This window comes from Cebus imitator, unplaced genomic scaffold (genome assembly GCF_001604975.1).
Source record: "Cebus imitator isolate Cc_AM_T3 unplaced genomic scaffold, Cebus_imitator-1.0 Scaffold1009, whole genome shotgun sequence".
NCBI lineage: Eukaryota > Metazoa > Chordata > Mammalia > Primates > Cebidae > Cebus > Cebus imitator.
Window position 1 is genome coordinate 21,196 of NW_016108324.1, and position 64,659 is coordinate 85,854.

The following is a 64,659-nucleotide window of genomic DNA, read 5'->3' on the forward strand; positions in this document are numbered from 1 at the left end:
AAAAAAAAAAAAAAAAACCCAGGACCAGACAGACTGACAGACCAATTCTACCAGAGGTACAAAGAGGAGCCTGTACCATTCCTTCTGAAACTACTCCGAACAACTGAAAAGGAGAGTCTTCTTTTTAACTCATTCTATGAGGCCAACATCATCCTCATACCAAAACGTGGCAGACACAGAACAAAAAATACAAAACTTCAGGACAATACCCCTGATGAACATCAATGTGAAAAACCTCAATAAAATATTGGCAAACTGAATCCAGCAGCACATCAAAAAGCTTATTCACCATGATCAAGTTGGCTTCATCCTTGGGATGCAAGGCTGGTTCAACATATGCAAATCAATAAACATACCATATAAACAGAACCAAGGAGAAAAACCACATGAGTATCTCAACGTATGCAGAAAAAGCCTTGGATAATATTTAACACCCCTTCAGGTTTAAAATGCTCAATGAACTAGATATTCATGGAACGTATCTCAAATTCTTCTTAAACTTTTCTAAAGCTTAGAACTAGAGGGAATACTGTCAAACCCATTTTTGGGGCCAGCATCATTCCTATGTCAAAGCCAGACACAATTAGAAAACTACAGGCCACTAAGATGAACACAGATGGAAAAACAATCAAGAGAACACCAACAAAATGAACTCAAGAGCACATCAAAGAAATTACACATAATGACCAAGTTGGATTTATCCCTGTCTCAACACTGTTTTTATCATGAAACAATGGTAAAGAGGCTAAAGAAACAACTTAAATACTGGGAGAATAGACTTACCAACCATAGTCTCTCTTAAAAGGTTAATACCTAAAATATGTAAGGAATTCAAACAACCCAATAGCAAAACAAAATAATAACCTGATTAAAAAATAGGTAAAGGACTTGAACAGACTTATCTCCAGAGAAGACATAAAAATGGCTAAGAAGTATATAAAAAGGTGCTCAACATCACTAGTCATCAGGGAAATACAAATCAAAAACAAAATGATTTATCCCCTAACATCTGTTGGGATGCTTATTATGAAAAAGACAAGAGATAAGTGGTGCTGAGGGTGTAGAGAAAAGGAAACACTTGTAAACTGTTGGTAGGAATGCAGATTTAGGTGGCCACTTTGGAAAACTTCACAGAGCTTTCTAAAAGAAATTCAACATACAACTACCATATAGTAATTCATGTAGAATTACCATAATAATCCCTCTTCTGGATATATCCCCAAAGGAAATGAAATCACCACCTTATAATGATATCTGTGTGTCCATGCTTATTGCAGAATTATTCTCAATAGCCAAGGTGGGGAAACGACCTGAGCATCTACTGACAGAGGAATGGATAAAGAAATCATGGTATACATATACAACAGAATGCTATCTGGCCTTACAAAAGGAGATCCTGCCATTTTCAGCAACATGGGTAAATTATGTTCAGTAAAATAAGCTAGATATGGGAAGACAAATACTACATGAACTCACTTATATGTGGAATCTTAAAAACATAATAATAAACACAAAGCAGCAGAGTAGAATGGTAGTTGGGAAAGGTACAGGAGAAATGGGAGATGTAGGCCAAAGGGTAGGAATTTTTTATTTACACAGGATGAATACGTGTAGAGAACTAGCATACAGCATAAGCACCATAGTCGATGATATTGCATTTTATACACTGGAAATTTGTTAAAACAATAAATTTTAGATACTCTTACCACACACGCACACACACATACATATCAGAAGGAAAGGTGACTATGGAAGATAATGTAGTAATTTATTAAAGTATTTGACTGTTATAAGCACTTCACCATGCAGATGTATACGGAAACATGTTGTACACCTTACATTTACACAATAAAAATATTACTCATCATTGTTACTGAAAAATAAAATTATTTTTCATAGAAACAAAATATAAAATATATTAAGATAACTGTATACATATTTTAAGCATTTCTCAGTATTAATTTTTAACATGGTGAATATTAATAGAACCCACAAAAATAATTACTAAAAAAAAATGTCTGCCCCATTCTACTGAGAAGTCTTCAGGGAAAATATTCTAGTTGTCCGCGTTGATTTTTTTTTAACTCTATAATTTTTGTGGACATAATTACCAAGTCAGAAAAGAATTTGCCTATGAATCATCGGTTATTTCAGTGTCCTAGGCATCTCTAAAAATCAGCTGCCAGACAACCTGAACCTGGAAAAGAATTGAAAATTTCCCCATTCGGATGTATTCTTTTTGTTCACTGGTAACTGTAGTAAGTTTTAGAAATCAAGTTGCATTCTCGATGTTCACTGCATTCAATAGCATGGATGTCATGAAAATATTCCCTTATTTATCTGTATGCCTAATCATTAAACTGCAGTTTGAAGTAAAACTCAATAATTCACTTGAAATGCTTCTCTGTAGTTACTGCAGATTTGAGTGTGATTATTTAAATGTCACCCAATGAGGCAGAGTAGGATGATTACCAACCACCTGCCCATCAAATATATTCCTCTTGAAAGACATCAAAACTCGTGCGCTTGCAGGTAAGAAGCATGATATAATTATTTCATTTTACTTTAATAAATCATGCCTCAGTTTACTACTGTGAGCCAGGGAGCATTGAAGAGAAAGTGGAATGGACTAAAAACTCTGAGAAATAAAGCACAGCTAAGGAGACAGCCAGAGAAGTTGTAGTTCTGAAATTGGCTGCTTTCTCTCAAACACTGAGAGACTTTTTTCTCACAGAGATTAGCTTATTTTTCTCACACAGGTGGAAGGGGACATTTGGAACTTTTTTTAAAAAAATCACACACTGCTGTATAGGAAGAAAAAATTAACAATACAGTGAGACCCCCAGCTCTTTCACACTGATATAAATTAAAACATAAGACATGTCTATTCTGACAAAGACCAAATACACAATTATATAAGCCAAGGTTCATCATCTTTCTCAACATCATCATCCACTGAATGTTTACTCTGTGCCAACAAGTTAAGTGCTTTCGAGGCAACCTCACAAAACCTTTATGAGCCAGGTACTTTTATGAGCCCCTTTTTTCAAATGAAGAAATTTAAGCCTACAGAAGTTGTAAATAACTGGTCCAAAGTGGCTAAGCTACTAAAGATCCTGTCACTCCAAAGTTCCAGTCTTCCCAAAGAGCAAAGAAGAGATTAATGTGGTTCTAGAATAAAAATACTCTGTAGTATTTGGATAAGAAAATCAGCACTACAGGAAGGAGAAAGCACACAGGATGAAAAGAGAAGAAAACAAATTATATTTGTGGTATAACTAGGAGACTGACCGAGTCAGTGGAGGATTTGTATTGAGAAATGGTAGGAAGCAAGCTAGGAGAAAAGACTGAGGGCAAATCAGTCAAATAGATTTAAATGCCAGTCTAAAACCCAGGGCAATTGGAAGCCATTGCACATTTTTTATCAGAGTCCAATACTTGAATAATCCTGTGCTTGTTTTAGGAAATCACACAAGATCATCAGAATTTACAGCTAAAACTAATTTTATTGACAATCTGGTTAAATACTTTTAATTTAGGGATTAGACACTGAGATTGATGTTAAGGATCCCTGCTCTTTGCTACTTAAAAGTCAATATAAGTGAACATTATATTTAGCTGAGAAAAGAAATAGCCAGTAACTGCCTTTTGAATATGAACCTTTTAATCACTGTTACATTGTTTTGTTCCTTGAGAATCTGTGATCTTCTAAAGAAAACAGATTCCTATTTTTATGGTAGGAACTTTATGAATGTAGACACTTAGTGAAGAAGTAATATAAGTGGTACCAAACACAGAAAATGGATTTAGGAGAAGTGACATGAATTGGGGGAAGGTCATAGGCCCATTTAGCCATGTTCCCCAAGACCCCCAGAACGCCCTTCACCGATAACTACTCACTGACATGGTAGCTTTCAGGTGAATGCCATGGAGATTGCTGGGCAAGGAGCATGGAGAAGACCAATCAGAAAATGCCTCGAGTCACTTGCCTATGTAATATATCTCCCCTTTCAGGCTCTTTGCATTCTGCACTTTCTCAATATTCAGCTACATCCGATCCTCTTCTCGTTTCATTTCATTTTTTTTTAAGAGATAGGGTCTCTCTGTATTGTCCAGGATTGCCTCAAATTATCAGGCTTGCCTCAAACTTCCATGGCTAAAGCCATACTCCCGCCTCAAGCTTCCTGTGTAGCTGGGACTACAGGCTCATGACACTGCATCTGGCTCTTTCTCTTAATTCTGACCACTGACTTCTAGAATTTCCTGCTACATCACACTGTAATGTGAGCTTATATGTATTTATAGAGGCTGCCAAGAAACAGTCCCAGAAGTGCTGTGTTCCAAATCTGAGAACGGAACTTTGGTTTACTTCATGTATTGTTTGATTTTTAGGCTAGGGAAGCAAATGCATCCTTAAAACCAACTTATGTCCATCCTGCCTCTGGGAAGTCTTCTCCAACACAGACTTCTTCAAACACAGAAATTATATTTCTTAAAAAAAAAGGTGTGGAAAAGCCATGTCTAATAAATTTCAGTTTTTATAACATAGGAGTTAAGAAAAAGTAAACAATAAAAATGTCATTGAATATATGAATTCACATGTGAGACAAACATAGATGATGCAAATAAAAGTTGTGAAGGCTACCCGCTTTCAAAACAAAACATTGACGAACTTTAATGTTTTTGTTATATTTCTTCTGCTGAACCAGCTTCTTCAGATCTTTAAGAAATATGGCAATAGTTTTGAGATCTAAGGAGAACATAGATCTATAATAACATAGGTCTAAGATCTAGATCGTATTTTAGGTTTTGCTTCTTCAAAAAGACTTGAAGCAATGCTTACTGGTTTTTAAATTACTGTCTTTTGTATGAGCATTTTCTCTTGTGTCACACACATCTTCGCCAAAAATAAATAAATACATAAAGGCTTTGTTACTTTTTGTTTGACTTCCTTTCCAACTAACTTGGTGCATTAGGGTAAGGTTTAGCTGTATTTTCTCCATAAACTGAAAGGGTAGACATATTTTCTCTGTGGACAACCCAACAGAGCCACCATCATTTGCTAAAGAACAGTTGCTATATGTTTTTGTGTTCACATGTACTCAAGTAAATGTGGCTTATATTAAAAATAGCAGGGATGTTTTGTTAGAAAACCAAGATTAGAAAAAGATTACTACAGCCAACTCCACTTCATCTCTCTTGCCATTTAGTTTCTATCCTTCTTTGAGTCAAACTATCAGCATTGAACATCTGTCTGCTTCCCATTATTCAGCATTTCTCTTTGGTGCTTCACGTCGTTTCTTTTCCTTTTTTTTTTTTTTTTTATTTCTATCACAGTACCACTCTCTCCCCACAACTAGAATTGCTCAAATAATTAAATGAGAACTACGCTGGTTTAGATAGTGCCCTTTCATATGTTTTCTCATACAAGTTTTATAAAAACTCATTTTACTCGACCTTAAAATTATGTGATTCCAATAAGGAGTATGTAGCAATATATTGATCTTTGATCCACCAATCCCACCCTTGAGAATTTATTCCAAGGACCAAAATGTATTCACCAACTCTATATATTAAAATAAGTATTAATAATACCAGGTTTTGAAATGACCACAATGTCCAGTAATAGGAAATTGGTGAAATAAGTTATGATACATTCGTATGATGTAATAATGAATCCAATTGTCCACAATCACGTTAAGCATCAAAGGAAGCATCTAAAACTATCTACATTATGACAGAAACTTGGATGTATTATTGATATGTACACCAAAGAGCCAAAAGTGTGTTTCACAAAATGGTAGGCTTATCAGTGCTTTTTATCTCTATCCTTTCCTCTCTTTTCTCTTTAACTATAAATAGCATATATCTTATGTGAGATACATGTGTGTATATATCCATATGTATAAAATTTGCACCAAAGTACATATCATAATTTTACTTTTAAGAAAAATGAAACTTATGTTACCACTTACATATGACCCAGAAATTTCACTCATACTTATGTACCCAAAAGAATAAAAATCTGTGATCACACAAATATTTGGACATACATTGATATAGCAATATTACTAACAGTAGTCAAAAGGTGGAAACAATCCATATGTCAACTTGATGAATTTTAAAATGTGGTAGCCATACAATGGTTATCAGCCATAAAAAAGTAGTGATACACACCACAAAATTATTTAACCTTGAAAACAAAATGTCAAGTGAATGGAGTCACTCAAGTAGACCTTACATTGTGATACGGTTTGGCTATTTCCCCACCCAAATCTCATTTTAAATTGTAGTTCTTATAATCCCTATGTGTGGTGGGAGGGATCTGGCGGAGACAATTTAATCATGGGGATGGTTACCCTCATGCTGTTCTAGTGATAGTGAGTGAATTCTCATGAAATCTGAAGATTTTTAAAGGAGTTTTTTCACCTTTTGCTTGACAAGTCTTTTTCCTGCTATCATGTGAAGAAGCACGTGTTTGCTTCCCCTTCAACCATGATTCTAAGTTTCCTGAGGCCTCCCCAGCCATGTAGAACTGTGAATCAATTAAAACTTTCCTTTATAAATTACCCAGCCTTGGGAAGTTCTTTATAGAGATGTGAGAATAAACTAATATACATCACTATACAATATTTTTACTGAAATGTTTAGCATAGGCAATTCTACAGAGACAGAGAATATATCAGGGATTGCTTAGGGATGGGGGCATTGGGCAATGGGAGTGTACAAATAAAGGGAATGGAAATTTTTTTGACATGATGAAAACTACAGTTGACTGTAGTGATAGTTGTACACATCTATTAATATTCTAGAAGCTATTACTGTATGCTTTAAATGAATTAATTGCGTAATAAATGAATTATAACTCAATAAAGATTTTTTTTTTAAAAAAAAAAGGAAAAAATAACACATTTCTAGCCACTTTCTTTCCCTTGGAAACAACTTTAATTTACATCTGTAACAGACTGTTTTAGAAAAAAAACCTCACAGAACTAGATTCTTTAGTTACACAAATATAAAACAAGTATACAACTCTTGAGTTTGAAAAACTATGGAATCTCAACAATTTCAGTGCAGAAGCTGCAGGGTGAAATATTATATATCCTGTATGTGAATGTAAATTGAGTTTATTTACTTTTAGAATCACTTACCTTTGGAAAGTTAAATCCTCTTCCCCCATCCCCACATAAATATGTTTAGTCCAAACTAAACATAGCATGAACTATATTTAGTCATATGTTGATATTACATATGAAGTTAAGACTAAATAGTCTTATCTTTTAGAAATGTACAGCAACTGTCGTGAATGTGCTTCTTGGGTCAGGGAAGCCTAACCACATCATTGTAGGTGGGTTATGGGGTTTTTATGAAGGAATGGCTACTATCACTGTCAAACATACAAGATCATTAAATAAGCAAGACTTCCTTGAGCAACAGGGGAGGGGGCCTGCTATTCTTTCTGGCATCAAGGAAGGTTGTCTCCTGGTATATGTGGTACTAGATGGCAGAAGTTACTTGCTGATGGAGCTGAGTTGTCCCTGACTAAGCAGCAACCTATCATGAGGAAGGCATGAACTCTCTGGTTTGTTTAGTATCTACACACTAAGAGAAACTATTTCTAATAGCAGTGCAATATACTTCCTCTACTGTGCTCTATGTATCTGCATTTACTCAAGTTCTGTGACACAGCATAGCCTCACCTAAAATATAATTTGAGAAAATTAAATGAGGGGTTTATAATCATCCTGTAAGTAAACTGATGGAGGAAGAGTATAACCCAGAGAAACCAATGGATTTAGTGAAGTACTCTAAGAATTCCACAGATTAAAAACAAAAGCAGAATACAATCCAACAAAACAATTCTCAAATACAGCCAATAGGTCAATTTGCATATTGTATACATACATACATTTTAGTGGTTTCCAGAATTTTCTTGGATAAAAGAATGGACTGCCTCCTGTGATCTAAAGGATGGGATCTGAAATCATTATAATGTAGATATTTTAAATAAGGTCTCAAATGTCACATACATAAGACAGGAAAACCTCAAAGGACAAATTTATTTATTTTACTAAGAAAAAAATTACGTGGAAATAATATATCATCATCATTTCTCAGTTGTAAAATGACAGAGTTTTCTGTTTTCTTCTTCCTACATTTCTTTCTTTCTTTCTTTCTTTCTTTCTTTCTTTCTTTCTTTCTTTCTTTCTTTCTTTCTTTCTTTTCTTTCTTTCTTTCTTTCTTTCTTTCTTCCTTTTTTTTTTGTTGTTGTTGTTTGAGAGATAGTCTCACTCTCACCCAGGCTGGAGTGCAGTGGCATGATCTCGGCTCACTGCAACCTCCACCTCCCAGGCTCAAGCAATTCTTGTGCCTCAGTCTCCTGAGTAGCTCAGATTATAGGCGCAGGCTGCCACACCCAGCTAATTGTTATTATTATTATTTTGTATTTTAGTAGAGACGGGGATTCACCATGTTGCCCACTCGAAATCATGGGCTAAAGTAATCTACCCACCTCGGCTTCCCAAAGTGCTGGGATCACAGGCATAAGCCACCATGCCCAGCCTCTTATTCAGACTTTCCTATGCTAATATATGTTATATTTTAAAATCATATATTATGTTGTATATAACATATTAGAGATAGATATAATTGTAGCTACATTATTATTCCCAAGGTTAGGAAAAAAATAATATTTCTCATTTGAACTTTGATAAGATTTAACCTTTAGAAGGTTCATGTTCATATTGAAATTAATTCTGCCTTAGATCTAAATCTATGGGTTTTTTTGAACATGTCACTAAGCCCTACTGTATTTTAAAATAATTAAAATATCCTTCCTAACGCTGCTCTCTTAACCTTATAGTTCATTTCATTCAATTCCTCCTCAGATGATATGGGTTAGAGTTCTTTTATTCAAGAATGATATCAAAATTATTTAGCATAGTATATTATGGACAGGATCAATCAGAACCAGAGGCTGACTACTGAAGAAATGTAGAGATCAATCAGAACACATGCCACTCAATCAAAATAAACAGAGGTAAGTGCTAATGTCTTGTGTAACAGGGACCTAGAAGCCCCCCTGTTACACAAGACATTACCTCATTGGTTGCTAAATCATGGGAGACATTCAGAGATTTTAGAAGGGGCAGGAGACTTGGAGTAGCCAAGTCTAATAACCAACATGTATGAAAGCGTTTTGCTGTTTTACTTTCCATCACTGTAACAATACAGTTTTTTATGTCTGCTCCCTCTCCAAACATTGCTGAAGTGTCAGCTAAGCAATAAGAGAAATATAATACCACATTAAGTGACAGAGCAAGAGAAGTTAATCAACTTTTGGAAGAGGAAAAATTGCTAAGTGATAGCTGACTTTACAGAAAAGAGAAAGGTGCTGCCTAAGTGGAAGCTAGGCAAGGATTCCAATGAGAAATAAGCTAACTCATCTTTTAGAATCCTGGAACACTTCAGACATGGGAGATGCCAGGTATTTCTGAAGTTATAGGGTTATAGGGAGTTAGGAATCATGACACTGAAAATGAAGCAATGCCTACAATCTGTAAAAGGACAAATGGACTCTGTGTCTCTTTCTCTGACTTCATGAAACCAAGTAATTTCCTGTTTTTTATAAGGTTAAAGGAGGGCCATTTCAGAAAGAGTATTTTCTTTCAGAACTTTGGTGTAGAATGGCTTAATCAAATGGTAAGTGTATATTTGACTATTTAAGAAAATGCCAAAATATTTCATGAAGTAGCTGTATTTCCCTGTAGCCTTATGTCCCACAGAAATCCCTGTGCAGAAATCGAGAAACAGAGACAGAAAGTCACTCGCCTAAGGCTTGTCATTTGAAACTGAGTGGCTAACTGACAGGCAGAGGGCTGGAAATAAAATCCAAATTTTTGGACCTCTAATTTCAGAGGGTAAAGTGCTTCCCCCAGGCCCAATTTTACTGTTAAATGGCTTAACAAGAGCTTTACAGGAATGAAGTCAACACTAAAAGACATTAGATTCCATTGGAAGAGTCTTTTGCCCTTTGTCTCTAATGACAATTTGTCTGGTTGAAATCTTAACGTTGGGTCTAACCTGAAGTACCTTGCCTTTCTACCTGAAACTCTTGAAAAGGCTCGATTAACTTAGGAGTTCCTGCTGCAAAGAAAGAGTCAATAACCCTCTGCAGCAAAGGTGAGCTGGCCTCAGGGGTAAATGGGAAATGAGCTGGTTTCAATCATCACCCTCTAATCAATCATCAAGATAAATTTCTTTAAACATACATGTATTGTGTTTTTGGGAGAGCTGGGGGTTATCCAAAGTTCTGAGTAACATGCTACACAGGAAGGAAGATTTGCTGCTCAGGTTTGGAGACAGAAACACATACATACAAACACACACACACATCACACAAACACACACACACACACAAACACACACGCACTGGTTTCACAAACAACTCGTAGTGTCCAGCCAAATACTTAATACTATGAGGTGGAGTTTGAACCCGTTTATGCTAAAAAGGAAGAGACAACTTTCCCTAATTCACAGGTCCATTCTCCCTCCTTCTCATCCAACGCTGCCTCCCAATCAGGCCAACACGTTATTAGGTAGATGCAAATTAGTCATGGCTATCAGGTTAAAGCATTGTCAATGATGCTGTCATTAAAAACAACAGCACAGTGAAACAGAGAACATGCTTGCGCATGAAATGTGGTTAATGCTTTCAGACATGGCTCATAGTAACTGGGACGACACAAACAGGAGAAGCTCTGTCTTGCAACAAGCCTAGCTTGGTGCCTGGCCACCGCCGAAAGTGCTTCACACACTCATTTCACCCTCAGATGCAGACAAGTGGACTGCAAAGGACTCACGTGTCTCCACGCTGTCTGAAAAGTACTCCCATTTCCCTGGGGACCAAAAGTAACAAGAAAAGTAGCTTTTTATTTGTAGAGAACAAATTTTTCAAAATACACAGCTAAAACGGTCCCTGAATTAAGTGTTCTAGCACTTAAAGCAGGGACGATTTTTGCTGTGTATTCAGAAAAACTTGCCTAGCACTTAAAGCACGGACCGTTTTAGATGTGTATTTTCAAAATTTTGTCTCTAAGTGCCATAGCTAATGAAGTCAAAATGAGTGATATGTGTCCACTTGAGTTGGGCATTCCTTTAGTAATAAAGGATTCAGTTACTCTTTAGAACTGATTCTCATTCTTGTCAATTAACTGTCAATTTTCTGTGTTGATTTCTAGCAGAGGTAACAGAGTTAATCCAAAACCATGGGTGCATTACAGTCCAGATTGACAAGTTTACTCAACATACCCGGCACTGAGCTGGAAAAGTGCACCCTCTGAAATGAGAGGTCCCAAGATTTGGATTTGATTTCCAGCCCTCTGCCAGTCAGTCAGCCACTCACTTTCAAGTGACAAGCCTTACACAGGTGATGTTCTGTCTCTGTTTCTCGATTTCTGCACAGGGATTTCTGTTGGCCTTAAGGCCCACTCAGACACGTTCCCTTTTCCAGCTTAGTGCTTGATTTGTAGAGTATACTTGTCAACCTGGAGTTTAATGCACCTATGGTTTTGTGTTAACTCTGTTACCTCTGCTAGGAATTAACAGAAAAAATTGACAGTTGATTGATAAGAATGAGAATCCATTCTAAAGAATTCAAATATAAGTGAATCCTTTATTACTAAAAAAATGCTCAACTCAAGTGGACACAGATCACTCATTTTGACTTCATTAGCTATTGCACTGAGAGACAACTTTTGAAAATACAGAGTTAAAACTGTCTGTACTTTAAGTGCTAGACAAGTTTTTCAGAATACGCAGCTGAAACAGTCCCAAAACCACTTAAAGCAGGGACCATTTTAGCTGTGTATTTTGAAAAAGTCGTGTGCTCTACAAATAAAAAGCTACTTTTGTTGTCACTTTTGTTCACCAGAGGAAATAGGAGTCCTTTTCAGACAGCATGGGAGACGCGTGAGTCCTTCACTGTCCTCTTGTCTGCCTCTGAGGGTGAAATGAGGGCATGAAGCGCTGTTAGGCTGTGCTGGTTTTTTTAATCAGAGCATCATTGACAATGCTTTAACTTGATAGCCATGCCTAATTTCGTTCTATATAATAACATGTGGGCTTGAGGACGAGGCAGCGTTGGATGAGAAGGAGGGAGAATGGCAGTGTGAATTAGGGAAAGGTGTCTCTTCCTTTGGAGCATGGATGGGTTCAAATCCCACCTCATACTATTCATAGTGTAGTGACAGCACGCCCCCTGCTGGTAACTACAGCAATGCAGGATCCTCTCCGTGCTGCCAGGCCCTCTTGCTCACATTTATTTCTCTTTGAATCTAGCCATCCAATAGGGATACTAGGCTCTGGGCTAGTACTGCGGGTTGTCTGCACAGAGTCCTTTGATGTAAACTGTCTTCAGATCTCTCAGCCATGGATACCAGCACCTGTCTTAATAGAGTTGGCAGAGGAGTGAAATGAACTCTGTGAGGGTCCTTAGTTGTACTTGTTTAATGCACTAGTTTTCGGCTGGTTGGTCTCCTGCCAGAAGGTAGCGCTTTCAAGAGAGCATCAGCTGTGGTAGCATAGGGGAGGATCAGGAGGTAAGTGGGGCCTAGAACTTACAAGAGAATATGACCTTTGTCTTCAGCTACCAGAATGGTTATGGGAGGACCATCAGGTGGAGGCAGGGTTAGGCATGTCTGAGCTCAGACTCTCCTTCGGTGGGGCTTGTTGCAGCTGCTGTGGGGAAAGAGGATGTGATTCCAAGGTCCATGGAGTTACCTTCCCAGGAGGATTATGGCTGCCTCTGCTGTGTCATGAAGGGTGTCCAGGAACTGGGGTAAAGCTGGCAGTTACAGACCTTACCCAACTCCTACACAACCCAGCAAGCAAGTCTCACTTCTACCATGTTCCCACCAACAGCAATGAGTTTGTTTCCATGCAGTGGGTGAATAGGGTTGAGAACTTGCTCCAGGCTACCAGCCTCTCAACTGAGAACGCAAGACAGGCTTTTGTGCCTCCCCACCTCTTGGCTCTGCACACCAGATTCACACCCTTTCCTGAGTGCTGGCCTGGAAGTTTCTGTGCAGTTGAAATTGTTACAAAGTTCACCTGGTGGTTTCCTTCTCCCTGTGATCTTTTCCCAGTTCCTCTGACAGCCCTTTCCAGGTTCCCTGTTAGACAAGTCAGAAATGGTTTCTCTGGGGACCCAGAGAGCCAGGGCTTTTCCCCCTGCTTCCTCTACTCCTATATTTCACTCAGTTCTCTAAATTGTCTCTGCTCCAGGTAAGGTCAAATTCTTCTCTTGTAATCTAGACCTTCAGGTTCCCCAAGGGTGTGTGTTCAGGGGTGGACAATCCCCCTTTCACTGTTTGGGCATTCAAAGTATGTAGGCTGTCTCCTGCGTCATGCAGGAGCAATCCATGTCTTTCAAAGGATCTGTGGATTCTCTTGGCTTTCCTGGTATAACCCTGCAGTAGTTCTTGGATCCAAAATTCATGATGCTAGTCTCCACATCCTGGTCTGTCCATCCAAGTGGGAGCTGCAAGTTAATCCTGCCTCCTATCCGCTGTTTTTTCCTATTTTGTATTTTAAATTAAAACTCATTAGCATGTGAACTCCATGAGGGCAGGAATTTTATTCCATTTTTTTTTTTTTTACTACTAACTACCTCAAAGCTGTTACATATCCTGCCATATTGTGGACATTCTAAATATTTCTCAAAAATGAATGTTGATATATTACAGTGCTTATCTCACCATCTGCTACAAAGTACGAACTCTCTAAATGGCAAATATTATTTTAGGAATTTTAAATAATATGATTCTATTTTAAATAATACTGTTCTATCATTGCTTGAGACAACTATGATCATATATCTCTTTAAGAAGTGCAATCTAGACAACCACACATTTCAACATCAGGTATCCATTTGCTCATGTTACTAAGTTCATCTTTTTACTTGATCAATATTGGTAAAGATCCATGGCCACAAGTGAACTTTAATCTATGAATTTACGACTGGGAACTTAGGTTGAAAATTTACCTAGTTTTTTATGCAGCCTGTGTTAATTATTTATTCTGCTGCTGTTGATGACCAAATCAATTATAATGTTCTTATTGGACTCTGGCAAGATAAGTAATGTCAATTAATATAGTTGTGTTATTTTAAAATTATTTGAAAATACTTAAAGTGAAATATAAGACTCATTACAAAAGGACTTAGACAGATGTAAATTATTAACTTTTTCCTCATGAGAAGTATTGTGTACTTAATGACAAGTTCCTAGTGGCTAGAATTGTTAAAATATTTGTGAAGCACACCACTGAAGATGAGGCTGAAAAACTTGGCTTTTATCATCATACTAATAATCTCAGGAGAACTCTATGCAGAAGGTAAAATTAATTCTTAATATTCTTTATTCTCTAAAACATATAAATGGAGATTCTAATGTTTATACAACCAAAGTTTTACTATACTCTTTCATTTTAATATATCAATTTTATAACATACCTTTTATAAATATCTTTTAATAATATTTAAACCTTTTCCTGTGAGCAAAATTACTAATTATTACAGTAGCATAAGCCAGAAAAACAAAATAAAACAAAAACGCTTGTGTCTCTAGGTTTGGGGTCAGGAGACCAGGATCTAACTACTTCTAAAATGTTTTCAGGCTACCGTATGTCCATTTCAAAGTCACATGTTAACTTTAATTCTAAATCTATGCTAGGATTCATTCCTAATACTGACAAAACTTGTACAATTTTAATTCTGTTCATAATATGGGAGTTTAATGTGGGAAATTTGAAAAAGAAATAGCCATAAATAATGAGCAAGATTTTCTACTTTTGAGACTTTGATTTTTATCCCGATGAATTATTCATTGGTTGAAGACATTAAGTGTTGATTAGTAGGACAACCATATAATTGCTTGTACAAACAGGGACACTTTTGAGAGTAAAGGAGGGGTTCTATTGATAATTGTTTGAACGCATATAAATCAAGACTTTCCAAACAAACCAATACCTCTGGACTCCATATTAGAATGCTTTATAGTCATATTGTCCAGTGTGTATGCTTAGTGTGATAGTGTAAGGGAGGCAGTGTACCTTGTATGTTGTTTAGGAACAATTATCAATATTATCAGATTGTAGGATGAAGAATCCAGAGACGCACTTTGCATTAGCAAGAGTGAACATACAAAGAAGGAAACTACAGCAATAAGGCTTTTTTAAAATAAACATCTTAGGGAATTTATTGAAATTAAATATATAAGTTTTAATTGTATTTTAATTGAATAATTGACTGTAAATTTTCTACCAAAACATCTAAGATTAAAATTATAAAAGTGAAAGACACAGAATTAATCTTATTTGATACTTTTAATTCTATAATAGGATGATTTTTGAATGACTTTCTTTTGATTTTATTTTTCTGTCTATATGGGGAAATATTAGCAGATATAATTGTCTGTTATCTATACCATAAAGACATTGAAATATTCTACTGAATTTTCTGATTACTATAATGTTATAGTGCTATTTTACATGAAAAAAGAAGTAAACTGCTTAAAGACCCAGACAATAATCTTATTTTTGCATACTTCTCTCAACTCCCATTGGAAACTTCAGGGGCAAGAATTCAGTTAATTGTATTTCTCATTTCCTGGTATGCTATTATTATTAACTTATGAAAGATCTCACTCTTGCTTTACTTAGACATTTTATTCCCTTATTCCTAGTCTTGAAGTCCATTTCCCCTGTACCTATTATAATGTTTTGACATGTTACTCTAGTTCTCTCAACCACAAATAGCTCTGAAATGAATATCATAATATAACCAACTTATCTTTCTGTGAGAATATGGTCAGTCTGTATTCACTCACAGGTGAAATTATTGAGTCTATTCTTGTACTTGATTTCTGTGAGTAGTGACAGATTACTTCTGCAGAATGGCAGTTTCAAAGTATATCATCTCCGAGAGAGGATATCAATTGTTGCTTCTCATCATCCTCACCATCACCTCATATTGTCCATCTTTGTACTGGTTGCTATGCTATTTGTAATGTGAAATCCAATTTTTATTTATTTACCATACTCTGATTGCTAATATGTACATCTCTTCATATACTTTTTTAGATGATCAGACATCAGTGATTTCCTGGTTTATATATAATTATTATATTCCTCACATTTCTCAATAATTTTTTCTCAGGAATTCATATTCACCAAGGCATTCAAGCCTCCTTAACAAGTAATGTGCCTATACTGGTGGTGGAGAGAGATGTCCCAGGACAGAGTCTTTAAAGCCACAACCTAAGATTGTTGTGCAAAGAATACTTTGCTGCCCCTCCCTGACAAGCAACTGTGCCCTTCAGGGAACCTCCTTGTGTATTCACCATTGCACTGCTATTTTGGAAGAGCCTTTTTATTGTAAATTTCTTGGGTTCTTGGGTGTGAAAAATGGTGAGAAGAATTCTCAGAAAATGGGAACTATCCTGCCCGTGTTTTCCTGTCTGCTCCATCAGATGCTAGAAGTTTGGTTACTCGTCATTCCACATCCATTTCTTTCAAAACTAGGCTAGCATTACTTTTATTCTATGTCTCACGGTAGCATTAGTATGCATTGATCAACTTAGGCATTGAAGCCACAGTAATCACACTAGAGCCAGCCCTTCTTTTATCCATGACTGCCCATGTTTCTTCTCAACACAGTTCCTAGGGTTGTTCAAGCATTTCTTTCTTTTAAGTGTTTTTATGATTTTAAGATCTTCAACACAAAGATATATTTTTAAAATATGTGTTTGATTTGGGGTATAATATATCCAGAAAAATGCAAAAATCATAGGATACACTTCTATAACTTTTTATATAATTTTACACTATCCAGATCAAGATATAGAACAGTGACAGCACCCCAGAAACATAACTGATGCCTGTAGGGCACTAAACCCCAAAGGTAACCAATAGGACTTCTATTATCATGGATTAGTCTTCTTTTAAAAAGTTATGCAAATTTATACAATAACTCATAGGTGATTGGCATCTTTCACTCAATACTATGTTTATGAGATTCACCATTCATTCATTTCTGTTGTTGTATGATATTCCATTGTATACATGTGTAAAATGTGTTTATCTTTTCCTATTTGTGGACATTTAGATTGTTTCCAGTTTGGGACTATATGAATAGTGCTGTTATAAACATTCTTTTATGTGTCTTTTGGTATACAAATATATGCTTTTTTAATTAGGAATATGGTTTGTACTTGATTTACACCAATAAATATTACAAAGGTGTTCTCTCATAGAGTTTGATCTAATTTATACTTACAATTGTATAAATATGAGAGTTCTAGTTTCTTCAGTTCTTCACCAGTCATTGAGATAGCCTGTCTTTTTCATTTCAGCAATTCTATTGGATATGCAGTACTATCTCACGTTGATTTAAATTTGCATTTCCCTGATGACTAATAATGCTAAGTACTAGATCTCTGACCATTTAAATATCCTGTTTTGCAAAGCTCTTGCTAAAGTATTCTATTCATTTTAATTTGTTGTCTGTTTTTTCTTTGAAAATGCTATTTATTTGAAAATTTTTAATGAGTTTGCATATGTTAAGGAGAAACTATTCCTGTACTGTGCTGTCCAATTGCAGTGGGCATTAGACACATATAGCTACTGAAGACACTACTTAAAATGTCACTAGCCCAAGATCATATGTGCTGTAACTATAAATACATAGGGAATGTTAAAGAGTTAGTAACCAAAAAAGAGAATGTGAAATATTTTCGATATATTGGGTCAATTAAAATATATTATAAAAATTAACTTCAGCTCATGCTTTATATTTTTTATGAATGTAACTATTAGAAATTTTTAAATTACATATGTGACTTTCAGTACATATCTAGTAGGAAGTGCAGGTGCAGTGCAGTGGTTTATCTCTTGTAATCCTAGTGCTTGGGGAGGCCATGACAAAAGGACCCTTTGAGTCCAGGAGTTGAAGACCAGCCTGAGCAACATAGTGAGACCCCCTTCCCCAACTCTACAAAAAATAAAGCATACTTTAGCCACGTGTGGTGGCATGTGACTGCAGCCCTAGCTACAGGACAGGACGATTGGTTAAGCCTAGAAGCTCCCAGTGGCCATGAGCTATGATTTCAGCACTGCACTGAAGCTTGAATAACAAGGAAAACTCTGTCTCTAATAAGAGAAAGAAAGTACTGTTCTACAAAGTTAGCGGAGCTTGCCTGAAGAAGTGGTCTGCTAAGTTTTATCATGACTGGTGGATGTTTAAAGTAACTTGCAATTATGATAAAAGGACTGCTTGAATTGTCACAAAAGTACCTTTAAATTTAAGAAAAATAAGTACTAGTTGAAGTTGCTCTAAATACTTTTAATTAGTTTGTCTTGTCACCTGATTACGAATTTTATGTTTTTAGATTTTTTTTTCCATTTTCAGCTTGACATTTGCTCATTTCAGAGAAACCCTGTGGTTTTCCTCATGTGGAAAATGGAAGAATTGCCCAATATTACTACACTTTTAAAAGCTTTTACTTTCCAATGAACATAACAACAAAATTGTCATTTTTCTGCTTGGCTGGTTATACCACTGAAAGTGGGAGACAAGAAGGGCGAACCACGTGTACAGCAGAAGGCTGGTCCCCAGAACCAAGGTGCTTTAGTAAGTCAGCTGAATGTGTCAACTCAGTGTTACAATACTCAAATAAATTTGTTTATAAAACTACGGGTCCAATGAAAATGGAAAGTGGTTAAACATTTTAGGAGAGAAAAACAAAATCACTAGCAAACTGTCTTTCTACAAATTGAAACCATAATTTGAATTCTAGTAAATAATGCTTTTATGTTAAAATGTAATTTTCTTTATCTGTTTTTAATAATACTCTGTTGAAGGCAATAGGGTAATAACTGAAATTGTTATTTATCACATTGCAAGGGGAAAAGATGTAATTTACTTTAAGTAATGAGAAACTTATTTTGATAATTAAGCATAGGATGCCAGACAAATGCTTGAAACACTGGCCTCCACAAGGGCAATATTGCTACTGCAATGCTTTGTCATTTGTAAGACTGATCTCTTCTTTGTATACCAACTTCTCTCATGATACCCATTGAAAACTGTTTTCCAATTTTCAATGAAAGCTTGAGTTCAAATTTGTGAGAAGGTAATCTAATTGGCTTATTTCATTAGTTTATGTCAGGCTACACTATCGTCAAACTATCAATTATCTTCCACTAGGGCAGGTGACCCAGAGTAAGGGGCTTTGATTGAGTTTGTTTCATTTAAAAGAAGGCATCGAATATGGTTATTGCAGTTGATATATTTAGCAAACCTACCTAGAAGTAGATGTGGTGGGGATATAAATTACTATAAGAACTAAAAATATTAAATACAAAGAAAGTCAGTATTAGATTGAATCCATTTAAAAAAAATGCAGATATTTCCTAGATGAAATTGCTAATAGTAACATGCTTTTGGCTTAATTTTAGAAGTTAGTAAAACACAAGCTTAGTTTCATTCTTAAGTTAAACAAATAAATATTTTTTCCCATAGAAAAATGCATTAAGCCTGAGCTGAGTAATGGTTACATCTCTGATGTAAAGTTATTATACAAAATTCAAGAGAACATGCATTATGGTTGCGCTTCAGGATACAAAACCAGTGGAGGAAAGGATGAAGAAGTGGTTCAATGTCTTTCTGATGGATGGTCTTCTCAACCAACCTGTAGGAAAGAACATGGTATAATATTCATTTCCTAAAACTAAAGAGGCATTTTTTATTTAATAGAATTTATTTTTCATTATGTCTGCAATGCAGGAAGTTGATATTACGTTACTTTTCTCAAGTGCTAAGTGATTCCTTAATCCAAATGTTCTCAATCCCTACAAAACACCTACACTAATAATTCCTACTTTGCACCAATAAAAGGAATTGGAATGGAATAAAATGAAAGAAGCTTTTTCTTTTCTTTCCTTTTTTTGAGATGGAGTCTTGCTCTGTTGCCCAGGCTGGACTGCAGTGGTGCAATCTCAGCTCACTGAGACCTCCACCTCCTGGGTTCAAGCGATTCTCCTGCCTCAGCCTCCTGAGTAGTTGGGACTACAGGCGCGCACCACTGCACCTGGCTAATTATTTGTATTTTTTAGTAGAGATGGGTTTTCACCATATTGTCCAGGCTGATCTTGAACTCCTGATCTTGTTGCCCGCCTCGGCCTCCCAAAGTGCTGGGATTACAGGCATGAGGCACCACGTCTGAGTGAAAGAAATTTTTTCTTTGTATGTCACTATGTCCTTCATTACAGAAGAATTTAAAATCATGTACATTATTTTATATTGTGAACCAATGTCAGATATACTTAAAAATAATCCAATAATTTAAATATATGTCTACTTTGTTAGTATGTTCCTTAAATTGTACAAATGCATAGACAGCACATACTTTAACAATTGCTACTACACAAGCTGTCAGTTGAATTTTGGCCTTTGGTTAAGCACTTGTAGACAAGAATTTTAAGAACAGAAAACTGGTACAGTTAGGTTAATAGGTGTATGAAAAAAGAGAATAGAGAGGCAAAAAAAAAAACTGGGGCCCTTTTTCAATTTTGCTAAGAGTTGATTTTACAATATATTCTTAAGATTCATAAAAATACATTTTGAGATTTTTAAATATTCTAGGTTATTAAAAAGGTTTATATAATAAATAATTTTTGTAATTTTAGAAAAATGTTTGGCTCCTGAATTATATAATGGAAATTATTCCACAACACAGAAAACATTTAAACTGAAGGACAAAGTACAATACGAATGTGCCACTGGTTACTACACAGCTGGAGGAAACAAGACCGAGGAGGCAGAATGTCACACATACGGATGGTCGGTCACACCGAAATGTACCAGTAGGTTCTCATTTGGAATAAAATCTATTTTCACCTTGAAAACTTTGTCTCCTAGAGAAGTGTATATAAGTTGTCATACTAATTATGTTTCATTTTCCATACCTTTTGCCTTTATTTTTAATTATGTTGATAGCAGTCTTTCATGGTTTAAAGCTCTCAAGTAGAAAAAATTCATTTTAGCTCACAAGATTACATTAAAATAAGACTAATGCTATTTAACAAATACATAAAATGAATTCATAAGGTTTTTTGGCAAATTTAATTTCTATTCTAGATATATCATATAAATAGTAAGTGAATTTGGTTCTAGCAGGAAAAATAAACAATTGTCTGTATTTTTATTTATTCTTTCATTTGTAGAATTAAAGTGTTCTTCTTTAAGATTAATTGAAAATGGTTATTTTCATCCTGTAAAGCAAACCTATGAAGAAGGAGATGTCATTCAGTTTTTCTGTGATGAAAATTATTATCTCAGTGGATCAGATTTAATTCAATGCTATAGCTTTGGTTGGTACCCAGAATCTCCTGTATGTGAAGGTAAAATGTCTTTATCAGCTTTAATCTCCATTGGCTCTGACAAAATTCCTGTGGTGATACCTAATTTTTTTTTCTGGATCCTATTTTTTAAAATAAACATTGTCTTTTAAATTACTGCTATTTTCAGCAATCTTTAATATATTCCATCTGAATAAATCTTTGTTTTGTATTACTTTGTAAAGAACTATATCTTTTAAACTTATTATTTTAAAATCTCTATTATACATTTTAAATCCCTTATTATAACAAGTAACTTTTCTTACTGGGAATTGTTAGACTAATTAGCCCAATCTGGCAGCTTTGCAAGGACACTTTCTCTTAATTTGCCACATACTTCCAGATGTAAAAATTAGTCTCCAAAACAGTGAGGTAGAAAGCAGAGAAAGCAAAAGAATAATCCCCAGAAGTGAAAATGGAAAAGAGGCATCTAGTAAAAGCTACCCAAAGATGTCATATCTATGGTCATATTTCTATTACTAAATGTGTCTAACAGGTAATGCAGAAGACATCCATAGTTATTTAAACACACCTAGATAGGAGGGTCCTATCTAGCAGAATATACGGATATGAAAAAATAGTTGCTATAATGTGACAAATGGTACAATCAACTCAGGTACAAAGTGACAGGATAAACATTAGAGATTCTGATTGGTATGCTACGGAATAACATTCACAGAGGTGATGGATAATATTTAGATTCGGTCTTAAGAGACAAATAGGAGTTTGAGGATTGGAAAGACAGGGTGAGGCAAGGGTTTGATAGTCATTTTTTGTTTTCTGTAATATGGGATATAATGTCTATTGACAGGCAGGTGAAAGACATGAAGGTAGAACTTGGAAGAAAATGATGAAAATTTTGAAACAGGTGCTAAGAAAATGAATGAAGGCTCTGACCAGGGGTTTGCAATGGGATTGCCGGGAACTATCATAATTCCCTAAATGGACTGAACACTAGTAACTTTAAACATTTTACAGTTTTTCATTTGTGCTCAACATCCTTAATATAGTAGTAGAGAAGATTTTTTAAGCAAATTTTTAAAAGCCTATTATTTATTTCTTTTTTAGTTGAAGTCACCCTGTGTTGCCCAAGCTAGAGTGCAGTAGCACGATCTAAGCTCACTGCAATCTCCACCCACCACCATACCTGGCTGATTTTTTGGTGTATTTTCAGTAGAAACAGGGTTTTGCCATGTTCAGGTTGCTCTCGAACTCCTGACCTCAGGTGATCAGCAGGCCTCGGTCTCCCAGGTTGCTCTTTCAATAGTAAATCGCAGACAGCCTTAAGGCCTTTTATACCCCTTTCCTCTTCCAATTTAGCCAACATGACAACTTGCCTATTTTCTCTGGTAAACAGTCACTAGACATGCAACAGGCAGTGTTGTGGGCTGAGTTATATCTCTCCTACTCCTCCCAAAATATAACCACATTATAACACTAGGAACCACTAAATGTTACCTTACATGGTAAAAGACACTTTGAAGTTAACAATCTTAAGGCAGGAATATTATCTGGAATTATTTTTTCAGACTTTAAATAGAATCACAAACACTCTTATAAAAGAGAGGCAGGGGGAGATTACAGAAGAGGAAGCAGATGTGACAATGGAAGCCACAGATTGCAATGTTTTGAGGAAGGGGTTCTGAGCCCAGTAATACAGGTAATTTCAACAAGCTAGAAAAGGAAAAGTAGCCGATTCTCTTCCAAAACCTCCAGAAGGAAGGCAGCTCTCCTGACACCTAGATTTTAGTGCAGTGAAACTGAATCTGGACTTTTGGCCTCCAGGATTGTAAGAGAATATATCTGTGCTATTTTAAGCCACTAAACTGTAATTCATCACAGCAGCAATAAGAAAGTAGTGTAGTCAATATTTTAGAGCAGGAGATTTTAATTTAGATAGACATGGGTTCAAGAACAGATCTGCTGCATGCTATTAATTTATTTACTTCATGAGTTTTAGTTTGTCTATAACATGGGAAAAATAATAGTTCCTACTTAATAAAGTTATTTTAGGACTAAAGGAGGCAATGAATTTAAAAGGCCTGCAATTTTAGTATTCTGTTGGTGCATAACAACGTCACCACAAACTCAGCACCTTAAAAAAACAAAAAGATATTATTTCCAATTCTGTGTAGGTTGGGAGTCTGCGTGTGGCTTCACTAGCTCTGTATCCATAGCTAACAAAGCTGCAATCAAGATGTTAGCTGGACTGCAGTCTCATCTGAGTCTTGACTGGGCAAATCTTCCAAACTCAATATGGTTATTTGCAGCATTCAGTGCTTTGCAGACTGCAAACTGAGAGCCTCAGTTTCTTGTTGCTGTTAACTGAAGGCAGGCCACTTCCCCTTGCCTTGCACCCCTTCTGCCTTGGAAGCTCATGATGTAACCTCTTGTTTCTTTAAAACCAGCAAGGAGTGAGAGTCTCTTGGCAAGAAGGGTGTTAAAATCTCATTTTACATAATTGTGTATACATAATCAGGTACTGATCCATCACTTTTGCTGCATTTTGTGGGCCAGTAGCAAGTAAAAGGTTCTACTTGAAAAGGGGTATCACACAAGGAAGTTAACATCAAGAGATGGTGATCAAAGGAATGCTCCTAGAATCAGTCTGCCATGCTTTCTATGGTGCTTGAAATAATGAACACATTCATTAAATCTTTATTATTTTTTATAATTCTATGACGAAATTTGCTGATAAGGAAGAAGAAACAGATGTCCTCCTCCACCTCTGCCCGTGAACTCCAAAATTCAAATACGTTCAAGTTCAACAAGTTATCGTCATGGAGAAATAGTTCATATAGAATGTGAACTTAATTTTGAGATCCATGGGTCAGAAGAAATACGTTGTGAAAATGGAAAATGGACAGAACCTCCAAAATGCATTGGTTAGTAACACCTTGAAGAAGCTTTGCTAAAATGATATCTGCATGTGTGACTAAATGGTCTTTTCTCTTTTAACTGTACGTTTTCAGAAGGACAGAAGGTAGCCTGTGAGGAACCACCCTTCATTGAAAATGGTGCAGCAAATTTACACTCTAAGATTTATTACAATGGGGATAAAGTGGCATATGCATGTGAAAGTGGCTACCTTCTCCATGGATCAAATGAGATAACTTGTAGGCATGGAAAATGGACAGTTCCTCCTGAGTGTGTTGGTATGTATGCTGCATTTAACATCAATAGCTAAGCTTATGGTGTAAAATTTTCCATTCTTTTAATTTAATATGCATATTTTAGGAATACACTGTTTAGGCAAATTAGAAACACATTTCTATAGCACCTACTCTTCTGTTTTGTGTGTGTGTATGTGTGTATGTGTGTGTATGTGTAGCCATCTATAGAATTTAAGTCAATATAAAGAATGCTTTTACACTGTTCGTGGGAGTGTAAATTAGCTCAACCATTGAGAAAGACAATGTGGTGATTCCCCAAGGATCTAGAACTAAAAATACCATTTGACCCAGCAATCCCATTGCTGGGCATATACCCAAAGGATTATAAATCATTCTATTATAAAGACGTGTAGACATGTATGTTTACTGAGGCACTGTTCACAATAGCAAAGACTTGGAACCCATCCAAATGCCATCGATGATAGATTGGATAAAGAAAATGTGGCACATATACACTATGGAATACTATGCAGCCATAAAAAGGGTGAGTTCATGTCCTTTGCAGAGACATGGATGAAGCCGGAAACCATCATTCTCAGCAAACTAACCCAAGAACAGAAAAACAAACACTGCATGTTCTCACTCATAAGTGGGAGTTGAACAATGAGAACACATGGACACAGGGAAGGGAATATCACACACTGAGGCCTGTTGGCGGGTAAGGAGCTAGGGGTGTGATAGCATTAGAATAAATACCTAATGTAGGTGATGGGGTGATGGATGCAGCAAACAACCATGGCACGTGTATAACTATGTAACAAACCTGCATGTTCTACACATGTACCCCAGAACTTAAGTATTATAATAAAAAAAATTTCTAAAAACTAAAACCTTTTTGAACACAATAGTGCTAAGCACAATTATCCGAGCTGTGTCATGCCATGACCTGTGCACTTTAAGTGACAGCACACAAATGATGATGTGCTTTGTTAGAGAAGTAAATAAGGGCATGGTGGACTGAGTGGCCATAAGCATTATCTCTTCTTCTCCTACAAAGTCAGGGTGGAGCATTGCATCTGGCCATTCTTAACCTTATCCCTTTCTGAGGCATGTCCTTGATCTTTCATTTTACTGAAGGGCACCACCAGGCTATACTGTCACTCCTGGGGGCTACTATTCCTGTCCTCTTTCTCATTTCTTGATCAGATCAGAGAGAGATCTCCACGAACATATTTATCTAGGACATTTATTGAATAAGACAAAAGCTATGAAGGATGCCAAAGAAATTGACAGAGTAAGAGAAAGATACCAAAAAGGGGGAAAAAAGTGGATATTTCCTTCATGGTTTGATTGAGACCACAGATGAAGAGGAGTGAGAAAGAAGAAAATAAAAGTGGGTAATTCCAAAGAGCAATTTTAGAATTGACCATAATCTTTAGATTAAAGAACAGTTTCTCATTCTAAAGATTTAAAAAAATGTCTATATCATAATTCCTTCACAATTGAGAAAAGAGAAAAATATGCATAGTTGTTTTTACGTAACATAATTGCTCTCTTCTCTTGCTTAGCAAATTTTAAAAATTTTGAGCTGAATAACGTTTTTTGCATTTGTACTGAATTTATAAAACAATTGTCCAAAGTTATATAATACAAATATTGAGACACTGTAGTATGACTTACTATATTATATTGTTATGAGCTTATGTTAATTTTAAAACAACTTCTTTTCTTAGAAAATAATGACAATTGTAAGCATCCTCCTGTTGTAATGAATGGGGCTGTTGCAGATGGGTTATTGGCAAGCTATACAATGGGATCCTCAGTGGAATATAGATGCAATGAATATTACTTACTGAGGGGATCAAAAATCTCTCGTTGTGAACAAGGAAAATGGTCATCCCCACCTGTTTGCTTGGGTAAGAAAGAGAACATATTGAATGTCTATGTTTGTACTTTCACGTGATTTTCTTACAGTCTTTTATATCATGAAAATGATGATTTTGTATACACCTTTTTTTCCAAGTGTTTTCACCTCTCATTTCTTTAAGTAGAAAGTCCCTAAAATCTCAGCATCTAGGCCTACATTAATTCTTATCCCCTTACCTCTTTTTTATTGTTGCAAATTATACCTAATGTAAAATTTACCACTTTAATGTACAATTTTTTTAAGTGTACATTTTTAAGTGTACAAATTCTGAGCGTACAATTCAGTGGTATTAAATATATTCACATTTTTGTATATTCACGTTTTGCAACAAATTACTTTTTGGATTGCCTTTCTCCTAGCTAAAATTCCCTCTCTACTATATACCCCTAAACATCTCTGCTTATATTACCCTCAGAATATCATTGGGAGAAGAATAATTAGTCCTATTCTTTCCTTGGTAGAATATATTGTTAACAGCTTTTTACCACCACATCCTCACCCAAATGGACGCATTTGTTATATCTTGTGGATTATATAAAAGTGTTTGTTAATAACTTTGATAATAGTCTTCTGAATGTTTCGCACAGACACACATACACACACACTCCACAAAAATGCTATCATAAGATACAGAGGTATATATCTTAGATATTTTTTCACTCAAAATATATTATAAACATGGTTTGTCATAGTTTTACAATATATACTTCAATGACTGCCTAGTATTCCATAATGGAGATTAAAATATGTAATTTAACCAGTTTATCGATGGATGTTTAGTGTTCAACATTTTTATATTCCAAACAGTACACTTCCAGGTAAATCTCTGTACATGTTTAACTTATTTATTTTTATTAAAAATAATTATGCATTAAAGCACTTTTTATAGGTTTTTTTTAGATAGATTTAATATACAGCAGGGATTTATCTCACCCAGTGGAATATTGCCTTCTAAGAAATCTCATGTCGTTGTTATGGAGATTAAATGAGGTAATGTATGTAAAGCATAGCGCATATAGTAAACACTCAATAAGTGACAGCCAATTGGCATTGGAAGCAAATTCCAGTACTAGTCATATCCATACGACAGCATTGTGGAAAATAAATACATGTCAATGTGTTATAAACTGTGAAGTATTATTTGAGTATCATATCATCATTATAGCTTATTTTCCTTTAAATTATGTTAATATATCCACTGCGTCGTCTATTTAGATTCCTCACAGCGATTTACCTTTAAAATAATACCTGTTTTAATATCATCATGTTTTTCCTTTGAAACAATTTGTGGCACTAAAATAACATAAATAATGAACAATTTTTCTAAGCAGAAGGAAAAGCAAATTATTTTTTTCAGGGAGAGTGTCTGTCTTCCCAAAAAAAATTTTTTTAATAAATAAATAATTATGAGATCTGGTAATTTTAATTCATTTTCTATTAATTACCAAATTGCCTATCAGAAAGTCTGTTCTGATATGTTAACCCTACCATAAGTGAATTAAAGTAGTAACTGTCTTAATCTTTGTTAACTTTGAATATTTTAATCTTGACGTCTTTTGTTAAGCAAGCAAGCACAGTTGTTTTAATTTGATTTTTTTAAGAATTAGTTAATTTGGAATTTTTCAATTTTCTATTGGCCACAGGTTTTTTTTTCATGGATAAATTATTGATAGGTTAGCTATTTTTCATCCTTATAACATCAATATCTATATAAATTAAATTATCCACTTGATAATGTTTATTGCAATTATTTTTAATTTCTCTTTATTTATAGTGTTTTTAAGTATATGTAAGTTTTAAGTATTGAGCTCTTTCAGCATTTTGTTGTTAGTTTCTACCTTCCAAGTAATACTTCGAGGCTGTTCCCACTCAAATTCAGATACATATTCCCATAGAATTTTTCTGTTGCTCTCATATTTTTATAAATGTTTTTGATATTAAGTTGTTGATGTGATTGATATTTATTTCAATGGAGGTATAGTAATCTCTAAGGACAAAGACTAGATTAAAATTTTTATGGCCAAGCTAGTAATGAATCAAGCTCATAAGGAAATAACAATGATGTATTTAAGGAAATACGTCATTCCATATCTGGAACAACTGCCTCAAGAGAGTTAGACTTTGTCCTAAATAATCAAAGGAATTACCAAATGAAGTTTAAGCTTTGTTATCAGGGCAAGAGAAAGGTGGTTTGTATATCTTGCTTATCTATTGAAACTGGGAAGGCTATCAGTACAAATTCACACAACAATATAATAAAGAGTAGAATTTTCTCTGTAGGAATTATTATTCTAGACATTCAGAGTCTCTAACCGCTCCATACGCTTTTCCCTGCTCTTACCACTCCAGTCTTTCCAGTCTTCTTATTCTTCCACAAACAAGCCAAGAATGCTCTCACTTCAGGGACTTTGCATTGGTTGTTACTTCTGCTTGGAACACTCTTTTATAAAGAAAATGACATGGTTCACTTAGTCATCTTTAAGCTTTTGTGCAAATATTCTTACTTTGGCTTGTCCTAATCACCTTACTGAAAATGCAACTTCTCTTCCCTAGCTCTTTTGTTACCCCTCCCCTTCAATATTCTTTTTTCATCAAATTTATCTTGTGCTGTAATTTAAAGGTGGCCACCATATTAGTCTGTTCTCATACTGCTAATAAAGACATACCTGAGATGAGGTAATTTATAAAGGAAAGACATTTAATGAACTCACAGTTCCACATGTCTTGGGAGGCTTCATAATCATGGCAGAAGACAAAGGAGAAGCATGGTGGCAGGCAAGAGAGCATGTGCATGGGAACTCCCCTTTATTAAACCATCAGATCTCATGAGACTTATTCACTATCACAAGAACTGCATGGGAAAACCCAACCCATGATCCAGTTACCTCCAACCAGCTTCCTCCCATGACATGTGGGAATTATGGGAGCTACAATCCAAGATGAGATTTGGGTAGGGTCAAAGCCAAACCATATCAGCCACAAATTATGCAATTCATATCTTTATTATATTTATTATGTATTGTGGGTGTTTCTCTCAGGTAGAAGGTAAGTTCCATAAGGGCAAGAGTCTTGCTTTTATTCATTAGGAGATTTTTCTGTTATTTTCTATATGGTAGTTCAAGGTTTCTATTCTATAGAAAGAAAATTATTATTAATCTAACTGATTGATGCCCTTAAACAGTATTTTTGATGTTTTAAATTAGTGGTTTTAGTGTATTACAATAAGTGGTATATAGATCCATTTGATAATAATAAAGTATGTATTTTCTTATATGTATATATGTGTGTGAGAAGCCTTAATGATGGTTTCAATTATAAAATTGCTTTTGATATTTTTCATATTTTTGTTTTAAAATATCATTTTTATATTTCTCACACAATTATTTAAAAGAGTATGTTGTTTTTCAGAGCCTTGTACTGTTAATGTGGATTACATGAACAGAAATAACATAGAGATGAAGTGGAAATATGAAGGAAAAGTATTACATGGAGATTTAATAGATTTTGTATGTAAACAGGGATATGACTTATCTCCATTAACTCCATTGTCTGAGTTAAATGTGCGGTGCAACAGAGGAGAAGTGAAATATCCTTTATGTATTAAAAAAGGTAAAATAATAATAATGCTCTCTATGGGTATCTTACTTGATCAATATCTGCTACCTGGGTAGAAAATTTATTTGTTTTTTGTTGTTATTTTTCTTTTATTTATTATTATTCATTTTAACTTAATTTAATTTAATTTTTACTTTACTTTGTTTTCTGGGATACAAGTGCAGAATGTGTAGGGTTTTATTTATTTATTATTTTTTTATTATACTTTCAGTTCTGGGGTACATGTGCCAAATGTGTAGTTTTGTTACATAGGTATACACGTGCAATGGTGGTTTGCTGCATCCATCTCCCTGTCATCTACATTAGGTATTTCTCCTAATATTAGCCCTCCCCAATTCCCTCATCCCCTGCTATCCATTCCCTAGCCTGGCCACCCCCGACAGGCCCCGGTGTGTGATGTTCCCCTCCCTGTGTCCATGTGTTCTCATTGTTCAACACCCACTTATGAGTGAGAACATGCAGTGTTTGGTTTTCTGTTCTTGTGTCATTTTGCTGAGAATGATGGTTTCCAGCTTCATTCATTTATGTGCAAAGGATATGAACTCATCCTTTTATATGGCTGCATAGTATTCCATAGTGTATATGTGCCACATTTTCTTCATCCAGTCTATTATGGATGGGCATTTGATATTGTAGTCTTTGCTATTGTAAACAGTGCTGCAATAAACATACCTGCGCATGTGTCTTTATAATAGAATGATTTGTATTCCTTTGAGTATATATCCAGCAATGGGATTACTGAGTCAAATGGTATTTCTGGTTCTAGATCCTTGAGGAATCACCACACTGTCTTCCACAATAGTTGAACTAATTTATATTCCCACCAACAGTGTAAAAGCATTCCTGTTTCTCCACAGCCTCACCAGCATCTATTGTTTCTTGACATTTTAATGATTGCCATTCTGATTGGGTGTGAGATGGTATCTCATTGTGGTTACAACTTATGCAAAAATTAACTCAAGATGGATTAAAGATTTAAATGTAAAACCCTAATCAATAAAAAACCCTACAAGACAACCTAGGCAATACCATTCAGGACACAGGCATGGGTAAATACTTCATGATGAAAATGCCAAAAGCAATTGCAACGAAAGCCAAAATCAACAAATGAGATCTAATTAAACTAAAGAGTTTCTGCACAGCAAAAGAAACTATCGTCAGAGTGAACAGGCAACCTACAGAATGGGAGAAAATTTTTGCAATCTACCCACCTGACAAGGGTCTAATATCCAGAATCTACAGGGAACTTACACAAATTTACAAGAAAAAAAAAACCCATCAAAAAGTAGGCAAAAGATATGAAAAGGCACTTCTCAAAAGAAGACATTTCTGTGGCCAACAAATATATGAAAGAAAGCTCAACATCGCTATCTTTAGAGAAAATTTATACTTATTACCCTAACCAATTCACTACCATCTTCTTCTGATCCATAAAGTTAGAAGTGATCCAATTATCAAATTTCAATCAGCATATATACCTATGTAGGTTGGCCATGATGACATCTTTTAATTCCAGTAAATCAATTTTATGAAGAGAAAATATCAATAGGTTTTATAAATGTCGCCAGACTTTCAGAGAATTGATCATCCTCTTGTGAACACTCAACAACAAACACTGTAAAGCATCTACTTAGGGCTTTCTGGGGACCCATTGTCTCAGCAATCCCCAGATATAGGGACTATTACTTTTAATAAAGAAGAAAAGGAAGACAATGTTTATAGAAGGCATGGCTTCTATAGAAATCTCATACACTTAGGGAAAAGCAAAATCGTGATTGTTAATACTCTGCTGGTTTTAAATAAGTATGTAAATATTATAACATAAGATTCTAATTATAAATTGCATGGTATAACATTATTATAAAATATTTTCAATATTTTAAAAATTTGAGAACTGCCTTAAAAATGCTTTTATGGTTAAGTACAGTGGCTCACACCTGTAATCCCAGCACTTTGGGAGGCTAAGGTGGGCAGATTTCTTGAGTCCAGGAATTCAAGACCAGCCTGGGAACCGAGGAAGACCTTGTCTCTTAAAAAAAAAAAACAAAAACAAAAAACAATGCACCAGTAGACCCAACTAGTTGGGAGGCTAACACAGGAGGATTGCAGAGGTTGCAGTGAGCCATGATCGTGCCACCCACCGTACTCCACCCTAGGTGACAGAGTGAGACTCTGTCTGAAAAAAAAAAAAGACTTTATAAAATGTCTTAATTTATTTCTGTAGCACTTATAAAATACTGGAAGCTCATTATAGCAATTCATTGTATACTTTAAAACTTATTTTTCAGAATCTAAAGGAATGTGCACATCTCCTCCACTTATTAAACATGGAGTTATTATTGGTTTAACAGTAGACACCTATGAAAATGGCTCTTCAGTAGAATACAGATGTTTTGATCACTATTTCCTACAAGGATCTAGGGAGGCCTATTGTTTAGAGGGAGTGTGGACTACACCACCATTGTGTTTAGGTATGTACTACTAAATGTGCCTCTAATAAAGTGAAACTATATATTTTTAATTTGCTGTCAATTTTGAGTTAACCTAACACTGATAAAATGCTTAATTTGCTGCATTTGTGTTATCTTACTCATGTACTTATTTCATCACTGGCTTCTATTCTTTACTCTAGATCATAAATAACTATAGTTCAGTTTGTACTAATAAATATCGGTTAAATGCAAACCACACATCAGGTAGCAGTTTGGTATAAGTTGAATAAGCCGTAGTGGTGTGAGTAAATGTTAACAATTATCATTCATTGTGATTGGCACTATAATAGAAAACATTTGTACAATAGGGAAACAAAGAAATGGACAACACAGTATGGAAAGATGAAGCAAATTAATGTTTTATTAGCAAGGCATCCTAGTAAGAATAATATTTACCAAGGTCCTCAGAGGCATAAAATAGCATATCTGTAAATAATAAGAAAATATTTTTTATTTCCAATTATGACTTTTATTTTTCTTATTGTCTTTCACTGGCTAGGACTTCAGTACAATGTGGAATGGAAGAGGTAGTGGATATCTTTTTGTTTCCCATTCTCAACACTTTCAATAATTCACCTTTAAGTGTTGCTGTAAATACTCTTGAAAAAATCAAGTTAAAGATATAGAAACCTTTCCAGCATCTGTTGTCTCCAGATTTTTTTAATGATCGTCATTCTAACTGGTGTGAGATGGTGTTTCAATGTGGTTTTGATTTGCATTTCTCTAATGACCAGTGATGATGAGAATATTTTCATATGTTTGTTGGCTACATTAATGTCTTCTTTTGAAAAGTGTACCCCAGAACATAAAGTACAATAAAAAAAAATCTAGAAAACATTTTTTTCTCTCTTGCCAAAAATATTTTTAAAGAATCTTCAACAGGTGTTTAATTTTAGCAATATCTGTTGAAATAATTACATGATTATTACTTTCATTTTTTCCCTGCAAATTTAATAAATTATATTGCTTCTTCTTAATGTTAGAGCATAATTGTATTTCCATGAAAAATTCCGTAAGGTTATGATGCATTATGCAATTATATGTTGTTGTATTTTTGTTTATCAATATTTTACTCATCTCTTTTCATGAGAAAGATTGGTTGATTATTTTCCTTTCTGGTTTGATACCAAGTTTATGCTGACCTCAACCCATGATTGGGAAGTGTCCCCTCTTTTCTGATTCTCTGGATTGGTGCTGTTTCTTCCTTCATAATTTTAAGAGTTCACCAGAGAAGCCATCTGGGACTTTAGGTTTTTCTATGAAAAGACAAATTAACAGCTTCAATTTGTTTAACAAATAATGGTAATTATTTCCTCTTTTGTCAGTTTTGGTAGGGAGAGGTTTCTTGATTTGTTCATAACAACTGCATTGTGAAATCTACTAACATAAAGTAGTTACAACATCTTCCTATCCTCCTTTGGAGGTTTTCATTGATGTATCTTTTGTTTTTACATCTATTAACACCTGTCTGACTTGACATGCCTTGCTAAGGGTCTATATATTTTATTAGTGTTTGCAAACAACCAACATTTGCATTCGTTGATTCATCAAATTTTGCTTTCTATTTTATTAATTATGCTATTATCTTTATTATTTCCTTTCTTCTACTTTCTTGTATTTCTTTTATTACTCTTTTTTCTGTCTTGTTTAGGTAAATACATAGATTACTGATTTTCACCTTTTATGTTTTTTTCTAATGTATGACTTAAAAATAGAAATTTCTGTCTGAGCACAACTTTAACTTCATCCAACCCATTTTTATATCTTGGATTTTTACTACCATTCAACTCGAAAATTTTATAATATCCATTTTGATATATTCGATGTGTACGGAACCATCTAGAAGTTTATTTTTAAAGTTCTGAATATGGGGTTTTCTAGTTTTCTTTAGGTTATTGATTTCTAGTTTAATTAGATTAAGACACTTTGAATTATATCTGCACTTTAAAATCTGTTGATATTTGCTTTATAAGGAGCATACATTTGCTTTAGGTAAATATTCTTTTTGTACTTGAAAAAAGTTAACTTTGGCATCTTTGGGTTCACTGTTGTACATACATGTGCCAATTGGATTGAATTTTGTTTTTGATGTTTAATTTAATCCAAAGCTGTACCAATTTGTGTTGTTTTTTCTATCAATTACTGAGAGAAGCATGTTAAAGTCTCACTTGGCATTTTAAAACATTTCCTATTTTAGTTCTGTCATTTTTTGCTTTTGTATTTTGATACTATTTCATTAGGTACACACATAAATTGAGACACTAAATCTTGGTATGTTCGCATTTTCTAATTTTAAAAGACCTCCTTCATATTCCTTCATATATTCATATATAGTAATAATTTGCTTTTTTTTTTTTTGTCTTGAAGTCTCCTTTAGCTGCACCAATGACTTTGAAAAACATTTACAAAGTATGCATTTTTCCATCCCATAACTTTGAGCCTGCTGGGTTCTTACTTTTAGTGTGCATCTCTTATAAGAAATATATAGTTTATTTTAAAAGATACTTATGCAGTTTATAATTTTTTTTTCTTTATAATGGAATATTTAGTCAATTTACACATTCATGTAATTACTAATATTTTTCAGTTTAAACCTACCATCTTCCTATACTAGATGTATCTTACTATACTTGATATATATCCTATTGGCCATCTCTCTCTCTTTTCTGTCTCTGTCTCTCCATATATGTATATGGAGAGATATTTGTTGCTAAGGAACTCCAGCTTGGTCAAAAAATGTGACTGTCTCTCTCTCTCTTGAAATATCTTTATATAGATATATCTAGAAATGTATATATGTATATGTATAATATTTTTTTATAGAGACAGGGTGTGTGCCACCACAGCCAGCTATTTTTTTTTTTTATTTTTTTGTGGAGATGGAATCTCCTTATGTTGCCTAGGCTGGTCTATCAGCAGATAGATAAATAGACAGATATATAGAGAGTGACAGGGCCTCATTTGTTGCCCAGGCTAGAGTGCCATGACCTCGGGCTTAAATGACCTCTCATCTCAGACTCTTGAGTAGCTGGAACCACAGATGTGCACCACCACTCCCAGCTAATTTTTAATTTTTTATTTTTGTAGAGACAGAGTGTGTGGCACCACACCCAGCTATTTATTTTTATTTCTAGTGAAGATGGAGTCACCTTATGTTTCACAGGCCAATCTTGAACTCCTGGGCTCAAGTGATCCTCCTGCTTTGGCCTTCCAAAGTGATGGATTATAGGTGTAAGCCATGGTGTCCGGTCTGTTTTATATTATTTTCTCTTTTTAAAAGTATTTTTACTTTCTTACAGATACATCTACTTTTTGGTAAACCATTTCATCCTCTATTAGCTTGTTAATTATACTGTCCTGTCTTTTTTTTCTTAACCATTATCATAGAGATTATATCAAACAATCTTTATTAATTCAATCCAAAATAAATTAGAGCTTTTACCACTTCTCTTGGACTTTAAAACACTATAACTTTGTTTACTCTTTCAACTTTTTGTATTATTGTTTTCTGTTTTAATTCTACAAATAATTTAAATATGAAAGATATGATTGACATTATAGTTTTTTCCAACAATTATAGTCTTTTAGATTTACCTATATATTTATCAATGTGTTTGCTCCTCATCTTTTCCTGTTTTTCTCTGTGTCTCCTTCTGCTTGAAAACAATTATTTCTTTATTTTCTCAGCATTTATTTATTTATTTATTCATTTATTTATTTTTGTAGTCTGCAAGTGTGTTTATTTCCCTTCAATTTTGAAGGATATTTTTGCCTGGTATAGAATTGTAGCCTCGCCCTTATTTTCTTACAGTGCTTTAAAATGTGTCATTTCATCCTTTGCTGGTTTTTATAGTTTTTGTTAAATAATCCAATGCTATTCTTAATGATACTTTTTTGAAAGTAATGTATCTCTTTTTTTCTCCGCTGTTTTAAACATTTCTTTTTGTTTTTAATCTCAGCAAATTATTTATGTTGGCCTAGATGTGGGTTTCTTTTTCCATTTTATTCATCAAGTTAGTAGCATTCCTTGAATCTTGATGTACTTGGTATCATTCATGGGTTTTAGAAATGTTTGGCTAATATCTTTTAAAAAGTACATTTCCCGCTCCTTCTGTGAGTCCATGATACACATATTACATCTTTTTGCTATGCCATTGTCTCTATGTCTATATTTTCTCTCATTTTCTTTTTGTTTCACTGTAGTAGTGTTTTAGTAATTTTCTCATTGTATTATTTCTTTGTTTCAATTTGGTAATTTTCTTCTAGTTTGATAATCCTCTCTTTAGATGTATCCAATCTGCTTTAAACTTATCTTTTAAGTTCTCAATTTCAGCTATTATCTGTGCATTTCTAGAATTTCAATTTCATATTTTCTTTTTGTAGATTGGAGTTATCTGATGAAAGATCCTATCTCAACATCAACTTCTTGAACATATCCTTCATAATTTTTATTAAGACTTGTCTGCAAACTCCAATAACTGGATCATCCTGTATATATTTTTTTCTATTTTCTAGCCCCAAATTCTTGATGTTTTTGTTAACAGTTGAATTTTAAATATTATATTACGGAAAATTTTAGGAGGTTTGGATGATGTCAGCTTACTCTGAAGAATGCTTACCCTCTGGCTGATGATTATGGTGGAGGCAGTTGGTTTCAATATAATTAGAAATAAAGCTTTCTCAACATTTGTTTTCAGACATCTGTTTGCCTTTTCTCACGGACTGTAACTCTCTAGGGTTCTTCACAGAGTTTGTTGTGTGTATTACAGCTTTTTCTCCTTGACTCTCTCTGATATTACTGGGAGACTGCCCAAATGCCCACTGCAACTTTTCATTTGCTTTATGATTTACTTTCTGCTTGGCTCCTCATTCCATGCCTCTATACAAGTCAAGGGTAAGCAGTACCTCAGGGAAAATCTGGTGCAGAGCCTCAAGCTCATATTTCTACACCTCCTATCCTTCTACATTCTTTACTTTTCAAGTCCTGGCTGCCTTGGTTTACCCTAATTCTCATTTTTCTATCTTCAACTCCATGAGATTTTTCAAAACTTCTGCTGGCTTTATGCCTATGCTGGCCATTCTCTATCATCTAGCCCCTCAGCTCAGACTTAGAGTCAAAAAATACCTTATGAAAAAAAAAATGGCACATAGAATTTTTTTTTTTTTTTGAGACAGAGCCTCCTTCTTTCACCCAGTTTGGAGTGCAGTGGCGTGATCATGGCTCACTGCAACCTCCACCTCCTGGATTCAATCGATTCTCCAGCCTCAGCCTCTCGAATCGCTGGGATTACAGGCATGCGCCACCACCCCCGGCTATTTTTTTTTATTATCATTTTTAGTAGAGACCGGGTTTAGCCATTTAGGCCAGGCTGGTCTCACACTCCTGACTACAGATGATCTGCCTGCCTCGGCCTCCCAAAGTGCTGAAATTAACAGGCATGAACCACCACACCCAGCCTCACATAGATGTTGAACTCACCTGAATAAATTTTTTTCCAGAGCCTTAATTCCTTGACTAAGTTCCTTGAGCTTTTCTGATACCTTGAAATTCTTGCTTGTTTCCTGTTTTTCAGATTTCTGGTTCTTAATAGAAGTGCTGGTTTGAGATAATGTACTCTGTCATAACTGAAAGCTAAAGGTCCACGAGTCAACTTTTAAATTTCTCTTAATTTAAATCTCATCCTTTGTAGAACAATGACATCCTAAACTATAGTACTATTTGACTTTATTTTCAAAACTATTTTGTAATGACTGCAATAATTCTTGTTCATTTTTATCGCCTGTAGCATAATGTTTGACACAAGGCATTTACTAAGTAGTTGTTGAAAAAAATAACTGAACACAGTACTCTCCTCTCAACTGCAGTTTCACTTTTTATGGTTGCAGTTACCTGCTATAAACTGCAGTCTGAAATGTGAAATTGAAAATTTCAGAAATGAACAACTTACAAGTTTTAAATTATGCACTAAGTAGTATATAAAATCTCATGCCATTCCATCCTTTCTGCCCCAGATACACTAAAAAGAAGCTATAAAGTGCTTCCTTTAAGTGAAAAGGTGGACATTCTCAACTTAAAAAGAAAATGAATGCTGAGGTTGTTAAGATTCACGGTAACAGTGAGTCTTCTATCTATGAAAGTGTGAAGAAGGAAAAAGACATACATGCTAGTTTTGTTGTTGCACCTAAAACTGCAAAAGTGACAAGCTACAGTGCATAATAAATGCTTGGTAGAGGTGGCAGAGGCATTACATTTGTGGGCAGAAGACATCAACAGAAACATGTTCTAAATACGTGACAATATGTTTGCCATTATCTGCGATTTCAGGCATGGACTGCGGTTTGAAATGTATCCCCTGAAGGCAATCGGGGAGGGAATACTGTAAATAACTTTGTCAATGTATTTACAGGTATATGATTGATATGCCATATTAGCAACTCTGGACCTTTTTACCTGTCTCAGAAACTATTCCTTAATGCTAGGCCATACAGGAGACAAATAAGGACTCAAGAAATTCCATTTTCTGAAATAATTTGATATTTGATATTTTAGAAAAATTAATATTTTTATTTTGGGAAAAAAAGAGGTTTTTTGTGTATCCTAATATATATACTTTAACGTTCTGTTTTGTTTAATATACCTGGGAAATGACACAATTATACTTTCCATGCTTAGAATTTAAACATCTTAATCCAGTCTTGATAATTCTTAACTAGAAATTTTAAAGAGAAGTAACCATCCATGACTTTGGATGTCATAAGGATGTAAAGCTTGGGTCAGGGCTGAGAATCTAGTTCATGACTACATTTACATAAAATGTTATCTATACAGCAATTAATAGTTTGTCTCATGAGAATTTTATTCAAACTTTCTGAAGAAGAAAAAAGAGAAAAGAGCATGATTTCAATGACCATTAGTAACTGTCAATGCTCCCCCAGAATACCTTTTTTGGTTTGTTTGCTATCTTTGAAAAGGCTAATGACATAAAACTAAGTGGCAGAAAATACCTTTTCTCCAAATCCAGCACCACAGAGAGAAATGGCTCACTGTTTTCTGTGATGTTTGAACGTATTTCCTGACTCAGATATTAATTCTAGTTAACTGGCTAACCACTCTTATGCCTGGGAATTTGAAGGTCCTCATGAGTAGGCAACACATGATTCCTGTCTGTACCAAGATGTATCAAGATAGTTTTCTTCTTTTTAACTTTTTTTTTTTAACTTTTTGTTCTCAGAGCCATGCACATTATCTTTTGCTGAAATGGAAAAGAATAATTTACTTCTGAAATGGGATTTTGACAATAGACCACATATTTTGCATGGTGAATATATTGAGTTTATTTGTAGAAGAAACACTTATATAGCTCAGTTATCTATGAGTGAATCTAAACTTAGAATGCAATGTGACAGAGGACAGTTAAAATATCCAAGATGTATTCCAAGAGAAAGGTAAGAAGAGTCTTTCACCTATAGGTATTTTTTTTTCAGATTGTTATTCAATATTTCAGAAATGCTATGTTCTACAGCACTTGTACTTTATGGCAATTGGAAAGAAAAAATAGTCGTATTTTCTTCACTTCTTTTTTATACCAAGCAAACAACTGGAAGTGTTAATTAATTCAGCAGGCTTTCTGAATTGTCTGAAGTGAAAGCAATGCTTGCCATTTGATATTTGTGACATTTTGGCAAATGGAAAAATAAATTAATTTATATGTGCAATATTTAAATGTGAAAAAATTAACATATATTCTATGATAAAGACAAAATCTCACTTTCTCCTACTTCTCAATATAAGTTCATGCACTACTAATAAAGGTTGGAAAATAAGGTATTTATTTTCAGGAACACATTTTTATGTAACTATTGGAAATCACATACTAGAGTGTTTCCTCACATGACAATTTAAAAAATATATCCTCTGCCACTTACAGAAAATAATTTGACTCTTTTCTTACAGAAATGTTAAAAGAGTATAATAAAATTATGTAAACCATTTTGTAAGATCAGAATTTTAATTCTTTTTAAGGACACTATATAAAAAATGGAAATTATATTTTTTGTTCAACTAAGAATATTAAAAATATAAGTAGTGGCAAAGAGCATGTGTACCTGTTTTTAAAATTGCAAACCATGAACTGTATGAACTACATAAAGTCAGCTTTTTGGATGCTTTGACCACTCTATTAAAAAAATATTTAAAAGACACACAATAGTAGGGAAAATTTTTATTTTTATTTCGAATTGTGATAAAATCAGGGTGGTAAAAAAGTTATATGCTATTTAAGTGTTTTGGTACAGTATGAATTTCTGACTTTCAAGAGAAAAAAGTAAACAACGTAGAAATATATTAACAAATGGTAAGTAGTGTAGTTAATAATGTTGAGTTTTTAAAAGGGAACTAGTGATATTATTTACCAAGTAAGATCATTTGTCCTTATTAGTACTTAATAAAAACAATGACTCATGATATGAAAAGCTGAAAGGCTAAGATTGTAATAAACACGACTACAGTTGATGCTTTTTTCAAAAATCTCTCTTTTTCTCCTCAAGGACTGTGTCTTATCAAGAATCTATAACAAGGAAATGAATGGCAGAAAGAGGAATCATATTTCAATACATCATGAAATTCCTTATAAAACATAATTTGAGAGGAAATAAGTTAAAAACATCTGAGTTTTTCCTTGCTTAAATATTTGAATGTAAATTGTGCTGAACATTATGAATAAAAACCAATAAATCTTGTTTAATTTTAATTTGTATGATTTGACATAGAACCTAATCTCTTTTGTATGTCTTCCATCTTGATTAATGTTACAAATTAATCTACACATCAAAATATTTTTATTTCCTAATGCCCATTGTCGGGACTATATCACTGTTTTCTGTACACTATATGTGTAAAAGTTTTGCATTCACATTTGTCATCATCTTTATTAATATTAAGGCTTTTTGTTACATTTAATTCAAAGTTATGTCACATTAGAGGTAAGAAACTATATGCTATATTAGAGGATCTGCTTTATTAAAGGCAGAAAAGACTGCCTTTCTGACTTTCTAAATGTAAAAAACTTTTAAAATTAACTGTAATATTTGCTACAAGGTTAATGACCAAATTGTTTATGAGGTAGTGTACTACCATATTTGAACATGTGCTCAAATACTGTTAAAAAGACACAGTTGAAAAAAGAGATTTGTTTTTTTTTTTTTTTTTAGACGGAGCCTCACTCTGTCACTCAGTCTGATCTCAGCTCATTGCAACCTCTGCCTCTCGGGTTCAAGTGATTCTCCTGCTTCAGCTTTCGGAGTAGCTGGAATTACAGGCAGGTACCACCATGCCCAGCTCCTTTTTTTTGTATTTTTGGTAGAGATGAGGTTTCACCATGTTGGCCAGGCTGGTCTCAAACTCCTGACCTCAAGTGATCCACCCACCTCTGTCTCACAGGACTCTTGGTATTTTAAATTTTTACAGTTTCAATTATGTTTTTAGATCAGATGCTTTTTGGAATCATGCAGATTACAAAATCTGAAATAAGAGAGTCCTACAAGCACCAAAAAACAAGTGTCAGTATTATCAAGGTCTGTTGGAGACATGAAGCAGCAACATTGTCATTTTTTTGTTTGAAGTGAGAGTTATGCTTCCGATTGTTATTTCTGCTCATTCGTAAGCATATGTAATAGCAATAGTAACCAGATACTAGAACCCCTGTCAGGGCCGATTGTTGGTATTATAACAAGTTTTCCTTTCTGGAAGCTATTGAATTATTCTAACTCAAGATCTTAGTTTCTCGTTATGATGATATTCTCAAATGCCCTAAGTACAATTCTCTACTTCTGGATATGAAATAGCTTCCTTTGGAAATGGTGCCACCACACCTGACCTAATTCTGTGGATTAAATAAGTATTAATTCATTCGATGGTAAACATGTATATTTCAGAACTGTCCTTGGTTCATATTCATTATTTTAATTAATCTCCTATAGTAGTTCTTCACAGTGGATCCCATAAAAATGGAAATTTTTTTAAAAATAAAAAATCAACAAGAAAGCATTAGTCTTTTAAAATCAATTTATCAGTCTCTCAATTAAATAACATTATTGAATACCTGCTATATCTCAGGAAATATGCTGGGGAGTGCAGGATTCCAAATGATTAAAATTCACCTTGTTATTTCTAAGAACTCACAAAGTAAGGAACTAGTTACTTAATAGAAAAGATAAACTTGTGCTAGTGGTTGCAAACTCAGAATGGAGGATGACTGTGGCTTCTCTAGTGATATGTCCAGTGAACTGGAGAAGGCATGCATTGTTTAACCTGTACAACCACTTTGCTCAAGGTAGATGATTATCATGGGGGAATATGTATCCAGTATTGCCATATGTTCTGATTTGTTAATTGTGAAAAGGACTGATTTTTTATATGTTGAGAGGAAATTAAAAAATTCTTTAGTCAATGCAGTTGAAAGTCAACTCCAAATGCTAAAGATATAAAAATGTGAAAAGTGCAACTGTGGAATCATGTACAAAGTAAAGTGGTGACCAAGGACGTAGTATTAATTTTTTTTTGTATGGGTGGGTTAAAGGAAGCTTCTTGGAAAATAGTAAAAGCAAATCTGAGGCTTATGAGACTAGAAAAGACATTTCAAGTAAAAGGAATGGCAAATGCAAAGTCAAATCTCAGACCACATGCTAGGCATTGCACTAAGCATTGAAAATAAAACAATGAAGAAGACACACACTGCTTCTGCTCTTGTGAAGCTTGTCTCTCAGAGCAGAAGAAAGATATAAGCAAATCCTTACAAAATGAAGCATGGCAGCACAGACACCATCTTTGTCAGTAAACACCAGATGATACTGCTTAGTCCCGGGTGTTATAAAAAAGTTTTCAGTGAGGAAGTGATATATAGGCTGAGATTGGAAGGGAGAAAAGATAAGAATTCATGTAGAGGAAGAACATGAAAAACAGCAAAAAACATGGCGTTTCCAAGAAGCTAATACAAATCCAGTACGGATTGAGTGGAAAAGAGTGAAGGACAGAGAGGAGTAAGTGAAACTTGGAGAGATTGCAGCCCGATTGTGAAGGCCTTTGTAGGTCAAATTAAAGATTTTAGATGTCACTAAATGGAATGCGATACTTACTGGGAATTTTTTGAAGGCATCACTGACTGTAATATGGAGAGACTGATCTGAAGGGGAAAAATGTGGGCAAAGAGAAATCACTGAGGAAAATAATGCAATCATGCAGGAAAGATACGGTAGTCACTTATTGGTGGCAGCAGCAGGATGGCACAAACTGACTGAAATAAGATATTTAGGATGTGAAATCATTAGACTGATAATTGATTAGATGTGGGGGACAGTGAGGCAGAGAAAAGAGTTCAGGGGGACTCCTAGGTTTTGGTGACAAAGTGAATGGGATGGCCATCTAACTGTGATGGGAAGAATGGGAAGGAGAAGCAATGGGTGGGAGTGGGAATTAGCAAGAAGAGTTTATTAATAATTTTGGAAATGTACTTTTGAGGTAAGATGGCAAGTGAAAATACTAAGTAAGCATTTGATTCTTTTTTTTTCTTTTTTTCTTTAAGACAAAATCTCACTCTGTTGCCCAAGCTGGAGTGCAGTGGCAGCATCTCAGCTCACTGCAACCTCCTCCTCCCAGGTTCAAGTGATCCCCCAGTAAGCACTTGATTCTTATGGTTGCCGCTTTGATGAACCACCTAGATTTCCTTCAGAAACAGAAAGACCTACTTTTCCAGCTACTAGGAGCTCTCACTTATCAGCTCCCTACAGGGGTTGCCTCAGCTAAAGGAAGTCTCTCTAAGGTCATAGCTCCTTCCCAGGGGATCTACACTAATGATTGGTCAACAGAAGTTATGAAGAAAAGCCCCCAACCCAAACTCAGGACAGCTCCAAAGAGTCATTTCAGCTTCTGAATTCTGCGTAGTATTGGCTGCGGCCTGTGGTTGAAACGACATTGCAGCTCAGCTTCTCCCTTTTGACTTCCCTCCCTTCTCTTCCACAGGTGTGAAGCCCAAGAATGCTACTGAAAGTCCTCTTGTCTACTATCCATCTCAAAGCCCACTTCCCTGGGTAGCCCAATCTGTAAGTGACATAAGCCTGGGTATCACAACAGAGCACCAGGCATACTTTGGAGTCATAAATCAGTAAATGTTTGATAAAACTAAGGTAATGGATGAGTTTTTCAGGGTGAAGATGTATGTGGGCCTACTTCAGAGCTTTGAGGTGCCGCAAGTTTAGTGTTTGGGAGTAGGACAAGATACAACAAAGGAAACTGATAAGAAATGGCCAAACTGTTTGAATAAAAAGCAGAAGAGATGGAGACTAAAAATGCTACTTGATTATTGATTACCTTGCAAAAAAGAGCATCTAGTATGAAATTGAGACTAGAGTAGGATAAGGAATAAATTTAAGGTACAACAAAATCAGAAACATGAATGTAGTGAGCCTGCCAACATGTGCGACAGTGAATGAGGAGATAGAAATAAAGGAAGTCTTTTTTAATAAAATGGGAGAAGTTTGAGCATATTTACATTAAATTGAAATGAAGGACCAGTGGAGGTAATGAAGGACAGGTGGAAGTAACGAAGGACAGGTAAGAGATGCTGAGACAGTCTTGCATGACAGATTATAGAAGATTATTGAAAAAGTAAGAGATGGGACCAATGCCATAAGTAGGGGCATGGTCCTTGCCTGGGAAGAGTGGATTTGTGTCAGGAATTAGGATGTTCATGTCATGTGTTTTTTTATTTCCCTTGTGGAGGAAGGGAAGTCACTTACTAAGAATGTGGAGGGTTATCATGGAAGACAAGTTGAAGGATTGAGGAAAGGGGAGAAAGTGGGTCATGCAGAAAGTGAGATGATGGCAGAAGTAAAAGATTGCTTGATAAAAAAAAGCACAATCTAGACAGGTGATTTGGCAAATTGCAATAGTTTCATTGAATTATCACTTCAGTTAGATTAGTGAGATGTTGAAAATAATGTTACAATAACCACCATTTTGCTTTTTAAAAAACTTTATTTTGTAAAATAATTTTATCCTGATGAATAGGAAAGCAAACTTTGCTTAGAAGATTTGCCATCCTTGTAGTATAGGACACTAAGTCAAAGATCAAAAAATCACTAACATGGTGATTGTCCCAGGATATTCCAAAGCTTAGAAGGATGCTGCCTGGTTCTGCACAGAGAAACTTTAATTTTTCAAAGGGAAGTTAAGAATTTATTGATATCTGTCTTTTTCTTCATGAAAAAGAAAGATCAAAATGCTAGAGAACATTGCACATTAAACCCAAATTCAGGGAAACCAAACATGATTCCTTTGAGAAAAAAATGGAGGCAATGGGGAGTCTAAAAAGCCTAACCAAAACTGAGAAGTAATTTGCCTAATACACTTCTCAAATTTAAATAAAAGACTAGTTAATAGACAATATGCAAGGTTTCAATTTGACAGGCCTTTTAATTTGTCATTACATACTTTAGAAACAACTCATGAGAAAACACAAAGTTAATGTATCTACTTAGCATCAAGTAAATTACTCTATGACAAGATATTTTTTAAATTACCATTTTAAAGTAATTTATTATTTTCATAAAATAAAAGAGCAGCTCTTTGTGACATTGTAAAACAATTCAAACAATACAAATATAAATAACATTAGGTATATTATTTTCCTTATTCTCTGTAATACCTCCGATTTACTTCCTCAGTCCAGAGATTAGCACTGTAAAGAGTTTGCTCTGTTTCTTCCCAGATGTAAATATACACACTTAAGTATGTATTTACACACACATTGCTTTTTATATATAAGTGGGCTACATATTACATATCATACTGTACATATTGTTGTAGGACTTATTTTTTCACCCAAAATAAAATAAACTATTGTCATGTCAACATATATAGGTTGACATTATTCTTTATAATAACTGAATAGCATTTCATAAGCTAGAGGTAGCATAATTTATTTATTCTTTCATTGGTGGACTTTTCAATTGTTTTATCCTCCTTATATTCTTTCTTTTACTTATCTTTCTTCTGTCCCTCCTTCCCTTCATTTCTTCCTTAGTAGGTTATAGGTGGTAGTGAAATAATAAAATTTAAAGCTGAAATGGAATAGTGGAATTCTAAGCATATTTAAAAGAGCCAATATGAACACCAAGAAAGATCTTAACACTGAATAAACTTCGATGTTGGAGGAGTTGGAAAGAAGGAAAAGAAAGAAAGAAGTTGTAAGCCAATTTTGTTTATTTATTTATTTTTATGATAACAACAAATACACATTGCCACAAACCTGTGAAAAAAGTAGGGTATTATTTTATAATAACAGCATAAACAAACTACCTAAAAATACCTTCTTCCTAAAAGCAAAATAAATGCAAAAACTACTGCAACAGCAGGAATAGCAACAATATGATGAACAATGAAAATAGACCATATAGTGAAAAGTTTTATAAAGCTATATGTGCACACACTATAGATATTTTTAAAAACCTATAAAATTCTTATAAACAACTTAAATCTTCTATTAGAAGAGAGAAAGATTTTCCTATTTGGTTCCAGAGCAAAACCAAGCTCAATATTGTCTGCAAAAGGCACAACTAAAACTAACTTCTTCAAAATAATTAAAAAGAAAAGAAGGGGTAGAAAAAAGTACACAACCAGCAAAGTGAGACAGCCACCTAGGAAAGAGGAGAAAATAGTTAAAAATCATATACTTCATAAGTGATTGTTATCCAGAATGTATAAAAATCTCTCAGAATTCAAAATAGGAGGGCAAATAACACAATATAAAAATGAGTAAGGAATATAAATAGACATTTCTTCAGGCAAGACATATAAACGGCCAATAAACACATGAAAAGATGTCCCACGGTGATCATTAGGGAAATGCATATCAAAACCACAGTAAGATGTTAACCTGAGGTGATCATGTTAAATTATGTAAGTCAGTTACAATAAGAAAATATTATTATATTATATGGTATTGCATTAAAAGTATTATTTTACTCATATGAGATACCTAGCATTGACAATTAAAAATACTACTGTATTAAAAGCACTATTTTACTCATGAGACACCTAGCATTGACACATTTATAGGGACAGAAAGTAGAATGGTAGTTGCCCGAAGCTGGAAGGAGAGGGAAATGGTAAGTTGTTCAGTGGGTACAGAGCTTTAGTCTTACAAGAGGAAAAGAATAGAACCGAGGTCTTGAGGGCAACACAAAATATCTGCAACCATCTGATCTTTGACAAACCAGACAAAAACAAGCAATGGGGAAAGCAGTCCCTGTTTAATAAATAGTGTTGGGAAAACTGGCTAGCCATGTGCAGAAGGCAGAAACTGGACCCCTTCCTGACATCTTACACTAAAATTAACTCCAGATGGATTAAAGACTTAAACATAAGACCTAACACCCTAAAAACCCTAGAAGAAAATCTAGGCAAAACCATTCAGGACATAGGCGTAGGCAAGGACTTCATGACCAAAACACCAAAAGCATTGACATCAAAAGCGAAAATAGACAAATGGGACCTAATTAAACTCCACAGCTTCTGCACAGCAAAAGAAACAGTCATTACAGTGAATCGGCAAACAACAGAATGGGAAAAAATTTTTGCAGTCTACCCATCTGACAAAGGGCTGATATCTAGAATTTACAAAGAACTAAAACAGATTTACAAGAAAAAAACAAGCCCATTCAAAAGTGGGCAAAGGATATGAACAGATACTTTTCAAAAGAAGACATACATGAGTCCGACAAACATATGAAAAAATGCTCATAATCACTGGTTATCAGAGAAATGCAAATCAAAACTACATTGAGATACCATCTCACACCAGTTAGAATGGTGATCATTAAAAAATCTAGAGACAACAGGTGCTGGAGAGGATGTGGAGAAATAGGAACACTTTTACACTGTTGGTGGGAGTGTAAATTAGTTCAACCATTGTGGAAGACAGTGTGGCGATTCCTCAAGGACCTAGAAATAGAAATTCCATTTGACCCAGCAATCCCATTACTGTGTATATAGCCAAAGGATTATAAATCATTCTACTATAAGGACACGTGCACACGAATATTCATTGCAGCACTGTTTACAATAGCAAAGACCTGGAACCAACCCAAATGCCCATCGATGATAGACTGGACGGGGAAAACGTGGCACATATACACCATGGAATATTATGCAGCCATCAAAAACGATGAGTTTGGGTCCTTTGTAGGGACATGGATGAACCTGGAAACCATCATTCTCAGCAAACTGACAGAAGAGCAGAAGATCAAACACCGCATGTTCTCACTCATAGGTGGGTGTTGAACAATGAGAACACATGGACACAGGGAGGGGAGCACTACACACTGGGGTCTGTTGGGGGGAAATAGGGGAGGGATGGTGGGGGGTGGGGAGTTGGGGAGAGGTAGCAAGGGGAGAGATTCCAGATGTAGATGATAGGGAGGAAGGCAGCAAATCACACTGCCACGTGTGTACCTATGCAACAATCTTGCATGTTCTTCACATGTACCACCAAACCTAAAATGCAATAAAATAAATGAAAAAAAAAAGAATTCTGGAGATGGATGCTGGTTGTGGTTGCACAGTAACGGGAATGTACTTAATGCCACTAAACTGTGCACTTAAAAATAATTAGGATGGTAAATTTTTTTGTTAATTTATTTATTTAACTTTAGGTGCATACTATACCTGGCATTTCTCCCCATGTTTTCCCTCCCCACCCTCCCCTCCCTCCCCACCCACTACTGTCTCTCCCCTACCTGCCCCCAGATGCCCCCAGTGTGTGATGCTCCTCTCCCTGAGTCCACGTGTTCTCATTTTTCAACACCCACATATGAGTGAGAACATTCAGTGTTTGGCTTTCTGTTCTTGTGTCAGTTTGCTGAGAATTATGGTTTACAGATAAATTTTAATTTATGTTTACTATACCAAAACTGTACTTAAAAAAAAAAAGTACATCATTTAAAAGTACAACCAATTTAAACGACAAATAAAAATTGAGGATACCAGGCTTGATAAAGTGAAATCCTTCCACAAACAATAAATTAATCAAAGAAGGACCTTTTATAAAACCTTCATTGCAAAAGGAGACACAATTCGGTTATAAGTATCTATAATAAATTAATGCAATGGTAAATTTAATAAAGCAGAAACTATATAAGACAGGAAATAGGAAGAAAATTTAATAAATTTTTTAGTCTAAAATATTTCAAGTGAACAAAATATTAGTCAAAGATATAGAAGATTCTAACAATCAATACTTTATATTTTATGAATCTATATCAACACTGTACCCTAATAATAAAGAGTATACTTATTTTTAGGCACACATAAAACAGTCATAAAAACTTTCCATACATGTTTGGTCATAAAGAAAATCTAATTAAATTCCAAATAAATTAATAAAGGTCATATTCTCTAATCATAGTGCAACACATTTAAAACTTAAGCAAAATAAAACGGTTTGTACATTTCCCTGGAAATCAAAATTTGTAGGATATAACTAAAGCAGTAGTCAAATATTACCTTAAATATGTCCAACAATATAAAAATGAGAATAAATAATTCTAAACAAATAAATCTGAAAACTAAAGAAAGAACAATAAAAGTGAAAAAGTAAGAAATTAATACAGCTAAATATAAACCTTAACGATCTAGGAAATACAAAAATAGTAAATGAAAGCCTGAATTTTAAAAAACTAAAATAGAACTATACAAATGAAATAAATATAACTATCAATAAATAATATGTAGTAAATAACTTCTCAACTAACTGAAAATTGCCTTCTACATTTATTATCCATTTATTTTATTCTGAAAAATTTGGAACACAGATATGTTTCAGTCTTTATTTTACTAGGTCTCTCTGTACTAGGTGTCTCTGTGACAGTGAATATTCACTATGACCTCCTTCTTGGAAAACTGCTTTTTATTGGCTTCTATTATTCCACTTTCTCCTAATTATGCTTCCATGTTTCTGATTACGATTCTTGATCTATATTGTTGCCCAAACACCTTGATTTGGAATGTGTCACAAAATAGCTTGAGAAACTTAGAAAAATGCTCAGAAACTGAGAGGGAATGTTCAAGTTTAAAATACTGTTACAGGAACAGTGTGGTGCCCTTGCCTGTAATCTCAACACTTTGGGAGACTGAGGTGGCAGGATGGCTTGAGGCCAGGAGTTTGAGACCACCCTGGGTAATGGCAAGGCCTCATCACTACAAAAATTAAAATTAAAATTAAATTAAAATAAAATAAGGTTATGGATTGCACTCTGAATAAAACACTTTTATGGGTTTTTTTTTTTTTTAAGTTTTAGGTAACATTTCTATTTCAAGTTTTCCCCCTCAGAATTGAAAAGTGTTACCTGCCTTCTTCCTAGACATGAAGTCAGCTGTTTAAATAACTAGCAAGTGTGAGTAACAAATTCTTATTTTTTTGTTGAACCACAAATAATTTTTCCTACATTCTGATACTAACCCTAAATTTTAAAATCATTTTTAGTTTTTAAGTTTCCAGGGTATCCTTCTCATGATTTTTAAACATTGACCATTATGTTTTGTGATGTCTTTATTGAGATATAATTTACATACCATACAATTTACCCACTTATTGGGTACAATTTAAAGTCTTATTTTTTTAGTATAATCACAGAGTTTTACAACAATTACCACAATCAACTTGAGAATATTTACCACCTCAGAAAGAAACCCTGTACACTTTGGTTACCAGCTTCTAACCTCTCTTGCTCAGCTCCAACCCTAACCAACCACAGATCTACTTTCTGTTGCTATATGTTTGCCTATTCTGGAAATGCCATAAAAATGGAATTATAATATGTGGTCATTTGTGACTGGCTTCTTACATGTAGCAGAATGTTTTCAAGGTTCATCCATGTTACAGCATCTATTATTACTACATTCCCCTTTGATGCCCAAATAATATTCCATTGTTTGGATATACCACATTTTGTTTACCCATTCATCAATTGATGAGCATTTAGGTTGTTCCCTCCTTCTGGCTAACACAAATAATGCTGCTATAAACATATATATACACAATTGTTTTGTGGGCATATTTTAAAAAAATTATCTTGGGCATGTATCTAGGAGTAGACTGCTGAATTAATGGCAATTCTATTGTTTAACTTTAAGAAAACACTGCAGATTGTTTTCCAAATTGTCCAAACCATTTTATATTACCACCAGCAGTGTATGTTGCTTCCAATTTCCTTGACATCATTTAGTATCATCTGACTTCTTAATTATACTCATCTTTGAGAATGTGAAGTGTTATCTCACTGTGGTTTTGATTCACATTTACTTAATAATTAATGATGTTATACATCTTTTCATGTGCCTATTGGCCATTTATATATCTTCTTCAGAAAAACGTCTAATTGAATCCTTTGCTTATTTTAAAATTGCGTTGTCTTTTGTGTTGTAAAAGTTCCTTACATACATTCTAGATACAGGTCCTTTATGAGATATACAATTTTGCCAATATTTTTTCCATTGTGTGAGTTCTATTTTCCTTTTTTGATAGTCTCCTTTGAAGCATGAAATTTTAAATTTTGAGAAAATCCAATTTCTGTACTTTGTATTTTCTTATTTGTAGTTTTGGTGTGATATCTAAGAATCCATTGTCAAATCTGTGATGGTGAATATGTCAAGTCTTAATTTTTACCTGTATTAGTAGTCATATTTTAAATGGATACTTTAAGAAACTTTTTTTTTTTTTGAGACAGAATCTCCTTGTGCCACCCAGGCTGAAGTGCGTGGCACAATCTTGGTTCACTGAAAACTCTGTCCCTCAGGATACTTAAAAAAACCTTCTGACCAAAACAATATTTTAACTAAGAAATGCTGTGTGAAATACAGAAATTTCTAAAGTATATTTCTAATACTTCCTGTGTAGTATTTTCACAAACTATGGTACATCAAAAAATAATTGAGTTGTTGCATGAAATTAACATCATGACCAACATGGTCTTTATACTCATCTTCTATTGCCTTGTTCTTTAGTGACAGTTTTGATCACTCTCTTCTGAATATAAAAGTAATATACATTCAAAAGGAATAAGGTAAAATGTGGGAAAATATGAAGATTTTGAAAATATTCTATTTATATTTCTCTTTCTTTCCTTCTTTTCTTTCTCTTTCCTTCTTTCTTCTCTTCCTCTTTCTTTTTCTTTGTTTTCTCTTTTCCTCCCTCCCCCCTCTCTTCCCTCTTTCCCTCCTTCTTTCTTTCCCTCCTTTCCTCCTTCCCTCTTTCCTTCCTTCTTTCTTTCCCTCTTTTCCTACCTCTCTCCCTCCTTCCCTTCCTCCCTTCCTCCCTTGCTTCCTGTCTTTCTCTCTTTCTCTCTTCTTTCTCTCCTTTTTTTCCTTCCTCTGAGACAGAGTCTTGCTCTGTCACCCAGGATGGAGTGCAGTGGCATGACCTTGCCTCACTGCAATCTTCTCCCAAGTCCAAGAGATACTCCAGCCTCAGCCTCCCAAGTAGCTGGAATCATAGCTGTGCACTACCAAGTCTGGCTGTATTTTTGTATTTTAGTAGAGACAAGGTCTTGCCATGTTGGACAGGCTGGTCTTAAACTCCTGGCCTCAAACAATCCACCTTCATTGGCCTTCCAAAGTTCTGGATTACAGGAGTGAGCCACTGTGCCCAGCCTATTTTAATTTTTTTAAATCAAAATCACATACATTTTTAAAGCCTTCATTTGTATTTCTCTCTTTCTTCTAAAACCATTTATATACATCTAGATAATTATATATATGCAATTTTGTAACCTAATAATTTTCACTCTTTTATATGTCTATATTACCCCTGTCTAGATTAGAAGCTCCACAGAAGGACTGGTTAAAACTTCAAAGTCCTCTACTCTTTTATAGAAGATGGTACATTTAATACCTGAAGGGGTATTCAGTATTTGATAGGTAGCTAGACTTACATTAGAGGATTTATAAATATTTATGAATTTACAACCACAAAAGTTGACAGGTTTTGCAGGTTTTTAAGTGATAATAACATGAAGATAGAGATGAAAATAACATCTGCATTTCCGCCCAAATAAAGTTAATTCAGAAAGCTTCAAGGTTATCTTATAAATTTGAGACAAACAGAAGGGATTAGATGAATTAAGTACTGAAGTGAGAACACTTACCGTTTCTGTGAATATGAATAAAATTTCTCCTATTGTGATTTGCCCAGGAATAATATGGCTATCTCCTGTGGTTTGAATGTGTCCCCAAAAATTTATGTGGTGGAAACAACTCCCAATGCAACAGCGTTGTGAGCTGAGACTTTTAGGAGGTGATTAAGTCATGAGAGCTCTGCCTTCTTGAATGGATTCATGCTGTTATCATGGGATTGGATTGTTATCTGAGGCGCGGTGTCTATAACGGATCAGTTTGCCCCCCTCCCTCTCTCTCTTTCTTTCTCTCACTCATGTTCTTTTACCATGTGATGCCTTCCACCATGTTATGATGCTTTGAGAAGACCCTTGCCAGATGCAGCCCCTCAATCTTGGACTTTTAGATTTATGAAACAAACTATTGGTTAGAACGTGCCCAGTCTGTGATATTCTATTCTAACAATGTAAAATGGACTCAGATACCCTCCTATTAAGTGAAACATTATTCTCTCAGCTTATAAATTTCTGAAACTCTAGAAATCCAGAGTTCTAAATAAAACTGAGTTAAACCACACCTGAAAGAATAAAAGCAGTAACTACAGAATTGGCTACATAATGGCTACTTTTAGCATAGATGTATGATTACTTTACTGACTATATTCAGGAAAAATATGCTAACTTCGTACATATGGGATATTCAAATTTCCCTTCTTGACAGATTGCTCGAAATGATGGTGATGATTTCTTCGCTTGATATGAGAATTTACATTCAAATTCAACAGCATCCCCTGTTTTTATATAAAGTTTTTCACTGCTGATCCATTTTAACTGTATGTTATTTTTGTTCATAGTTTCTCCAGATATCACACATGGTTCTAAAAGAAGAAATGGTAAAATAAAATAAATAAATATATTTACTTTCATAGAATAGTGAAATTATATTTAAGAATATTTTGGAATTAAATAAAATGATGAAAATATATTAATATTTATTGAAAAATAATATTTATTGAGTTATTATGGGTACTGTTCTTAGCACTGTGTATGGGCCACATATGAGGAAATGAATTCACAGAGAAATTTTCCCAAGGTCACACAGTTTAGTAAGTGCTTTGAGCCAGAATATGGATTCTACCAGTGTGACTTCAGAGCCTGAGGTCTTAATTGCTATACTTTACTAAAAATTCTACCAGCATGAATGTTGTTGTTGAGACATCCCTTTTTATAATGTAATTATTTGTGAATCTTAACTTTTGTAAAACCTTGATTTCTGTAGAAAACCAGTGTTTTCTTCCCTAACCACAGATGTCACTCATTCTTTCTTAAAATCAGCATTTTTTAATTGAGAGACAATATTTCTTGGGTAAATAAATAACATATTCTGATGTTACGAAATAGCATGTTCTCTTAAGACCATAATCTCTAATACAGAAATTGTTCAAAAGATTCAGAAATAAGCCAAGGGCTTAATTTGAGAAGCCATTCTAGGAAGTGGCAACCATAAAAACTTTTTGTACTTAAGATTCTTCCATACTTAGGAGATCTTTGGATATGTTACCACCTATTTCCCAGATAACACATGAAAGACCAGTCCCTGCCTTTCCAGGTGAGAGCGATCTATTTTCTTCTTGACTTTTTGGTACACATGAGTGACCACATAGCATAGGACTTAGGTACGTGGAATTGGAACCAGATTGCCTGTGTCTGAATCCTAGCTCAACCAAATACCGACCTTGCGATTTGAACAAAATACTGTCTTTCGTGCCTCCGTTTCTTCATCTGTAGACATAAGTTGTTAATACTCAACTCACAAGGTTATTGATAGAAATTTAGGCAGTCTCTATGGTTTACTATTACAATGAGAAGATGAATAACCTTGTACATGTATTCTTCCTTGCAAGAATGCATATATAGAATAATTTTCCAGAAATAAAATCATTAGATTAAAGGATCTATGTTTTTAATATTTGAGGCTTAGTCCCAAACTATGCTTCAAAGAGTTTGGCCAGTTAATAATTTATATAAAATATACAATATTATAGACAATTTATACATATATTAGGTATATATTTATATTATACAATTATATATCATATTTTATAATTTAAACATATATTTAAAATATGTTTATGTGATATATAATCATATAATCATAATCATATGATATATATTCATACATACACTAAATATATGTAACATATGTAACATATATTATATGTAAGAGTATATATGTAATCTATAATATATAGTATATGTATATACTATATACCTATATACATATATGTAACATATATATACATATATATTATTTGTATATATGCATACATTTGTATATATGCATACATATATTACATACAATTATATGTATGTTAATTGTATAACTATAATGTTACATACAATGCATATCTAACATATAAATATGTATTTATATATTATGTATGACATACAATATACGTAACATATATGTATACACATATTATGTGCATTATGCATACATATGAATACATATAGTATACACATATTATGTATGTATACATGTATGTTACACACTTATATTCACATATAGGTATGATACACACATATTCACATACAGATATGTTACATGTGTAATACATGATATGTAATATGTATTTATACATGTATGCGTAATTATATACTTGTATGTATATTAGAGTGTTTAACACCCCATATTCTTGCCAAGCCTTTATGTTATGTATTTTTTTCTTTTTGCCAATTTCCTAATCAAACATTGCCACTTCATTGAAATTTTATGTTGGTGTAGACAAGCATTTTTTCATGTTTGTCATATGTTTTTTATTTTCAGTTTACATACTTTACAGAATTTTTATACTGATTTTTGATTAATTTGTAAAAATTCTTATGTGTTAAGCACCTGAGAATATTCTCCATAAATCCAGAAATTGTGAAGTTATCCTTAACTCCTCTTTCATTTGGTTCCTGTTTTTTTACTTACTAGTCAAAATCCTAATCTATCTCTGGCAGGGCTATAAAAAATCTCCACATATTGCATGTTTTCTCAGTTTAAAATAACCACATGTTCTTACTCAACTGATTATTCTGAGATACTACATCAGGCTGGGCACAGTGGCTCACACCTGTATTCCCAGCACTTTGGGAAGCCAAGGCGGGTGGATCACCAGGCCAAAAGTTCGAGACCAGCCTGGCCAACATGGTGAAACTTCATCTTTACTAAGAATACAAAAATTAGCTGGCCGTGGTGGTGCGTGCCTATAATCCCAGCTACTCAGGAGGCTGAGGTAGGAGAATTTCCAGGAGGTGGAGGTTGCAGTGAGCTGAGATCATGCCACTGCACTCCAGCCTGGGTGACAGAGCAAGGCTCAGGCTCGAGAAAGAAAAAATAAAGACAGACTACATCAAAAAACTGCCATTAAAAATATGTAATGGCTCCCTACTTCATTCAATACCTTAAACCGTCCAAAGAAATATATTTCTGGTATTCCTTCTTCAGAGCTGTCTAATCACATGGGAAATAAAATTATTTTCCATTTCATAGTTAGATCATCTTTCCTTGAATTGTCTAGATACCTATGATGTTTTTTTGTTTTGCTTGTTTTTGTAGTTTTTGTCATTGTGTGTTTGTGTTTCTTATTGTTCAAAATATTGTTCCTTTCTGCTAGAATGCCCTTCCTGTAAACCCTGTCAACATGGCACACACTTTTTACACTACAATTTTGTTCTTTTTGGAAATTTATTTTATGATCACTGCCCGTGATAATTTCTGCCTATTTTAAATTATTAGACCATCTAAAACTTTGCTGTACTTAGAATATTAGATAATGGCATTTTTGTCTACCCATCAATCACTCCAACTTAAATCCTAGAAGTTTCCTTTGAAACCTAGTTTTTCTTCATTGTAGCAAAATTCTTTGGATGATACTTTTGCCTTATACTAACTCAGCACCTTCTGAGTTCAGTTCCCGTGCAATTATAATGATATCCTAGGAGAGGGGACTCACATAGAGTGAGTAGTGGTTTGAAGCACCGTATAGGCCATAGTGGCATCAGGGTATTTTGTTACTACAAAGGTAGAAGAAAGAGACATCATCAGAAGGATGAAGTCTCAAGACTATAAGGAGCTTCTGGTCTACCCCAGTGAATTGAGGCATTGGGCAATAATGAGAACTGTTGCAGGAACAGATCCTTATTATCATGGTGTCTCTTTTGGATACTAGAAAACAGGAGAGCTTTATGGAAATTCCAGTTTTCATCCACTTAGTCTAGAATAAACTGACGTTCATGCTTTTTCCATAATTGGTGTTATTAATTAGCTCATATTCTTTGTATTTTGTCTCTTTTAGTTTGTCATGATCAGTAAAAGAATCTCCTTTTAAAACCTAAATGTGAATCTCCAAATTTTCATAAGGAGTCTACTATATTCATTTTTTTAATGCCACAAAGTAGACGTGAATTTGTGGAAACTGAATATGTATATTGGCATTATTGTGTAGCAGAAGAAGATAGGGTAAAAAGAAGGGGTAGTGAAGATTTGGAAACTGGCTCAATAACTCTTCCAGATTTTCAATCTCCCTGGCTAGAAATTCTGGCAACATGGAAGTAAAAAGCCATGTCAGTAATATTCAACTAGGACTTCTATTAGGGAAAGCTTTCAGGTTTATAAGTGGATCCTTTTACACTATTAAATGACAGATTTCCTAGACCAATGTTTTTCAAATGGTCTCTGAGAAATTCTCAGGTAGACACTTCTAACATGAAGATATTTGATGTTATGAGAATAGGCCCCATAAATAGCTTGGGACTCTATTTACAGAGTTTCATAGTGTACCGTACCACATGTAGGTCTCTTAGAATTTTATTTATTTCATTTTGTTTTTGTTGTTTTGTTGTTTTTTATCATCCACTGAGACCATTTCTTTATAGTTTTTAAAGAAATTTTTCTCACTTTCTTAACGCAGATTTTTCAGACATTTCTTTGTATGTATTTACATTTGGCAGGAAAGATTTCATCTAAATGAAACTTAAGTAAAGATTATTCTATGAAATTAGTCCATTAAAATTATATGACAAATATTAAATCTCAGATTCCAAGAGAGTGTTATGAACTCACCTAGGCATTTTGGTGGTTCTGACCACTGTTTATTTCTGCATGTTGCAGTTATGGAGCCCTGGAGTTCATAGAAGGACTTGCAACGGTACGTCACTGTTGACCCTGGAGGATATACTGATAATGGGAATGAGGTGATATCTCCATATCTAATAGGTGGAGGGGGCCCACAGTATGCTGTAGACGCTGGAAAATAGCATTTATTTGTTGAGAAACAGTCAATATCTTAGTTTAAACAAAATAAAATAATAAAGCATCATATATTATATCTTTAACACAAGGTGTCTGAAAATTCAAATAATTGCAGTATTTCTGTCGTAAAGTCTAATTCAAAACATATAGCTCCTTTCATGTTAAAGTGAAGCTCACATAAAATACTGGGAATACTTTTTATTTAGGGCAGGAGAGACAGGTGAGTAAACTTCAGGTCCAGGTTCCTCCTCCGCCCCTTAATATTCAATTGTTATTTAAAGAGGAAAGGTAAAAGTAAATAGCCTTCTTACAATTTCTAGTCTCAGGGTATTTGTTACTTTATGTAGATAGTATATACCAACTACTATATGATCATAAACTTGTAGTTTTACTGAAAATGAATTGCAGACATACTGTTTTGCATTTACTTTTTGATACCAAAGGCATCTTTCCCTATCAATAAATGTTTCAACTTCATGTTAAGATTGGCTGTAATACACTCCATTGTACTGACTGATCTCCCTTTACATATCACCAAGAACATAAATACAAAATCACTAAATAAGTAATCTTATCCCAAATGACTTGTTTCATTGAGTTACTGACCCTGCTTTCTCAGATTGACTTCTTCATGAGGACACTAGATTCTTTCACCTTTAAACTAGTAAAAGACCATTCTCCATGAATTCTCCCCTTTCTTCTGTAACATCAATTTCCCCATTTCCACTTAATCATTCACCAATCTAGAAACATGCTGAAAATGTCACAGTTCCATAAGGTAAATGTCACTGTATCTATATCTTCTATCCAGCACCTACCTCATTTCTTTATTCCCTTTCAAACACGTTTACTTGTTTCCCATCCTCCATGATTTTACTTTATCACTCCACATTCTTTCTTGAATGTGCAATTACTTACCTCCTTTGGAAATATCTCTAGGCAAAATTACCAATGGTTTTTATTTAGCTAAATAGATTGTTCAATTATCAGGCATCTTGTCCAGCTCTAAGCACTCTTTGACATATCTGATGTATTGTCAAATAATATTTTGAAATTGCTTTTGAAATACAGTCATGCAGCACTTAATGAGAAGAATATATTTTTAGAAATGTGTCATTAGGCTCTTTTTTCCTTGTGTGAGCATCATGGACTGAGCCTACACAAACCTAGGTAATGTTGCTGCTACATGCCCAGTAGTAGGCTATATGGTGCAGCCTATTGCTCCTATTGACCGCAAACCCCTGGCTGCAGGCTGGTACCCTCTGTGGTCTGTTAGGAACTGGACTGCACAGCAGAAAGTGAGCGGCAGGCAAACGAACATTACTGTCTGAATGCCACCTCCTGTCAGATCAGCCGGGGCATTAGATTCTCATAGGATCTTTAACCCTACTGTGAACTGCACATCCAAGGGATTTAGGTTGCTTGCTCCTTATGAGAATCTAATGCCTGATGATCTGAGGTGGAGCAGTTTCATCCTGAAACCATTTCCAAATCCTCCTTAGTCCATGGAAAAACTGTCCTCAACAAAACAGGCCTCTGGTGCCAAAAAGGTTGAGTATCACTGTCCTAGGCCACAAACCTGTACAGCATGCTACTGTGCTAAATGCTATAGGCCTTGGGGACATGATGGTAAGTATTTGCATATCTAAACATATTTAAACATAGAAAAGGTACAGTAAAAATAAGATAGAAAACATTTTTTAAAAGATGTAGAAATTTCAAACTTGTTTCTTCTATCTACCCTGTTGGAGATAACTCTTAGAGAAACTTTCCTTTTTTTAATGACAGAATTGGGTACTTAGCAATTTCATGCTTCAGGGTACAGTGAAATAGGTTAGTCCTAAGTTCTTTTTCCTTCTCTTTAGATAAAGCATAGGTGGCTAGTAACCTCTTCTTAAGTGAAATTACTTAGAAATAAACTACTAACCAACACAGCGTGGTAATGATTGCCATTGTCCATTTTTACATAGAATTTCTTTTGCTTCTGGAAGTAGATAGTTTTCTTTACAGAGAACAGCTACTTTTTCTCCATCCTGATAATTCACTGTGGTTGTCATATTCTGAGCATTAGGTATCTGAGGTGGTGGTGGGCAGAGTTCCTCTTTTTCTATAAAATATTGAAATTAAATTATATGATTAATAAAAGCTAAGAAAAAACAGCTCAACAGGATAGTGTTTCAGGATAATGGAACATTTAATAACACACATACACTATGTCTATCACTTTCTTTCTCTCTCTCTATATATATATATAAATGTTACAATAACAAATGTTTTTTGTGTCAGTATAGCTTACAGTTTAAAGAGCATTTTTTGTTATAACATTAGTTTAAAATTTTTCAGATGTTCTCTTGTATCTCCTATTCATTATCCCAGTCAATTCTCTTGTATAATTCACAAATGAATTGCTTTAAATTTTTTTTCTCACTAACTCATATTATTCAAAAAGTTATGCACATTTAATTCAAACATTTAGAACTAAAAATAAAAGTGACAACAATCAGAAATAACTATGATAGCACCAATTGAGACTTCCCCTAATAACTAAACCCTAGATCTCAATAAAGGATTTCCATAATTTGCATTTTCTTGTAAACATGAAAATGGCCGGTGATGAACCTAACTGGAATGTCTCTGTTGGACTAGGAATGGACTTCTTTTTTGGTTGCTTGCTTATTTTTAAGAAAACCTTTAAATGGTTAACTTGGATTCCCATACATTTTCTGAACCTCCTGACCTGGGCTCATGCCCCTTACGGTGGTCTCCTTCATCTCGTGTTTTTCCACAGTGGTGGCTACTGTATACTGGCACTTTCCTTCAAAGTTTTCACATTGAAAGGGTGACATGTGTTTCTCCTCACTATACTATTTTCATTTAAAAATCAAGATGAAAGAATGTGTATCTACTCTTTCCTGGTTTAGCTAGATTAAAAAATATAATAACTATATACAGCAGATATTTAATAAATTATTTGAATAGAACCTGAGGTCAGTATATGTAAGCCAAAGCATGCATATTATCTAAAACAGGAATTTTATATTGGATTTTTCTTTAGTTTTCCCAGGCCAGAAATGCAGAATAGCATTTATATTGCAAATTTAAATAAAAGCTGTTTCTGTGTAAATCTAAATACGTATCTGGGACTGGGGTGCACTGATGCATATTTTATGTTTTATATGATTTATCCTGCTTATTTACTGGTTTAAGAAAACTGTGAACTTAAATTACCTAATTCCAGTTGCATCATTATACCAGTCAGCCATTAACAAGACCAGTCTTTTGCAATTGGTCTTATTTCAGTACTTAACTGCAAAACAAGATAAAATTAGCCTGATATTATACATTTTAGATCAGCAAAGTTTGGCTCATGGGCTTGAAGAAAGTCTGTAAGGAGCACATGAAAACAGGATATCAGACAAATTTGATAGGTTGGTCAGTTTTCAATATTATTTATTATTTAGAAGTTTTTCTACTTAGATGTCTTATTACCTATTTGTTTAGGTATTTTGTGAACATTTTGTAAACTAAATCATTTTCGTTGTTTATGAATTTCTGTTTGGTGGTTTAAATATTTTATTTAAATGCATAGTCACAAAAATGAATACTTATTGAGTATCATCAAGACTCTTTTGAATGAGCATCAGGGCCTGTGCTGCCAACCTAGGGACTCAGCAGCTACCTGCTATCAGCCTCTTAGATGTCTCAATGCCGGGAAACAGGGAAGCTGGGGGTGTCTGTAATCTCAGATGTGCAAATAATAATAAAAACTTCATCAACAAAGTCCCAGCTAAGTGAGTTAGTAGTTCAAAGGCCACACAATATTATTGTTTTTATATTTTAGGTAAAAGAACATTACAGATAATGATCTCAGTTGTCTAATTTATTTTCCTTTTAGAATTGGACATTCTCTTTAGAAATTTCTGCCTAGTGTAGACAACGACTAGTTAAAACAGCACTGATATAAAAACCTGGAAACAAGTTCCAGTCTTGATTTTGACCAAATAACTTCCTGAATGTATATATTTCTGATGTGTAAAATTATAAATTTTATTATCTTTCTCAAGCATGAGCAATGTGTGTGACAAATATTTGTCATCTAATAATGCTTTCACCTAATTTCCAGATTACTACCCACCAGCTCTTCTCAAAACTTAAGTCTTCTTTCTTATTTTGATATCAGTGCTTCATAGTATTTTCCTTTTCTCTGCTTCTAATTTATTTATTTAAAAATTGAAATCATATTATTATTCCCTGTATTTCAGTTAAAATCTACTCTTTATGGAAATGTTTGTGTATGCACACCATTCTTGATTAGAGTCAACTTGTTGGGACAGCTCTGCTTATCAATATTTTTAAAACATTAGTTTCATTGCTTGGATTAGTTGGAAATACAAGTTCTATTTCATTTTCTTCTGCTTTTACTTTTATTATTTCCATTTTCTTTTAATATCTGAATTTACTTTTCTCCCTAGCTTTTTAGAATATAGGCATATATCCATACATATTTTTCCCCAAATAGATACGTTTAAGACTACGAATGCCACACCACTCTAAATTTTGGTTAGGTTGCATCTCTTAGGTTTTACCTTGTATCCTTATAATTATAATATAGTACTTAGTTTTTAAAACATTACATCACTAGGTTATTTGGAAGTAAATTAGTTCCCTACCCAAAATGAAGGGTAGGGAAGTGGATAACTTTTTATCCACTTTTAATGTTATTTGTTTGTGGTTATAAAAAGTGATCTATAGGGCTTTAGTATTTGAAGTTGTGAAGAATATTTGTGGGCAGAATGATTGGCCAATTTAAGTAAACAATTCATGGACACATAAAAGGCTTTAAGCTTCTTTCAATTATCAGAATATTTCTCTTTATCAAATAAATATATAATAAAAATAAAATATTTTATAAACATAAAAATGTTCCACTTGTTTAAACAAATTGTAGTCATCTTTTTGAAATCCTTATGTATTTACATTTAAAATATATTCCACTATTTTTTCCTCACAATTTCTAATGACATCACACTTTCTGTTATATATTAGTATTTCATCTCATTAATGTATATTTGATATGATTTCTGTCAAATTATGACCTGATGTGTAAACTCCTAGTCCTTCCTTTGTTTGAAAATTTCTTTAGTTTGGAATCATTAGTGAATTATATTTGCATACAGATCACTTGGTTGGCAGTTACTTTCACTTAGCACTTTGAAGAAATTACCCTATTTTATTTTGCTTTTTATACTGCTGATGAGAAGTCTGCAATCTATCTTCCCTCTTTTATTGTCATCCTTTTTTAAGCACTTTGTTCTGGTTTATTTTAATCTAATATGGTGTCCCAATTTATAATTACTTGTAATTTATAATCCTATTGCCCAAATTAAATGATTTGAATATAAGCCTTCGAGAAATGTGAGACTTATTCTTAGGGAAACCATGTATTACTCAAATAGATTTTCTTTCTCAGCTTGCTTTTTACTCAGCCTACTATCTCATCCAGAATTGACAATATCTCTTAGTCTTGTTTCACAGGGCATAATTTGGGTTTTAATTGTTTGTTAAAGTCATTGAAGATTAAGTTTTGTTCTTTTC

The 64,659-nt window shown here is 34.3% G+C and overlaps 2 protein-coding genes across 3 annotated transcripts in view; one reads left to right on the forward strand and one right to left on the reverse strand.

The window, feature by feature from the left end:
• The first annotated feature begins 14,266 nt into the window (after positions 1-14,266).
• Positions 14,267-41,782, forward strand: F13B (coagulation factor XIII B chain). 2 transcript variants are annotated; one of them, XM_017521251.2, is made up of 12 exons: positions 14,267-14,394; positions 18,488-18,688; positions 19,580-19,765; positions 20,746-20,922; positions 21,283-21,459; positions 24,156-24,341; positions 24,429-24,611; positions 26,303-26,485; positions 29,905-30,105; positions 32,400-32,582; positions 39,836-40,049; positions 41,151-41,782. In XM_017521251.2, exons 1-12 carry the CDS (start codon positions 14,331-14,333, stop codon positions 41,185-41,187), a joined length of 1,992 nt encoding a protein of 663 aa, XP_017376740.1. In that variant the 5' UTR covers positions 14,267-14,330; the 3' UTR covers positions 41,188-41,782. The 2 variants fall into 2 exon arrangements, with proteins under 2 accessions (XP_017376740.1, XP_017376742.1); XM_017521253.2 differs by having other exon boundaries at positions 14,317-14,394; positions 18,467-18,688; positions 41,151-41,515.
• Positions 41,783-54,158: 12,376 nt separating this feature from the next.
• Positions 54,159-64,659, reverse strand: part of CFHR5 (complement factor H related 5) — a gene marked incomplete at its 5' end in the record, with an annotated part of 20,175 nt that continues 9,674 nt past the window's right edge. The window contains 3 exons of the mRNA XM_037735848.1: positions 54,159-54,643; positions 58,876-59,058; positions 60,992-61,171. Coding sequence (XP_037591776.1) covers positions 54,429-54,643; positions 58,876-59,058; positions 60,992-61,171 — 578 coding nt within the window. The remainder of the gene's footprint in view (positions 54,644-58,875; positions 59,059-60,991; positions 61,172-64,659) is intronic.

Coding starts and splice junctions, on each gene's coding strand:
- F13B (XM_017521251.2), top strand. CDS start 14,331: ATGAGGCTGAAAAACTTGGCTTTTATCATCATACTAATAATCTCAGGA. Junction 30,106..32,399: donor TCCTTTATGTATTAAAAAAG/GTAAAATAATAA, acceptor CTTATTTTTCAG/AATCTAAAGGAATGTGCACA. Junction 32,583..39,835: donor TACACCACCATTGTGTTTAG/GTATGTACTACT, acceptor TTTTGTTCTCAG/AGCCATGCACATTATCTTTT.